The sequence below is a fragment of the Triticum dicoccoides genome, chromosome 2B (genome assembly GCF_002162155.2).
Source record: "Triticum dicoccoides isolate Atlit2015 ecotype Zavitan chromosome 2B, WEW_v2.0, whole genome shotgun sequence".
Lineage (NCBI taxonomy): Eukaryota > Viridiplantae > Streptophyta > Magnoliopsida > Poales > Poaceae > Triticum > Triticum dicoccoides.
The window spans coordinates 206,704,589-206,776,677 of NC_041383.1; the positions used below are offsets into that span (position 1 = coordinate 206,704,589).

A 72,089-nucleotide genomic window follows, 5' to 3' on the forward strand; every position below is an offset into this window, starting at 1 on the left:
CCTTCTCAATGTAAGTTTTCAGTTATACAACCAAGTTCCTTCTTCATACCATGTAAATTAAACTATACAGAGTAAGTGATCTTCTTTTGCACTGCATGTATGCTTCTGTTCTTGATCCGTAATCCAGTGGTGTGGTGAACCGACCCACTACAGCACAATGTCATATTCTGTAATGTCTTAACTATGAACAATGTCATATCATTCTACTATTATTTAAACTGTCTCTTTATTTGCAAATCTAAAATGGGATAAATTGACAACACACTAACCATTGACACTTATGAGTTCTTGATCTGTAATCCAATGGTGTCGTGAAGCTGCTAACTCCTTCACAATGTCATTTCCTGCCATGTCTTGACCTGAACAATACCATATTGTGTTAATGCTATGTCACTTTATTCGTTAGTAAGAAATGTGATGAATTGTCAGCGCTGATAATTATATGTGCAAAACATGTCATCTGTCTGCTTGTTTATCTTTCAGAGTGAGGAGGATATAAGTGTCAAACAAGCATAGTCTCATCAGCTTGCTCAGCTACTTGCGCTGCAGCTCTCGAGCAGGGCTAACCTTTCTTGAACTCTATTGAAGTGATGTCGGTTTTGTATATTATTTTGTCGGTGTGTTTATTTGCACTGATGGAGATCTTTGATGCCTAGTGTATGTAAGTTGTTGTCTGCTTGTGCTTTATTATCATAGTGCCAAACTTTGATGCCCAGTGGATGTAATATGTCGTAGTTTCTTTATTATATAGTCTAGGTTTTTTCTTATTCACGATGCTGCAGTTATTTTACTATATATATATATATATATATATATATATATATATATATATATATATATATAATGTCTTCGCGGTAAACGGGCCAAACCGTAAAATTACGGTACATAATCGGGCCGTCATGCAAATCACTATGTATGATCCGCATCATGGGCCCAGTCATCTTCGTCCGTTAATAGGCCTAAATGTAAACTAGCCCACTAGTAGATTCGGGCCTTTAATAGGCTGAGTAAACCGCCGGCCCTATTTTTGCAAGAAAACTCAATAACATGGCAGCCTGTTAATGGGCCGGACCACTAGTGTCCTCAAAATCTTGTGGGCCTTTAGCTGGGCCGACCATTATGGTCGGCAAAATCTCGTGGGCCTTTAGCTAGGCTGGCCCATTATGGTCCGCAAAATCTTGTGGGCCTTTAGCTGGGCCGGCCCATTATGGTTCGCAAAATCTTATGGGCCTTTAGTTGGGTCGGTCCATTTAATCTTTATGGGCCACTTTTGGGCTGGTCCACATGTCAACATATCATAGGCGCATCTCGCCCATTGGATGAGTGACACATGTGCCAATGCGGAGCTGACACGTGGTTCCGTTGGCCAATAAGAATTTTACACATGGAAAATCGGCATTGGTCGTGGCTGTTAGCGAGTTATCGGATCCAAAACCGGACTTGATAGCTTAACGGCGTCCCATTATGGTGGATGACACGTGTCGGTCACCCTTGACGAAAGCACTTCTATGACACGCGATTTATCGTCATGGAAGTGGACACTTCCGTGATGATAATTTTGGTAATGTCATGGAACACTTCTACGACAGCACAAGTGTGACTATCTTGATTATGTCATAAAATCGTCATGGATGTACATGCATGACAGAAGACATGACCTACTGTGACAAACACGTATCATCACGGAAGTGTATTTTTTTGTAGTGATGGGAGAAGTCTTGTTATAAGTAGTCATGTCGATTTGGTATTCGTTCGATATTTTGATGAGATGTATGTTGTCTCTCCTCTACTGGTGGTATGTGAACGTCGACTACATGACGCTTCACCATTGTTTGGGCCTATGGGAAGGCATTGGGAAGTAATAAGTAGATGATGGGTTGCTAGAGTGACAGAAGCTTAAACCCTAGTTTATGCGTTGCTTCGTAAGGGGCTGATCTGGATCCATATGTTTCATGTTATGGTTAGGTTTACCTTAATTCTTCTTTCGTAGTTGTGGATGCTTGCGAGAGGGGTTAATCATAAGTGGGATGCTTGTCCAAGGAAGGGCAGTACCCAAGCACCGGTCCACCCACATATCAAATTATCAAAGTAATGAACGCGAATCATATGAGCGTGATGAAAAGTAGCTTGACGATAATTCCCATGTGTCCTCGGGAGTGCTTTGCTTTATATAAGAGTTTGTCCAGGCTTGTCCTTTGCTACAAAAAGGATTGGGCCACTATTGACTGCTAGAACTACGTCGGTATTTCCCCAAAGAGGAAGGGATGATGCATTATAGCAACGGTAGGTATTTCCCTCAGTGATGATACCAAGGTTATCGAACCAGTAGGAGAACCTCCTCACACCATGTAAACAGCACCTGCACACAAATAACAAATACTCGCAACCCAACGTGTTAAAGGGGTTGTCAATTCCTTTCGGGTACGATGCCTCAAGATAGGAAAAACGTGAGGTAAAAAGTGGTAGATAGGATCGCGGAACAAATAAATTGCAGCAAGGTATTTTTGTATTTTTGGTTTAATAGATCTGAAAATAAATGCAAGAGAAAAATAGACTGCAAAGGCAAATATAATGAAAAGAGACCCAGGGCCGTAGGTTTCACTAGTGGCTTCTCTGGAGAAAAATAGCAAACAGTGGGAAAACAATTACTGTTGGGAAATTGATATAACTTCAAATAATCGTGATAATATCCAGGCAATGATCATTATATAGGCATCACGTCCAAGATTGGTAGACCAACTCCTGCCTGCATCTACTACTATTACTCCACACATCGACCGCTATCCAGCATGCATCTAGTGTATTAAGTTCATGAGAAAATGGAGCAATGCAATAAGAACGATGACATGATGTAGACGAGATCCCTTTATCTATTGCGGTAGATATATATCTCATCTTGTTATCCTTAGTAGCAATGATACATAAGTGTCGGTTCCCTTTCTGTCACTGGGGTCAAGCACCGTAAGATCGAACCCATTACAAAGCACCTCTTCCCATTGCAAGATAAATAGATCAAGTTGGCCAAACAAAACCCAAATATCGGAGAAGAAATACGAGGCTATAAGAAATCATGCATATAAGAGATCAAATAAGACTCAAATAACTTTCATGGATAAAAACATAGATCTGATCATAAACTCAAAGTTCATCGGACTCCAACAAACATACCACCAAAGACTTACATCATATGGATCTCCAAGAGACCATTGTATTGATAAACAAGAGAGAGAGAGGGGGGGGAAAGCCATCTAGCTACTAACTACGGACCTGTAGGTCTACAAAGAACTACTCACGCATCATAGGAGAGGCACCAATGGAAGTGGTGAACCCCTCCATGACGGTGTCTAGATTGGATCTGGTGGTTCTGGACTCTACGGCGACTGGATCAATATTTCGTTGACTCCCCTAGGGTTTCTAGAATATTTGCGTATTTATAGAGCAAAGAGGCGGTTTGGTGGGCACCCGAGGTGGGCACAACCCCCCGGGGCACGCCTGGGCCTCCTGGCGCGCCCTGGTGGGTGCTGCTCACCTCGAGCAGCCCCTTAGGTGCTTCCTTGGCACATTGGCTTTCTTCTGGCCCAAAAAAAATCCAGTACCAAAACAAGCAGAAAACAACAACTGGCACAGGGCACTATGTTAATAGGTTAGTACCAACAAATGATATAAAATGACTATAAAATAATTGTACAACATCCAAGAATGATAATATAACAACATGGAACAATCAAATATTATAGATACGTTGGAGACGTATCAGCCACCTTGATGCACTTTAGTTACTTTGTTACTTGTTACCCATTACGAATTACCTTATCACAAAACTAGCTGTTACTGCTACGTCTTGAGCTTGCGTTGGTTTTCCTTGAAGAGGAGGGTGATGCAGCACAGTAGCGTAAGTATTTCCCTCAGTTTTTGAGAACCAAGATATCAATCCAGTAGGAGGCTCCTCAACAAGTCCCATGAACCTACACAAACAAACAAAGAACTCGCAACCAACGCGATAAAGGGGTTGTCAATCCCTTCACGGCCACTTGCGAAAGTGAGATCTGATAGAGATAAAGTGATAAGATAAATATATTTTTGGTATTTTATAATATAGATGCAGAAAGTAAAGATGCAAATAAAAGTAGATTGGAAGCAAATATGATAAGAGATAGACCCGGGGGCCATAGGTTTCACTAGAGGCTTCTCTCGAGAGCATAAGTATTATGATGGGTGAACAAATTACTGTTGAGCAATTGATAGAAAAGCAAATAATTATGACGTTATCTAGGCATGATCATGTATATAGGCATCACGTCTGCAACAAGTAGACCGACTACTGCATGCATCTACTACTATTACTCCACACATCGACCGCTATCCAGCATGCATCTAGAGTATTAAGTTCATAAGAACAGAGTAACGCATTAAGCAAGATGCCATGATGTAGAGGGATAAACTCAAGCAATATGATATAAACCCCATCTTTTTATCCTCGATGGCAACAATACAATACGTGTCTTGCAACCCTTTCTGTCACTGGGTAAGAACACCGCAAGATTGAACCCAAAGCTAAGCACTTCTCCCATGGCAAGAAAGATCAATCTAGTAGGCCAAACCAAACCGATAATTCGAAGAGACTTGCAAAGATAACTCAATCATACATAAAAGAATTCAGAGAAGATTCAATTATTATCCATAGATAAATCTGATCATAAACCCACAATTCATCGGATGTCGACAAACACACCACAAAAAGAGATTACATCGAATAGATATCCACGAGAGAGGGGGAGAACATTGTATTGAGATCCAAAAAAAGAGAAGAACCCATCTGGCTAATAACTATGGACCCAAAGGTCTGTGGTAAACTACTCACAACTCATCGGAAGGGCTATGGTGTTGATGTAGAAGCACTCCATGGTGGATTCCCCCTCCGGTAGAACGCCGGTGACGGCTCCAAGATGGGATCTCGCCGATACATAACGTTACAGTGGCGGAAATATTTCTTTGGTGGCTCCCTGGATGTTTTCGGGGTACGTAGGCTTATATAGGAGGAAGAAGTACGTCGGTGGACACCCAAGGGGCCCATGAGATAGGGGGCGTGCCCTATAGGGGGGGCGCCCTCCTATCTCGTGGAAGCTTTGACTGCTTCTTGACTTGCACTCCAAGTCCTCTGGATCACGTTCGTTCCAAAAATCACGCTCCCGAAGGTTTCATTCCGTTTGGACTCCGTTTGATATTCCTTTTCTTCGAAATACTGAAATAGGCAAAAAAACAGCAATACGGGCTTGGCCTCCGGTTAGTAGGTTAGTCCCAAAAATGATATAAATGTGTAAAATAAAGCCCATAAACATCCAAAACAGGTAATATAATAGCATGGAACAATCAAAAATTATAGATACATTGGAGACGTATCAGTTACCGATAATTTTAGTGTTTGCAGAGAATACCTTACTGAAAACCGCTTGTCATTTCCTTCTGAACCTCGTTGGGTTTGACACTCTTACTTATCGAAAGGACTAGATAGACCCCCTATACTTGTGGGTCATCAAGACTCTTTTCTGGCGTCGTTGCCGGGGAGTGAAGCGCCTTTGGTAAGGAAAAATTTATATAGTGTGCTGAAATTTGCTGTCACTTGTTATTATGGAAAATAATCCTTTGAGGGGCTTGTTCGGGGTATCTTCACCCCGATCTGAAGAGCAAAGAGTAGGTAAATGATAAAAAAGAAATTTTTGATGTGGAATGCTACCTAGCATAATTCTCCATGTAATTTACTTTATTGTGGCATGAATGTTCAGATCCAAATGATTCAAGATAAAAGCTTATAAAACATAAAAATAATAATGCTTCAAAGCATACTAACAAATAATCATGTCCTATCAAAATAACATAGCCAAAGAAAGCTTATCCCTACAAAGTCATATAGTTAGGCCATGCTTCATTTCCATTACATAAAATACTCCCATCATGTACAACCCCGATGACGAGCCGAGCAATTGGTTCATACTTTTTAACGCGCTTCAGCTTTTTTTTAACTCTTACGCAATACATGAGCGCAAGCCATGGACATAGCACTATGGTGGTCTATTGTGGTGGTTGTAAGGAAAAAAAGAGGGAGAAGATAGTCTCACATCAACTAGGCGTATCAACGGGCTATGGAGATGCCCATCAATAGATATCAATGTGAGTGAGTAGGGATTGCCATGCAACGGATGCACTAGAGCTATAAATGTATGAAAGCTCAACAAAAGAAACTAAGTGGGTGTGCATCCAACTTGCTTGCTCACGAAGACCTAGGGCACTTTGAGTAAGCCCATCATTGGAATATACAAGCCAAGTTCTATAATTAAAAATTCCCACTAGTATATGAAAGTGACAACATAGGAGACTCTCTGTCATGAAGATCATGGTGCTATTTTGAAGCACAAGTGTGGAAAAAGAGATAGTAGCAGTTGTCCCTTCTCTATTTTTCTCTCATTTTGTTATTTTTCTTTTTTCTTTTTTTCTTTTTTTATTTCTTCTTTTTATTTCTTTTTTTTCTTTTTGGTGGGCTTCTTTGGCCTCTTTTATTTTTATAAAGTCCGAAGTCTCATCCCGACTTGTGGGGGAATCATAGTCTTCATCATCCTTTCCTCACTGGGACAATGCTCTAATAATGAAGATCATCACACTTTTATTGATTTACAACTAAAAAATTACAACTCAAAGCTAGAACAAGATATGACTCTATATGAATGCCTCCGGCGGTGTACCGGGATATGCAATGAATCAAGAGCGACATGTATGAAAATTATGAAGGTGGCCTTGCCACAAATACGATGTCAACTACATGATCATGCAAAAAGCAATTTGACAATGATGAAACGTGTCATAATAAATGGGATGGTGGAAAGTTGCATGGCAATATATCTCGGAATGGCTATGGAAATGCCATAATAGGTAGGTATGGTGGCTGTTTTGAGGAAGGTAAATAATGGGTACATGATACCGGCAAAAGTTGTGCGGTAAAATAGAGGCTAGCAAAGTGGAAGGATGAGTGTGCGTATATCCATGGACTCACATTAGTCATAAAGAACTCATATACTTATTGCAAAAGTCTACTTACCCCTCGAAGCAAAGTACTACTACGCATGCCCCAAGAGGGATAGATTGGTAGGAAAAGATTCCATCGCTCGTCCCCGACTGCCACTCATAAGGAAGACACTCAAAAGAGCACCCCATGCAACAAATTTGTCACACAACTTTTACCATACGTGCATGCTACGGGACTTGCCAACTTCAACAACATTATTTCTCAATTTCATAATTATCCACTAGCATGACCCTAACATTACTACCTTTATATCTCAAAACAATTATCAAGCATCAAATTGATCCTAGCATCCAATTCATTTTCTATGATAGTTTTTATTATACCCAACTTGGATGCTCATCATTCTAGGACCAAATTCATAACCAAAACAAATACAATGCTGTTCTAAGAGACTCTCAAAATAATATAAGTGAAGCATGCGATGGTAGCAATTTCTTCAAAATTAATCCACCGCCATGCTCTAAAAGATATAAGTGAAGTACTAGAGCAAAAACTATCAAGCTCAAAAGATATAAGCGAAGCACATAGAGTATTCTTAGCAAATTCTAATCAAATAGGCTTCTCCCAAAAGGTGTGTAAAGAAAGGATGATTGTGGTAAACTAACAAGAAAATACTAATATAATACACGACGCTCCAAGCAAAACACATATCATGTGGCGAATAAAAATATAGTTCCAAGTGAAGTTACCAATGAACGAAGACGAAAGAGGGGATGCCTTCCCGGGGCATCCCCAATCTTAGGATTTTGTCTATCCTTGAATATCTTGGGGTGCCTTGGGCATCCCCAAGCTTAGACTCTTGCCACTCCTTATTCCATAGTCCATAAAAGCTTTACCCAAAACTTGAAAACTTCACAACACAAAACTCAACTGGAAATCTTATAAGCTCCGTTAGTGAAAGAAAACAAAACCACCACATAAGTTACTGTAATAAACTCACTATTTATTTATTTTGGTGTTAAACATACTGTATTCCACTCTATGGTTTATAAACTATTTTACTAGCCATAGATGCATCAAAATAAGCAAACAACACACGAAAAACAGAATCTGTCAAAAACAGAACAGTCTGTTGCAATCTGTAACTAACGCAAACTTCTGGAGCTCTAAAAATCCTACCAAAATAGGACGTACTGGAACATTTGCTTATTGATCAGCAGCAAAAAGAACCAATGCAAAATCTAGTTTCTCTGATTTATTGAATTGTTTCTCGTGAGTGCAAAGTTTCTGTTTTTCAGCAGAATCAAATCAACTATCATCATAGTTTATCCTATAGGTTCTACTTGGCACAAACACTAAATAAAAGATAAAAACACATCTAAACAGAAAGTAGATGCAAGATTTATTACTAAACAGGATCAAAAACAAAAAAACATAAAGAAAATTGGGTTGCCTCCCAACTAGCGCTATCGTTTAACGCCCCTAGCTAGGCATAAAAGCAAAGATAGATCTAAGTAGTGCCATCTTTGGCACTTGATTCATAAGTAGCCCGCATGATAGATTCATAAGGTAATTTGACTTTCTTTCTTGGAAAGTGCTCCATGCCTTTCTTTAATGGAAATTGGAATCTAATATTCCCTTCCTTCATATCAATAATCGCGCCAATCGTTCTAAGGAAAGGTCTACCAAGAATAATAGGGCAAGAAAGATTGCAATCTATATCAAGAACGATAAAATCAACGGGCACCAAATTTCTATTTGCAACAATTAGAACATCATTGATCCTTCCCATTGGCTTTTTAATGGTGGAATCCGCAAGGTGCAAATTTAAAGAGCAATCATCAAGATCATGGAAACCTAGAATATCACATAGAGTTTTCGGAATCGTGGAAACACTAGCACCCAAATCACACAAAGCAAAACACTCATAATCTTTAATTTAAATCTTTATAGTAGGTTCCCACTCATCATTAAGCTTTCTAGGTATAAAAACTTCCAAATTAAGTTTTTCATCATAAGATTGCATCAAGGCATCAACGATATGTTTGGTAAAAGCTTTATTTTGACTATAAGCATGTGGAGAATTAACAACAGATTGCAACAAGGAAATACAATCTTCTAAAGAACAATTATCATAATCAAGCTCCTTGAAATATGAGATAGTGGGTTCAATGCTATTTAAAGTCATGGCCTCTCCAATCCCACTTTTACCAAATTTAGCATTAAGATCTAAAAACTCCGAATTCTTGGGACGCCTTCTAAATAAAGTTGACTCATCTCCAGTCCCATTATTATCAAGATTCATATCACAAAACAAAGATCTAATAGGGGACGCATCAATAACTTTAAGATATTCATCATTATTTTCATGTAAACTAGAAGAACATGCTTTTATAAAGCTATCTTTTTTAGCACGCAATCTAGCGGTTCTTTCCTTACACTCATCAATGGAAATTCTCATTGCTTTGAGAGACTCATTGATATCATGCTTACGAGAAGAAGATCTAATTTTAAGAGAATCAACATCAAGCGAAAGTCTATCAACGTTCCTAGCCAAATCATCAACTTTGAGCAATTTTTCTTCAAGCAAAGCATTAAAATTCTTTTGAAAATCATAAATTCTTTCACACTATTCTCAAAATCAGAGGGCATCTTATTAAAATTACCATAAGAATTATTGTAGGAATTTCCATAATTATTAGAGGAATTACTAGGGAACGGTCTACCATTAAAGTTTCCTCTATAGGCATTGTTTCCAAAACTATTCCTACCAACAAAATTCACATCCATAGATTCATTATTACTCTCAATCAAAGTAGACAAAGGTATATCATTGGGATCAAGAGGAGTATTTTTAGTAGCAAACAACTTCATAAGTTTATCCATCTTTCCACTCAAAACATTAATTTCTTCTATAGCATGCACTTTTTTACTAGAAGATCTTTCGGTGTGCCATTGAGAATAATTAGCCATAATATTATCAAGAAGTTTTGTAGCATCTCCTAAAGTGATTTCCATAAACGTGCCTCCGGCGTCCGAATCTAAAAGATTTCTAGAAGCAAAGTTCAAACCGGCATAAAGTTTTTGTATGATCATCCATAAATTCAAACCATGAGTAGGGCAATTTTGAACCATCAATTTCATTCTTTCCCAAGATTGGGCAACATGCTCATGATCGAGTTGTTTAAAATTCATAATATCGTTCCTAAGAGTGATGATCTTAGCGGGAGGAAAATACTTAGAGATAAAAGCATCTTTGCACTTGTTCCAAGAATCAATACTATTTTTAGGCAAAGAAGAAAACCAAACTTTAGCACGATCTCTAAGTGAAAACGGAAATAACTTCAATTTGACAATATCGTTATCTGTATATTTCTTCTTTTGCATATCACACAAATCAACAAAATTGTTTAGATGAGTAGCGGCATCTTCACTAGGAAGGCCGGCGAATTGATCTTTCATAACAAGATTCAGCAAAGCAGTATTGATTTCACAAGACTCAACATCATTAAGAGGAGCAATTGAAGTACTAAGTAAATCATTATTATTGCTATTCGAGAAATCACACAATTTGGTATTATCTTGCGCCATGGCAACAAGTAATCTGACACACAAGAAAACAGAAAAAGGCAAGCGAAAGAAAGAGGAGAAGATTGGGAAAGAGAGGGCAAATAAAACGGCAAGGGTGAAGTGGGGGAGAGGAAAACGAGAGGCAAGTGGCAAATAATGTAAATGTGAGGGAGATGAGTTTGTGATGGGTAATTGGTATGCCTTGACTTGACCGAAGACCTCCCCGGCAACGACGCCAGAAATCCTTCTTACTACGTATTGAGCTTGCGTTGGTTTTCCTTGAAGAGGAAAGGGTGATGCAGCACAATAGCGTAAGTATTTCCCTCAGTTTTTGAGAACCAAGGTAACAATCCAGTAGGAGGCTCCTCAACAAGTCCCACGAACCTACATAAACAAACAAAGAACTCGCAACCGACGCGATAAAGGGGTTGTCAATCCCTTCATGGCCACTTGCGAAAGTGAGATCTGATAGACATAAAGTGATAAGATAAATATATTTTTGGTATTTTATAATAAAGATGCAGAAAGTAAAGATGCAAATAAAAGTAGATTGGAAGCAAATATGATAAGAGATAGACCTGGGGGCCATAGGTTTCACTAGAGGCTTCTCTCAAGAGCATAAGTATTACGGTGGGTGAACAAATTACTGTCAAGCAATTGATAGAAAAGCGAATAATTATGACGTTATCTAGGCATGCTCATGTATATAGGCATCACATCCGCAACAAGTAGACCGACTCCTGCATGCATCTACTACTATTACTCCACACATCGACCGCTATCCAGCATGCATCTAGAGTATTAAGTTCATAAGAATAGAGTAACACATTAAGCAAGATGACATGATGTAGAGGGATAAACACAAGCAATATGATATAAACCCCATCTTTTTATCCTCGATGGCAACAATACAATACATGTCTTGCAACCCTTTCTGTCACTGGGTAAGAACACCGCAAGATTGAACCCAAAGCTAAGCACTTCTCCCATGGCAAGAAAGATCAATCTAGTAGGCCAAACCAAACCGATAATTCAAAGAGACTTGCAAAGATAACTCAATCATACATAAAGGAATTCAGAGAAGATTCAATTATTATCCATAGATAAATCTGATCATAAACCCACAATTCATCGGATCTCGACAAACACACCGCAAAAAGAGATTACATCGAATAGATCTCCACAAGAGAGGGAAAGAACATTGTATTGAGATCCAAAAAGAGAGAAGAAGCCATCTAGCTAATAACTATGGACCCGAAGGTCTGTGGTAAACTACTCACAACTCATCGAAAGGGCTATGGTGTTGATGTAGAAGCCCTCCGTGGTGGATTCCCCCTCCGGCAGAACGCCAGCGACGGCTCCAAGATGGGATCTCGCGGATACAGAAGGTTACGATGGCGGAAATATTTCTTTGGTGGATCCCTGCATGTTTTCGGGGTACGTAGGCTTATATAGGAGGAAGAAGTACGTCGGTGGACGCCCGAGGGGCCCACGAGACAAGGGGCGTGCCCTATAGGGGGGGCGCCCTCCTATCTCGTGGAAGCTTCGGCTGCTTCTTGACTTGCACTCCAAGTCCTCTGGATCACGTTCGTTCCAAAAATCACGCTCCCGAAGGTTTCATTCCGTTTGGACTCCGTTTGATATTCCTTTTCTTCGAAATACTAAAATAGGCAAAAAAACAGCAATACAGGCTTGGCCTCCAGTTAGTAGGTTAGTCCCAAAAATGATATGAATGTGTAAAATAAAGCCCATAAACATCCAAAACAGGTAATATCATAGCATGGAACAATCAAAAATTATAGATACGTTGGAGACGTATCAATTATCGATAATTTTAGTGTTTGCAGAGAATACCTTACTGAAAACCGCTTGTCATTTCCTTCTGCTCCTCGTTGGATTCGACACTCTTACTTATCAAAAGGACTAGATAGATCCCCTATACTTGTGGGTCATCAAGACTCTTTTCTGGCGTCGTTGCCGGGGAGTGAAGCGCCTTTGGTAAGGAAAAAATTATATAGTGTGCTGAAATTTACTGTCACTTGTTATTATGGAAAATAATCCTTTGAGGGGCTTGTTCGGGGTATCTTCACCCCGACCAGAAGAGCAAAGAGTTTCTCCTCAACCTACTGAACCTATTGCAAATATTTACTTTTGGAATTGCTTCAGGTATGATAGAGAAACTGCTAGCTAATCCCTATACAGGAGATGGAACATTACATCTCGATATGCACCTAATCTATGTGGATGAAGTTTGTGGATTATTTAAGCTTGCAGGTATGCCCGAGGATGTTATCAAGAAGAAGGTCTTCCCTTTATCTTTGAAGGGAAATACATTGACATGGTTTAGGCTATGTGATGATATTGGATCGTGGAACTACAACCGATTGAAATTGCCATTTCATCAGAAGTTTTATCCTATGCATCTGGTTCATCATGATCGTAATTATATATATATAATTTTTGGCCTCACGAAGGAGAAAGTATCGCTCAAGCTCGGGGGAGGCTTAAGTCAATGTTATATTCATGCCCCAATCATGAGCTCTCAAGAGAAATTAGTATTCAAAAAAATTATGCTCGGCTTTCTCTCAATAATCGCTCCATGCTCGATACTTCTTGTACTGGTTCTTTTATGATGAAGACTGTTGAATTTAGATGGGATTTATTGGAAAGAATTAAATGCAACTCTGAAGATTGGGAACTCAACGAAGGTAAGGAGTCAGGTATAACACCTAAGTTTGATTGTGTTAAATCTTTTATGGATACCGATGCTTTTCGTGAATTTAGCACTAAATATGGACTTGACTCTGAGATAGTAGATTCTTTCTGTGAATCATTTGCTACTCATGTTGATCTCCCTAAGGAGAAGTGGTTTAAATATCATCCTCCCATTAAAGTGAAAGTAGTAGAACCTATTAAAGTTGAAGAAAAACTATTACTTATAATGTTGATCCTATTGTTCCTACTTCTTATATTGAGAAACCACCTTTTCCTGTTAGAATAAAGGATCATGCTAAAGCTTCAACTGTGGTTTGTAAAAGTAATGCTAGAACACCTACACCCCCTGAGCAAATTAAAGCTCAACCTAGTATTGCTATGGTTAAAGATCTCTTGGTCGATAATATTGATGGGCATGTTATTTACTTCTGTGATGAAGCTGCTAGAATTGCTAGACCCGATACTAAAAATAAACATAGACCTGTAGTTGGCATGCTTGTTGTTTCAGTTAAAATAGGAGATCATTTTTATCATGGCTTATGTGATATGGGTGCGAGTGTGAGTGCAATACCTTATACTTTATATAAAGAATTTATGCATGATATTGCACCTGCTGAAATAGAAGATATTGATGTTACTATTAAGCTTGCCAATAGAGATACTATTTCACCAATTGGGATTGTTAGAGATGTTGAAGTCTTGTGTGGGAAAGTTAAATATCCTGCTGATTTTCTTGTTCTTCCTTCCCCACAAGATGACTTTGTCCCATTATATTTGGTAGACCCTTCTTGAATAATGTCAATGCTAGGATAGATTGCGAAAAAGATAGTGTCACTGTTGGTTTAGGGGATATGTCTCATGACTTTAATTTTGCTAAATTTTGTAGACAACCCCATGATAAAGAATTGCCTAGTAAAGATGAAATTATTGGTCTTGCTTCTATTGTCATGCCTCCTAATGATCCTTTAGAACAACATTTGCTAGACCATGAAAATGATATGTTTATGAATGAAAGAACGGAGATAGATGAAGTATTCTTTAAACATGGACCTATTTTGAAACACAACTTGCATGTTGAAATCCTAGAGGATCCTCCTCCACCCAAGGGAGATCCCGTGTTTGAGCTTAAACAATTACCTGATACTTTGAAATATGCTTACCTTGATGAAAAGAAGATACATCCTGTTATTATTAGTTCTAACATCTCAGAGCATGAAGAAGAAAAATTATTGAAAACTCTGAAGAAGCATCATGCTGCTATTGCATATACTCTTGATGATCTTAAGGGCATTAGTCCCACTTTATGCCAGCATAAAATAAAATTGGAGAAAGATGCTAAACCAGTTGTTGATCACCAACGACAGTTAAATCCTAAAATGAAAGAAGTGGTAAGAAATGAAATACTAAAGCTTCTAGAGGCAGGTATAATTTATCCTGTTGCTGATAGTCAATGGGTAAGTCGTGTCCATTATGTCCCTAAGAAGGGAGGTATTACTGTTGTTCCTAATGATAAAGATGAATTGATCCCACAAAGAATTGTTACAGGTTATAGAATGGTAATTGATTTCCGCAAATTAAATAAAGCTACTAAAAAAGATCATTACCATCTACCTTTTATTGATCAAATGCTAGAAAGATTATCCAAACATACTCATTTTTGCTTTCTACATGGTTATTCTAGTTTCTCTCAAATACCCGTGTCAAAAGAGGATCAGGAAAAGACCACTTTTACTTGCCCTTTCGGTACCTTTTCTTATAGACGTATGCCTTCTAGTTTATGTAATGCACCTGCTACCTTTCAAAGATGTATGACTGCTATATTCTCTAACTTTTTTGAAAAGATTGTTGAGGTTTTCATGGATCATTTCTCCGTATATGGAACTTCTTTTGATGATTGCTTAAGCAACCTTGATCGAGTTTTGCAGAGATGTGAAGAAACTAATCTTGTCTTGAATTGAGAGAAGTGCCACTTTATGGTTAATGAAGGTATTGTCTTGGGGCATAAAATTTCTGAAAGAGGTATTGAAGTTGATAAAGCAAAAGTTGATGCTATTGAAAAGACGTCGTGTCCTAAGGACATCAAAGGTATAAGAAGTTTCCTTGGTCATGTCAGTTTTTATAGGAGGTTCATTAAAGACTTCTCTAAAATCTCTAGGCCTCTGACTAATCTCTTACAAAAAGATGTTTCTTTTGTCTTTGATGATGATTGTGTAGAAGCATTTAAAATACTTAAGAAAGCCTTGATTTCTACACCTATTCTCCAGCCACTCGATTGGAATTTACCCTTTGAAATCATGTGTGATGCTAGTGATTATGTTGTAGATGTCGTTCTAGGACAAAGAGTTGATAAGAAATTAAATGTTATCCAATATGCTAGTAAAACTCTAGATAGTGCCCAGAGAAATTATGCTACTACTGAAAAAGAATTTTTAGCAGTTGTATTTGCTTGTGATAAGTTCAGACCTTATATTGTTAATTCCAAAGTAACTGTTCACATTGATCATGTTGCTATTAAATACCTTATGGAAAAGAAAGATGCTAAACCTAGACTCATTAGATGGGTTCTCTTGCTACAAGAATTTTATTTGCATATTATTGATAGAAAGGGAGATGAGAACCCCGTTGCAGACAACTTATCTAGGTTAGAAAATGTTCTTGATGACCCACTACATATTGATGATAGTTTTCCTGATGAACAATTAGCTGTCATAAATGCTTCTCGTATTGCTCCATGGTATGCCGACTATGCTAATTACATTGTTGCTAAAGTTATACTGCCTAGTTTCGCATACCAAGAAAAGAAAAAGTTTTTCTATGATTTAAGACATTACTTTTGGGATGACCCACACCTCTATAAAGAAGGAGTAGATGGTGTTATTAGACGTTGTGTACCTGAGCATGAACAGGAACAGATCATCCGCAAGTGTCACTCCGAGGCATATGGAGGACACCACACTGGAGATAGAACTGCACATAAGGTATTGCAATCCGGTTTTTATTGGCTTACTCTCTTCAAAGATGCCCGTAAGTTTGTCTTGTATTGCGATGAATGTCAAATAATTGGTAATATTAGTAGACGTCAAGAAATGCCTATGAACTATTCACTTGTTATTGAACCATTTGATATTTGGGGCTTTGATTATATGTGACCTTTTCCTTCCTCTAATGGGTATACACATATTTTAGTTGTTGTTGATTACGTTACTAAGTGGGTAGAAGCTATTCTAACTAGTAGTGCTGATCATAACACCTCTATTAAGATGCTTAAAGAAGTCATTTTTTTGAGGTTTGGAGTCCCTTGATATTTAATGACTGATGGTGGTTCACATTTTATTCATGGTGCTTTTCATAAAATGCTTGCTAAGTATGATGTTAATCATAGAATTGCATCTCCATACCATCCACAGTCTAGTGGTCAAGTAGAATTGAGTAATAGAGAGATTAAATTGATCTTGCAAAAGACTGTTCATAGATCTAGAAAGAATTGGTCCAAGAAACTTGATGATGCATTATGGGTCTATAGAACTGCATGTAAAAATCCTATGGGTATGTCTCTGTATAAAATGGTTTATGGAAAAGCTTGTCACTTACCTCTCGAACTAGAACATAAGGCATATTGGGCCATTAAAGAGCTCAATTATGATTTCAAACTTGCCGGTGAGAAGAGGCTTTTTGACATTAGCTCACTTGATGAATGGAGAACCCAGGCCTATGAGAATGCCAAACTGTTTAAAGAAAAAAGTTAAAAGATGGCATGACAAGAGGATACAAAAGTATGAGTTTAATGTGGGTGATTATGTTTTGCTATACAACTCTCGTTTAAGATTTTTTGCAGGAAAACTTCTCTCCAAATGGGAAGGTCCTTATGTTATCGAGGAGGTCTATCGTTCCGGTGCCATAAAAATCAACAACGCCGAAGGCACAAATCCGAAGGTGGTGAACGGTCAAATAATCAAACAATATATCTCAGGTAATCCCATAAATGTTGAAACCAATGTTATTGATATCGTAACCCCGGAGGAGTACATAAGGGGCACTTTCCAGAACGTTCCAGACTCTGAAAAGGAATAGGTATGTGGTACAGTAAGTAAACCGACTCCAAAACTGTTCAAACAACAATTTTGGAATATTTAAAAAATTAGGAAAATAAGTAGTCCGAAGGAGACATGAGGCATCCACGAAGGTGGAGGGCGCGCCCTACCCCCTGGGCGCGCCCTTGCCTCGTGGACACCTCGTGTGCCCTCCAGACTCCGTTTGCTTGCACGATACTTCTTTTGGTCGGTAAAAATTCATTATATAATCTCCCGAAGGTTTTGACCACCGTACCACGACGAAATCCTCTGTTTTTGTTTTGAGCTGTTTTCTGCCAGAGTTTGTCAAGGTCAGGCATCATGTCGTCCCCCTCCTCCAACAACATGGACGAAGATGCTTGGCTAATGAAGATAGAGACAAAGCGAGAAGAAATCAGGAAAATCAAGGAAGGTTACAAGATCAAGGAAGCCGTAGAGGAGAAAGTCCCGACAGTAGAAGAAGAAGGCTTCTTTCAACCTTATTACAATCATCTCACCCCTACTGAAACTGAAGCTCTCAAGATGATTGAGCTAGCTCGCATACAAAACAAGTATCTCACACATGAAAATATTTTGTTGCAAGAGCATATCACCGCACTCAAGGGCATTATCCACAAGTTGGAGGATCTCCTACGCTCGATGTGTGACACCCCGTCATCAACAACTCGGGTAAAGTCTATTTTAAACCTTGAATTTGTATGGCTCGTCGGAAATGAACCCCAACCTCTCAATCCCTGAAATCGGCACCCTGTACTCATGGATCCCAGTCCAATCTCAACCCTGTACCGGTTTAGATCAGATGATACACCTGAAAAACAAATAATCCCACCGAAATAAGTCTCTAGTCTCACTGACTAGGTATTGGTACCTTCTCCCCACAAATGGTGCTATGGATCTCGAGAGCGGCAGCCATGCATCGGTGTGGCTGTCTTCAGCTCATCGACGCAGTCATCCCAACCAGACTAATCGTTCGGAGAAGCACTGTGGAGTTGAGTTGACAAACGCAGAACGTCTCGCATGATACTGCGCATGGTGCACCACCATGCATGGACCGGACACTCCTCCTCTAGCTCCGGCTGTTTACTTTCCGGCCATTCGCATTCCTACTCAAGTTCCGCATGAAGATGCGCATGTACATGGTCATGGATAGCTTGATGCCTTGTTCGATTCCTATACAAGAACACACTAGCTACTACGTCTACATGAGCCTAGCTTGATCGATTAGATTGATCTCTTCTGGACACACGCACGCGAAACCTCGATCGGACGCACGAGTTGCAACATATAGTGTGACTGCGTGAGACCCCTCTTGGCAGATGCGGACACGAGTAGAACATGGATTGACTTAGCTGGAGAAATATTGGGGAACAAGATGAAGATGACATGTACTGGACCCGCCTAGTTAATGGGATTAGTGATGAACTCAGCCGGGATTGATTCTTTCCCGGTGTGCCAAACAGGTGTAGGGTTAAGATTGATCGGGATCCGTAAGTACAGGGTACCGATTTCAGGGATTGATAGGTTGGGGTTCATTTCAGACGAGACGTACAAATTCAAGGTTTAAAATAGACTTCACCCTCAACAACTCCATCAACTAGTTGCATGTCTGTCAATGGAACCGGTCTCATGAACGTGGTCATGTAAGGTTGGTCCGGGCCGCTTCATCCAACAATACCGCCAAATCAAAATAATACATTGGTGGTAAGCAGTATGACGATCACCGCCCATAACTCTTTTGTGTTCTACTGATGCATATCATCTATGCATAGACCTGGCTCTGATACCACTGTTGGGAAACATAGCATGCAATTTCAAAAAAAATCCTACGCTCACGCAGGATCTATCTAGGAGATGCATAGCAACGAGAGGGGGAGAGTGTGTCCACGTACCCTCGTAGACCGAAAGCGGAAGCGTTAGACAACACGGTTGATGTAGTCGAACTTCTTCTAGCTCCGACCGATCAAGTACCGAACATACGACACCTCCGAGTTCTGCACACGTTCAACTCGATGATGTTCCTTGCCCTCTTGATCCAGCAAGGTGTTGAGGAAGTAGATGAGTTTCGTCAGCACGACAGCATGGTGACGGTGATGGTGAAGTGATCCGCGCAGGGCTTCGCCTAAGCACCGCGACAATATGACCGGGGGTGTAAATTGTGGAGGGGGGGCGCCGCACATGGCTAACAGTTGTTATTCTATGTTGTAGGTGCCCCCTCCCCACATATATATAGGTTGGAGGGGAGGAGAGGCATCCAAGGGGGCGCTCCAAGTAGGAGGAATCCTACTTGGGGTCCTCTCCCAATTCTGCCAACCCCCCCTCTCCTATTCCTATTCGGAGTAGGAAGGGAAGAGGGGGAAGGGGGAATCCTATTCCCTTTTTCCTTTCCTCCTTCCCCTTTCCTTCTCCAATTTGTCCAGCCCATATGGGGGGGGGTGCACCAACCCCTTTGTGGCTGGTGTGTTTCCCCTCTTGGCCCATAAGGCCCATATCTTTTGCCGGGGGTGCCCGGAACCCCTTCCGGTGACCCGGTAAGTACCGGATGCTTCCCGAAACACTTCTAGTGTCCAAATACCATCGTCCTATATACCAATCTCTACCTCTCGACCATTTTGAGACTCCTCGTCATGTCCGTGATCTCATCCGGGACTCCGAACAATATTCGGTCACCAAATCACATAACTCATATAATACAATATCGTCATCGAACGTTAAGCGTGCGGACCCTATGGGTTCGAGAACTATGTAGACATGACCGAGACACCTCTCCGGTCACTAACCAATAGCATAACCTGGATGCTCATATTGGCTCCCACATATTCTACGAAGATCTTTATCGGTCGAACCGTTATGACAACATACGTTATTCCTTTTGTCATCAGTATGTTACTTGCCCGAGATTCGATCGTCAGTATCTTCATACCTAGTTCAATCTCATTATTGGCAAGTCTCTTTACTCGTTCCGTAATACATCATCCTGTAACTAACTCATTAGTCACTTTGCTTGTAAGGCGTTTTATGATGTGTATTACCGAGAGGGCCCAAAGATACATCTCCGATACTCGGAGTGACAAATCCTAATCTCGATCTATGCCAACCCAACAAACACCTTCGGAGATACCTCTAGAGCATCTTTATAATCATCCAGTTATGTTGTGACATTTGATAGCACACAAGGCATTCCTTCGGTATCCGGGAGTTGCATAATCTCATAGTCGGAGGAATATGTATTTGACATGAAGAAAGTAATAGCAATAAAACTGAATGACCAATATGCTATGCTAACGGATGGGTCTTGTCCATCACATCATTCTTCTAATGATGTGGTCCCGTTCATCAAATGACAACACATGTCTATGGTTAGGAAACTTAACCATCTTTGATTAACGAGCTAGTCTAGTAGAGGCTCACTAGGGACATGGTGTTTTGTCTATGTATCCACACATGTATCAATTTTCCGGTTAATACAATTCTAGCATGAATAATAAAAAAATATCATGAAATAAAAGAAATATAAAACAACAACTTTATTATTGCCTCTAGGGCATATTTTCTTGAGACACGTCTCAAACATGTCTACTTTTCCAAACACTTTTGCTCTTGTTTTGGACTCTAATTTGCATGGTTAGAATGAAACTAACCCGGACTGGCGATGTTTTCAGCAAAACTACCTTGATGTTATTTTTGTGCATAAATAAAAGTTCGTGGACTGACGCTCTCTCCCGGACATGGTTTTAATGAAACTACCCAGACTGGCGCTCTCTCCCCTCTCTCTTGGTGGCGCTGGAACGCCGCCAAGACATTCATTGTGATGGCAACAATACAAATACAAATAAACCCCATCGTTTTCCCCTTAATGGCAACAATACAAATACGTGGCATGTCCCCTTCTGTCACTAGGATTGAGCACCGCAAGATTGAACCCATTACAAAGCACCTCTCCCATTGCAAAATAAATCAATCTAGTTGGCCAAACCAAACAGATAGACCAGAGAGAAATACAAAGCTATAACAATGCATATAAGAATTCAGAAAATACTCAAATATCTCTCATGAATAATCTGATCATAAACCCACAATTCGTCGGATCCTAACAAACACACCACAAAATAAGATTACATCGAATATATCTTGAAGAATATCGAGGAGAACATTGTATTGAAGATCAAAGAGAGAGAAGAAGACATCTAGCTACTAGCTATGGACCCCTAGGTTTGTGGTAAACTACTCACACATCATTGAGAGGGTGCAAGGTTGATGTAGAGGCCCTCCGGCAGAGTACCGGAAAAGGCCTCCAGATGGGTTCGCGGAAGAACAGAAACTTGCAGCAGTGGAATAAGTATTTTGGTTGGCTCTCTAATGGTTTTCCGATTTTATAGAATTTATAGAGGTGGAATTAGGTCAGACGGAGCCACTAGGGACCCACCAAGGTACTAGGGCACAACCCCCCAGGGCGCACCCTAGTGCCTTGGCGTCTACTCGTTTGCCTTCTGGTATCCTCCCGAAGCTTCTAGGGTCTATCTTATCCAGAAAAAATCGTCAAAAAGTTTTGTGGCATTTGAACTTCATTTGGTACTGATTTTCTGGAAAACCAAAAATAGGTAAAAAAAAATAGCAACTGGCACTTGGCACCGGGTTAATAGGTTAGTCCCAAAAAAATGATATATAATTGCATCTAAAACATCAAAGATTGATACTATAATAGCATGGCACAATAAAAAATTATAGATATGTTGGAGACGTATCAATAGCCTACTATTCTTTAAGACCACTATTGAACAAGCGCAAAAGATCAATGAAGTTCTGGTCACGTTCCAAAAATGTTCTAGCCGGGCACGACACGACCATGGGCACATCCGTGTTGCTTTTCGGCCTTCTAGGTGACGATGCAGAAACCCGTCAGATCCCTCGGTAAGGTACCTACCATAGCTGGATGTCAAAAATTGGAGGTCAAACCGGAAATTTACCCAGGTTTAGGCCTCCATGTTGGAGTAATACCCTATGTCCCGCTTGTGTTTGTTATTGATGATGGGTATACCTCGAGTGAGGGATTACAAAGAAATGTATGAGTCGGTCAAGAGTTGTTTCTACCAGTGAGTAGATGGGAATGAGAGCTTCCTCCTAGCCTCCCCTTATATACACTATGGAGGATAGGGTTTTACATGGAGAGATGCGATCTAGATTGCCACCGTCGTTATCTTGGAGATCAAGATGATCCAGGGCGCTTCCTGTTGTCGGGTATAAGGTGGGCCTTGTGGGCCTACCAGCAGGCCTGCTGCCGGGCTCCTTGCTGATGAGGCACCTCTAGTGTATGACAACGTCACTCGGTCTTTTGTTTATTAAAATCTAGAAAAAACAAAAAATAGGACAAAACTAGAGAAAACCTAAAAAATAAGAAAAAAATACAGGAAAATCTAAAAAAGGAAAAACAGAAAAATCTAACTAATGTTTTAACAAAGATATAGAAAAATATGAAAGTGCGAGGGGGGCCGCTGCACTGCACTGGGCCCGAACCGTGTCATGTCGTCCCACAATTAAAAAGGTCATGTTGTGCCGGGCCCTTACCTTTGGGCCATCCTTCTTCCATAGCGGGCCAAAGGCCAGCCTGGCCCTTTTAGTTGCGTGTCGTGCCGGGCAGGCTGGCCCGCATGGCATGGCCCATATGGCCAGGGTTGCGTCACATGGTCAGGTCAAGCCAAGATCGGTGGAGTCACACCTCACCAGAGACCAGACCTGACCGCAATTCTTCCCATCGCTGGACCTCCACCAGAGCTACCTACCCACGCCGGCCGCCCCGCCGACTATACTCCGGCTGCCGCCGCCGTCGCCACCACGCTCCTACACAGACGCCGCTCCGAGCGCCTCCCCTCCAAACGCGCCGTATTAGCCCCTGCTCTTACAACGGAGGCCTACAGCTGCCGCCGTGCCGTACGCCCGTACCTTAGCGGCGTCACCGCCGACGCCTCAACCCCCATCCCGCATCCACCCATCCCCACGAAGCACGACGGCCTCTCAGGCGCGGTGCCGCCTTCGCCGTTCCCGTTCTTCCTCGTCGGGGCATCGCGTTCCCGCTGCCCCCACCCCGTCCGCAGTGTTCACCCATTTCGTCTTGAGGTACGACGTTGTTTCCATCCAGCGGTTAGTTAAATATAAATCCCACTGAACACATCATCTAGATCCGCCCCCGCCGGAAGTTGAGCGGTGGATGGAACCGAGCAAGTAGGTGGTAACAAGTTTGGGATATGTCTTTCTTGCATCTGCTGCCCACGAGGTTCCTTCCTCTTTAAAATGAGATGCTGTATTGAGTTCATTGCGCTACTATTAAACATATCCTTATCTTTTCTTCTGACAATTGAACCTCAAAGGTGACTTTTCTCGATTTGCAACTCAATTGTTGTGTGCACCCCTGTCGGCTTAAAATTAACAAATGGCCCAATTTGCACCTGATGGCAGTCTGTTCAACTTGCTCTGGTCGATTCACGAGCAACATTTTCCAATCTGACAAATGGCAGTTTCCTGAATGCATTTGTATGAACAATTGAAATTTTTAGGACATAGTTTATACACTCTAGGTAAAATTATGATCCCGTTATTGCTGTTTTTACTTGTAGTGGTAATGATTATTTTTTATGACATTTGATATTTTGATTGCCAGATGCTAGTTTTGATATGGTGTTGTAATGACAAATTTGTTCCCCATCGGTGATTCACAGGGTACAACATGCCATTTTAGATGATTTATGGCGCCAATGACCGCACTTAGCCTTTTCTTATTCTACAGATCAGCAGATGGCTAGTAGCTCCAATGGCCATTGTCCAGCTAATGGTGCAAAAGTTCTTCCTGGAAGGGGGAAGAAGAATCAGGAGGTACTGATAGTTTGAACATCCCTGTCATGATTTGGTTCTACTGTAGATTGCATTTTAGAAAATGCATTGTTTGTTGGTATTGATATGATAGAGTAATAATTTGCATGATGGTATTGATACTGGACTATTCTCCCATTGATCGTTCTGATAATGGTATGTGGTGATGGTTCCTGTTGGCTAATATCCTGCATGGCTGCATGGTATTGAACTATTGATTGACGTGTTAAGATAAAATTGCTGGTTTGATTGAAGTTTAGGAAGATAGTATGTCTTCCTTTCAGTCAGTCGTAATTTTGCATGATTATGTTTCTTGAGGTCTAATGAGAATGTATTTTAAGCATTTCACGTGGCAGCATAACGATAAAAATGTATTGTTCAAACTTGAGTTTCTTTTTGGCTTCGCTTTGCTCTGTCCTAACCCAAGTCAGATAGGAATGCAATTTTTTTTTAAATATTCCATCCACAACTTTTTTGAATGGAGGTACCGTGTTATTGATTTGCTTTAACCCTTCACTGAGTTCATAGTTTTGTTAATGCAGAAATTACTGCTTGACAAAAATGCAGCTTCTAGGGCCTGTCAGAAGGACAGGCAATACATTGTGAAATTGGAAACTGAGCTGAGCAACTGCTATCAGGAAATTGGTATGCTCTAGGAATTATTCCATTTCTTGTTTGTCTGGCCATTGCAAACCTTATTACTTAAGCAGTCTTTGCTGATCGAAAGTGCAGACTATTTGCAGGATCAGTTAAATATCAGGAATGTTGAAGCAAACATCATGGGAGAGCATATTCACGGCCTTGAACTGAAGCTAACTGAACTGGAGAAATTTCCTGAAAGAGTGAGAGTTATGGACAATGATCTGATGCGGTCTGATTCTCAGTGCTGGCTTCTGATGGAAGAAGTCCAATGTAAAGAAGAGGAGCTGCAAAAGGCAGCCTCACAAATAGAGAAGCTTGAAAGCGCAACTTTAGATATGCAATGTGAAATTGAGAGTTTAAAACTTGATTTGACTACGATTGAGCAAAGACTGTTTGATGCTGAGAGCTTTAGCCAGCATACTGCTGAGTACAAAGTTAGAATAGAGAAGCAACTGAAAGAACATGAGCTCCAGCTGCAAGAGGCACGGAAGACTATTGATCATCTTGAGGTTGAGAATAAACAACTGAAAAAAGAGTACTTGCCTGGAAGAGCTCCTAAACAATCCTCTTCTACAGGCGTGGAGCAACTTGATAAAACAGTGGAGCATGATGGTCATGCAAACTATGAAAGAGGTCATGAAATTCTTGAAAAGATGGCGAAGCAAAATGAAGAACCTGAACATATAATTGAGCAGCTCAAGGTCAGAGTTTGTGTACTACTTGTACTTCAGCATTTTGGTATAAGTTCGTTTGAATACGCCATATGTAGTTTTGTACTACCAAACAAGTTCAGAAACAAATTGTTTTGAACATATCGCTATGGAATTTAGTTGCACTGCTAGTTGGGTAATCAAGGATCTGTCTGTTTTATTGATTGTGATTTCAGTATAACTTTCCCATTTCTGGTGAGATTTAAGTGTTGCTCTCCTTGTTAGGTAGAACTTCGAGAACAAAAACTGAAAGCAAAGGAGGATGCAGAAGATCTCACTCAAGAAATGGCTGAATTGAGGTACCAGATAACTGGCATGCTTGAGGAAGAATACAAGCGCCGGTCTTGCATTGAGCAAGCGGCTATTCAGCAAATTCAGCAGCTGGAGGTTCAGGTAGTGAAATATACTTTTTTATTTTGGTTCCAAACTGCACCAGTAAAAATATAGTTTCACATATAGCTCAAGCTGTTGCTCCATAAGACCATTATTTGAATTTTGAATCTAATCGCATGATTACAAATGAAATAGATACAATCTCTTAGTCTTGTCATATTGACAATCCCTCTATGTCTGATTTAATTTTGTTTTCTGATATTCATAACCAGGTCTCCAAAGAGCAAAGGAAATTGAGTGGAGCACTAAGACGACTGCAGGAATCGCATGAGCTAGCTGACACGCAAGCTACGGAGATTAAGAAACTGAAGGATGCTTTAGGGGTATGTGCATGTAGGTTATAGCATCCCACCAAAAATGAACTATTCTTCTGCTCGATACTAGTTGTTTCATGGTACTGATACACTATGTATATGCCTCCATTGTAGAGATTGAACTCTGCAATGAACCTCGGGAGGGTTTGCAAATCTTGCTCTTGCGGGTTCTGTCCAATGCTGGTAGAGTTGTCTAATTGCTCGATTGAGGGGTTGCTTGACCTCAGATCTTCCGATGCTAGCAACGTTGAAGAAACACCAGAGAACCAAGCGCTAGTAGAGTGGCATGCTGATGAAGCTTCAGATGGTGCCACAGTAAATAATGTAGGATGCTAGATGCAGCTGCACTCTTGTGTGCAGTTGCTGTATATAATTCTTTGTGCCACTGTTGTTTGTAGATGCATTTGTAACTTGTAAAAACTTGATATTTATCGTGTCAGATTCAGCCTCAGGACTCACAAGGATGTTACACGTATTAGCATACACAGATTTGCTAAATGAGAATGTTGTAAGTGGCATGAGTTTGGTGCGTACACGTGGTTTGTATGAGAGCCATTTATCTGCAATAGGTTTGGAAACATATTCCAGGATTAGAAAAGAAATGGCGAACTATTTCCTTGTGAAATAAGTCCACTTGGGGTCAGGTCCTAAACTTGCATATTTCTAGATTTTTTTTGGCCTTTTTGATGATGTTTGATGCTCATATGGGCATGAACAAATCGTAGGAGTGATCGAATAATGCAGGATTTTTTTTTACAATGTTACCTTAACAAGCAAGTAATAATGATCTAAAAATAGCTTAACAGGCAAGTACGCCATAAATTTATATATTGTACTATAAAAAGAAGCTTAACAAGCAAGTTTGCCCTAAACTTGCAGACATTCCAATGGTAAGAATTTAGTTTCAGTTATCCCACAAAAGAAAAACAATTTAGTTCCAGTTATTACAGGACGAAGTCATATGGCCAGAACATACGCCGGGTAACCAGAGGGGATTATAAAAATGCGATTTGCGAGGCAAGAAGGATGTCTGTCATCTGCAACTGTCCTGGAAGAAAAGGACATCCTCCTTGCCTCCAACTCCAGTTCTGCCGCCCAGCCCAGGAAGAAGCAGGCGGCCGGCAACCTCTCCGCACCCTCGTCGCGCGCCTCCTCTCCTCTCAGGTTCGATCCATTCCTTCCTTCCATCTCTCTCAACTCATCGGAACTCCACCACCCCAGGATGCGGCTCTTGCCTACCTCAGTTCGTTCCTCTTGCCGGTCTTCTTCCGGCGACGGCGACCCTCGCACGGCGGTTTCTCGACCCCGGTTTCGTCAGGCGGAACGAGGCGACGTGGGATCCCAGGCCGTTATTCGTGTCGTTCGTGTCACGACTGATCTTGGGTTTCGGTCTCTGAAGACATGGTCGGTCTTTAGGATTTTTGCAGGGATGTTGTGCGATCGTCGTGCAAGCCCGTTCTTGTGCAATGTTACCTGGTCTATAACTATATATACTGGTCAAAATCATAGCACCCCTGTAAAGAAATATAAGGGCGTTTAGATCACTACTTATATTTCCTTACGGAGGGAGTACAGGTGTAGAACAAAGTCACGCGTTTTAACTAAGCATTTACCCTTTTTCTTCGAATGTTGTAGATAGATGCAACTGATTTTGATTTTCGAAACATTTCAGGTATATAGCAAATCGACCTGCATCCACTATTTGTACTGAGATTAAATTGAAACTTCTGAATTTCCTAAGAATGAGAATATCCACATGGTCTCACAGATTTGAATTTCCAGTACTTTTTGCTGTTTCATAGGTTTCATTCAGCGACATTTCTTAGTTTCAGGCTTTCAGCTTTCTACTGCTCCCATGCCAATTATGAATTAGACGTGGAGTTCACCACTTTTATCTCCAGTAAACACAGCCCAGTATTCCTTTCTTCAGTCTACTTTACATTCTACTCCCTCCGTCCCATAATATAAGAACGTTTTTCACACTAGTTTAGTGTTAAAAACGTTCTTATATTTTGGGACAGAGGGAGTAACTAATTAAGTTGTCGCTACGAACAGGAAAGATGCCCGTGTCAAGCGTCGCAAAACCTTCGTCAGCTAAACCAAATCCATTCGATTCCGACTCAGACTCTGAATTTACCTCGAGGCCTGCAAGAGCATCATCTTCCAACTCAGTTGATCCTGGTACCAATGGCCGATGCAAGAATGGCTTCCGCGATTCAGGCGGGTTCGACAACCAATCCGTGCAAGAGCTGGAGAGCTATGTTGCATACAAGGCCGAGGAGACCACTCAGAAAGTGAACGTCTGCCTTCGGCTCGCTGAAAACATCAAGGAGGATGCTACCAACACTCTGATCGCCTTGCACAAGCAGGGTCAACAGATGAATAGGACCCATGAAACCGCTGCGAACATTGATCAGGACCTTAGCAGGGTAAGCTTGAAGCCGGCAGTTTCTTTTGTACTTATTACTTGTGTTTGAGCTCTTGTTTTTTTTTCCTTCTCAGAGTGAGACACTTCTGGGAAGCCTTGGAGGGTTCTTCTCAAAAACCTGGAAGCCCAAGAAAACCAGGCAAATAAAGGGACCAGCAGTTATCTCGAGAGGTATGCCTTTTCATTGGGCTCAATCCATGTTGACTCAGAGTGTTCTCTTTTTCCTGACATTGTTACTTATTGAAATAGATGATCCCTTCAAAAGAAGGGCTAACCACCTAGAGCAGAGAGAAAAATTAGGATTGTCTTCAAGCCCCAGAGGGAAGTCGAATCCTCAGACGTATTCTGATCCTACCAACGCCATGGAGAAGGTTCAGGTTTGTGTTGGTGTTGGGATCCATGCAGCATAAATTGGACCTAATGACTAATCACAAACCATTTTGTTTGGCAGGTGGAGAAAGATAAGCAAGACAATGCCCTTTCTGATCTTAGCGATGTCCTGGGACAGCTCAAGGGCATGGCTCTCGATATGGGCTCAGAAATCGATAGGTACGTGCTTCGTCGACTTCAATTCACCATATCTTATTTCATTAGCCAACAGGGTGAGGATTCTGCCTGAAAAAATCGCACCCAAGTTAAAAAGCATTCTCACCCTGTTGTCAAACACTATATTACTTCGATGAAATGGCCATGGAATTGTACAGTCCTTTCCTGGTTTGTTTATCAGTGGGTTTCGAACAATGTTTTGCATTCAACACGTCTCACTGCCTTTTAAGCGCTTACAGGAAAAAAAATTGGAGATTGCTCACCAAGTTGATGCTTTATACAGAACAGTAAATAATGAGTGCTCTTGATTGATTGGTGTTTGTTCAGCTTAACAAACTCCCAAGAAGTCTGACAATAAATTAATGAAACATCACATGTATATTTGTCTTATTTTACGAAATTAAACAGTGTCATGATTTTAAGCTAAATGGAAATATTATTGTGTTTATGCTTGTGTGCACAAGTAACATTATGCATGTGTGGGTGTGGCCAAGTAACATTTTAGCGCTTAAAACATAACACTAGTGCAGATAGGGTCTTCGCACAAGGTCGAAATCGTGCAACACACATGGTTTCGCAAAACATGCCGTTAGGGTCTTTAAGGACAAAGAAAGAAAATAAACATAACACCATAATCTTGTGTTCCTAGTTACCTTTTACTGACCAAGAAAAAACAACTGTAAAGGAATCCTTTTATAGAATAGATAAAACAATCTTTTCAGATTGAAATGTACAATAAAACATTCCATTAGGACTTTTTCTTCTGTTTTGTGCTTGTGTATCCTGCTGAATGGTGTTGTATATACATACTGGAATGCAGGCAAAACAAAGCCATGGATGGTCTACAAGATGATGTGGAGGAACTCAACTCCAGGGTGAAAGGAGCCAACCAGCGTGCACGCCGTTTGCTTGGGAAATAATATTGCCTCGAAAATGTATGAGTGCAGTCTTGGTATATGAGGTTGCAGAATCAAAACATTGCTGCTGCTGCTTTGCTAAGCTTACTTTTGTAACTTCTCTTGGGAAGGAAAAGTTGCAAGTTGCAACATTGCTCCCAAAATACATATGAGGTGCACACATATATAATCATCTATTTTCCCTGGTTTGTGATCAACCAAATTGCTCAGAGATTTTGAAAGCAACATCAACTATCTGTATTTGTACAAAGATTAGTATTAACTAGCAAAAGAGCCCGTGTGTTGCAACGGGAGAGTAAATAACACATGTTCTTAACCCAATGACCATGACTCAAGACCCTAATGTGTTCACGTCCTTTATTTTCACATGGCATCATATTTGTGTTGTTGATGGTGGTCTGAGTGCTCACACAACGAAAGCATGTTTGAATGCGGTCAGTTCTAAGGCGTCTCTCTCGCACGCACACTCGCGTGAAATAAAATGAGAAATATGTTATTTTTCCCCACGAGGTTTTTCACAGGTCTACATGCATGGTTATCGATGTTTTCTTTCCTCTCTATCAGTAAGAAAGAAAAACGGATCGTACATTATAGATTAAGTTCACACCAAAATAATATTTTAGAAATATTTAACAGATAAAAATAGCATCATATTTAGATTGTACACATTTTTTTAACCAAGTTTCATATATAACATGTTAAAATCGGAATTACGGTTTAAAAGATATCGATGACTTTGTTTTAGATAAACTGTGGATTGATTAACCGAAAAGTTAGGGGGTTTTATGTTAAAACGAAAAAATGAGTCGATTGACTTAAATATGGACAACGGGTTGATTACCTAAAATATTAGGTTTTTTTGAGAAAATGCAAAAAAAGGGTTCGGGAGTGACTTAAACGTGTACCGCAGGTTTATTTATGGAAAATAGAGGGGCTTTTTTGCAAAATATATGACGGACGATCCCAATTTGCTTTATTATTACTCCCTCCGTTTCTAAATATTTGTCTTTCTAGAAATTTCAACAAATGACTACATACAAAGCAAAATGAGTGAATCTACACTTTAAAATATGTCTATATACATCCATATGTGGTAGTCCATTTAAAATCTGTACGAAGACAAATATTTAGGAACGAAGTGAGTATTAGGTAAAGATCACTCCCTCCGATCCAAACACTAAAACAATGTCACTTATTTTAAACCGGAGGAAGTAGTTTTTGACCTTTTGAAATTGAGGTAATATCATTGCTAGTCACTGAACTTGCGTCGGATTGCAGTTTGCTGCTAAAGGTGCAAAACTGCAAATACGATCACTCCGGCTGTTTACGCCATGCCACGCAGGCACAAACCCTTGTCAGTGACAGATATCGACGCGCGCACATTTTTTTATTTTGCACAGTAGCCCTTAAATTTATTAATTATGAACAAAGGCCCTCAAATTTTTAAAAAAAGGCTGCAGTTGTTGGGTTTGAATCCACTACCACCAAATAACGAGCTAACCACTACACCAAGTAACTATTTGTGCTAAAAATGAGAAAAGCTGAATTTTATGTTTTTGCAATGGCGACTACTCATATCCAAATAATTTTTGTCTAACCAAATTTCCATTAAGAGAAAAAATTGAGCGCCCGGAATTTTGAATTTAAGTGAGAGAAACTAGTCTAACAATACATGACCATAACTTAAATCCTCATATGGGCATACAATATCAGACCCTCTTTTGGGAAATAATTTTTTGTGTTATTCATGCTCATTTTAAAAGAATTACATTATTTAAAATAGTGTTCTCGGTGCCGCAACAATGAATTGGACTCACGACGTTTCTATAGAAAGGAGTCGGGCTGACACTGCACAGGAAGCACTTATAAAGTAATGTGCTAAACTAAATATATTTATGCATTAAAAGTTAAATTCAAAATTTTGGGCAAAGAAACCTGGAATTGCTGAGATATTTCAAAAATCGGATTTTGCAACTCCTTCAAAAAAAAACCCAGAGTAAAATAAAACTTGCTCGTGAACAAGTTTGTGTACGTTTTGGGTTAAACTTACATTTTGACGTGTGTTTTATAATCGAATTTCATTTGAAAATTTCTGGCGGAAAGACTATTTGGAAACCTATTTTTCTGGCCAAACCCGGGAAAATAGAATCGAGAAAAAAAATGTGAGTTCAGCATAAAAGCAAATATATCTTCACAAATGCATGAAATTATGCTTGATGGAGTGGTTCGCTAGTGTGTACATGTATATGAAGTCGCGAGTTTGAACCTCGATCACACCCTTTTAATTTCTCATTTCTTGCACCAATTTGTTTCACTCGCTGACAGTGGGCCATAGCCCCACTGGCATGCCATGTAAGCGCGGGATACAGATGAAGCGACCGTATTTACACGGGATGATAAGTTATGTAACCACAATTCCGTATTGTACAAGTTTTGTAACCAAACTAAATATCGAGCACAAGTTGTATGACTCTTTGAAATTCAACATCGGAAAACCCTCGGCTTTTCATAGTTGACACATGCTGCTCATAAATTGTGATCCACATATAATGTTTAAAAAATGATCATTCAACTTAACTATTGACGAGTTTAAGATTGATTAAAGATTCACTGTGGTTGATTCCTTCCCACAAATACATTACTCAATATACCGAAGATTGATCTGCCTGATTTGTGTAGATTTGGTAGATAAAAACTGAGTATAAATTTGGTAGATAAAAACTGAATTAGTTAGATTTGTGGGGTAGAAACCGGTTTAAATATAACATCTCAGGTGTAAAGTAGTACTACTACAGTGTTTCCACGAAACCCTAAAACCTCCTCTGGCGGCGGCGACTAGGGTTCGGGAAAAAAATTGCGCTCGTCGATCTCAAGCCGGCGGAGCGCACCGATCTCCTGAGAGGATGGCTACATCGGATCATGGCAAGAAACTAGTGGGGGGTCAGGACCCGCTGCGCACGGACAGGACTCGCTTGGAGGAGGCTCTAGGGAATCACCGATGAGGAAGCTATTCCATTGGTCATTGATGATCACGAGGAGGATGCGCCGGAGAAGTGGCTACTAGCTGGGAAGGTGTAGCACCGCAACGTGTTCCACATCCACACCATCACTAATGCACTTCGTGTTGGAAATATGCCCTAGAGGCAATAATAAAATGGTTATTATTGTATTTCCTTGTTCATGATAATTGTCTATTGTTCATGCTATAATTGTATTAACTAGAAACCTTAATACATGTGTGAATACATAGGCCACAACATGTCCCTAGTGAGCCTCTAGTTGACTAACTCGTTGATCAATAGATGGTTATGGTTTCCTGACCATGGACATTAGATGTCATTGATAACGGGATCACATCATTAGGAGAATGATGTGATGGACAAGACCCAATCCTAAGCATAGCACAAGATCGTGTAGTTCGTTTGCTAAGAGCTTTTCTAATGTCAAGTATCATTTCCTTAGACCATGAGATTGTGTAACTCCCGAATACCGTAGGAGTGCTTTGGGTGTACCAAACGTCACAACGTAACTGGGTGACTATAAAGGTGCACTGCAGGTATCTCCGAAAGTGTTTGTTGGGTTGGCACAAATCGAGACTGGGATTTGTCACTCCGTATGATGGAGAGGTATCTCTGGGCCCACTCGGTAATGCATCATCATAATGAGCTCAATGTGACTAAGTAGTTAGTCACGGGATCATGCATTATGCAACGAGTAAAGTGACTTACCGGTAACGAGATTGAATGAGGTATTGGGATACCGACGATCGAATCTCGGGCAAGTAACGTACCGATTGACAAAGAGAATTGTATACGGGATTGCTTGCATCCTTGACACCGTGGTTCATCCGATGAGATCATCGTGGAACATGTGGGAGCCAACATGGGTATCCAGATCCCGCTGTTGGTTATTGGCCAGAGAGCTGTCTCGGTCATGTCTGCATGATTCCCGAACCCGTAGGGTCTACACACTTAAGGTTCGGTGACGCTAGAGTTGTTATGGGAATTAGTATCTAGTTGCCGAATGTTGTTCGGAGTCCCGGATGAGATCCCGGACGTCACGAGGAGTTCCGGAATGGTCTGGAGGTGAAGATTTATATATGGAAAGTTCAGTTTTAGTCACCGGAATGATTTCGGGGGTTATCGGTATTGTACCGGGACCACCGAAAGGTGTCCGGAGGTCCACCGGGTGGGGCCACCTGCCCGGGGGGACTTGATGGGCTGAATATGGGAGGGAACCAGCCCCTAGTGGGCTGGTGCGCCCCTCCCCAAGGGCCCAAGGCGCCTAGGGTTGAAAACCCTAGGGGAGGGGGGGGGGCGCTTCCACCTTGCTTGGGGGGCAAGTTTCCCCCTCCTGGCCGCCGCCCCCCTCTAGATGGGATCTAGAGGGGCCGGGCCCCTCTCCCCTTCACCCTATAAATAGAGGGGGTGGTAGGGCTGCAGCACCCTTGCTTTTGGCGCAGCCCCTCCCTCCTCCAACTCTTCCTCCTCCTCCGTAGTGCTTGGCGAAGCCCTGCAGAAATACCACGAGCTCCACCACCACCATGCCGTCGTGCTGTCGGAGTTCTCCCTCAACTTCTCCTCTCCCCTTGCTGGATCAAGAAGGAGGAGACGTCCCTGGGCTGTACGTGTGTTGAACGCGGAGACGCCGTCCGTTCGACGTTAGATCGGATCTTCCGCGATTTGAATCGCCGCGAGTACGACTCCCTCATCCGCGTTCTGGTAACGCTTCCGCTTAGCGATCTTCAAAGGTATGAAGATTCTCATCCTCTCCCTCTCTTGTTGCTAGAATATCCATAGATTGATATTGGTGATGCATAGAAAATTTTGAATTTCTGCTACGTTCCCCAACAGTGGCATCATGAGCTAGGTCTATGCGTAGTTTCTATGCACGAGTAGAACATAAGTTGTTGTAGGCGTCGATTTTGTCAATTTACTTGCCGTTACTAGTCTTATCTTGATTCGGCGGCATCGTGGGATGAAGCGGCCCGGATCGACCTTACACGTACGCTTACGTGAGACAGGTTCCACCGACTGACATGCACTAGTTGCATAAGGTGGCTAGCGGGTGTCTGTCTCTCCCACTTTAGTCGGATCGGATTCAATGAAAAGGGTCCTTATGAAGGGTAAATAGCAATTGGCATATCACGTTGTGGTTTTGGCTTAGGTAAGAAATGTTCTTGCTAGAAACCTATGGCGGCCACGTAAAAACTTGCAACAACAATTAGAGGATGTCTAACTTGTTCTTGCAGCATATGTTGTGTGATGTGATATGGCCAAAAGGATGTGATGAATGATATATATGTGATGTATGAGATTTATCATGTTCTTGTAATAGGAATCATGACTTGCATGTCGATGAGTATGACAACCGGCAGGAGCCGTAGGAGTTGTCTTAATTTATTGTATGACCTGCGTGTCATTGAATAACGCCATGTAATTACTTTACTTTATTGCTAAACCGTTAGCCATAATAGTAGAAGTAATAGTTGGCGAGACAACTTCATGGAGACACGATGATGGAGATCATGATGACGGAGATCATGGTGTCATGCCGGTGATGATGATGATCATGGCGCCCCAAAGATGGAGATCAAGGAGCAAAATGATATTGGCCATATCATGTCACTATTTGATTGCATGAGATGTTTATCATGTGTTTACATCTTATTTGCTTAGAACGACGGTAGCATAAATAAGATGATCCCTCACTAAAATTTCAAGAAAGTGTTCCCCCTAACTGTGCACCGTTGCGAAGGTTCGTTGTTTCGAAGCACCACGTGATGATCGGGTGTGATAGATTCTAACGTTCGCATACAACGGGTGTAAGCCAGATTTACACATGCAAAACACTTAGGTTGACTTGACGAGCCTAGCATGTACAGGCATGGCCTCGGAACACAAGAGACCGAAAGGCATGAGTCGTATAGTATATACGATCAACATGAAGATGTTCACCGATGATGACTAGTCCGTCTCACATGATGATCGGACACGGCCTAGTTGACTCGGATCATGTATCACTTAGATGACTAGAGGGATGTCTATCTGAGTGGGAGTTCATCAAATAATTTGATTAGATGAACTTAATTATCCTGAACATAGTCAAAAGGTCTTTGCAAATTATGTCGTAGCTCGCATTTTAGTTCTACTGTTTTAGATATGTTCCTAGAGAAAATTTAGTTGTAAGTTGATAGTAGCAATTATGCGGACTGGGTCCGTAAACTGAGGATTGTCCTCATTGCTGCGCAGAAGGCTTATGTCCTTAATGCACCGCTCGGTGTGTTTAACCTCGAACATCGTCTGTGGATGTTGCGAACATCTAACATACACGTTTTGATGACTACGTGATAGTTCAGTAATGTTAAACAGTTTACAATTGAGGCACCAAAGATGATTTTGAAACATCGTGGAACATATGAGATGTTTCGAGGGCTGAAATTGGGATTTCAGGCTCGTGCCCACGTCAAGAGGTATAAGACCTCCGACGAGTTTCTTAGCCTACAAACTAAGGGAGAAAAGCTCAATCATTGAGCTTGTACTCAGAGTGTCTGGGTACAACAATCGCTTGAATCGAGTGGGAATTAATCTTCCAGATGAGATAGTGATGTTTCTCCAAAGTCATTGCCACCAAGCTACTAGAGCTTCGTGATGAACTATAACACATCAGAGATAGATATGATGATCCTTGAAACATTCGCGATGTTTGACACCGCGAAAGTAGAAATCAAGAAGGAGCATCAATTGTTGATGGTTAGTGAAACCACTAGTTTCAAGAAGGGCAAGGGCAAGAAGGGATACTTCATGAAATGACAAATCAGTTGCTGCTCAAGTGAAGAAACCCAAGGTTGAACCCAAACACGAGACTAAGTGCTTCTGTAATGAGGGGAACGGTCACTGAAGCAGAACTACCCTAGATACTTGGTAGATGAGAAGGTTGGCAAGGTCGACAGAAGTATATTGGATATACATTATATTAATGTGTACTTTACTAGTACTCCTAGTAGCACCATGGTAATAGATACCGGTTCAGTTGCTAAGTGTTAGTAACTCAAAATAAAAGGCTACAGAATAAACAGAGACTAGCTAAAGGCGAGGTGACGATATGTGTTGGAAGTATTTCCAAGGTTGATCAAACATCGCATGCTCCCTCTACCATCGGGATCGGTGTTAAACCTAAATAATTGTGATTTAGTGTTTGCGTTGAGCATAGACATGATTGGATTATGTCTATCGCAATATGGTTATTCATTTAAGGAGAATAATGGTTACTGTGTTTATTTGAATAATACCTTCAATGGTCTTGCACCTAAAATGAATGGTTTATTGAATCTTGATCGTAGTGATACACATGTTCATGCCAAAAGATGTAAGATAGTAACGATAGTACCACCTGCTTGTGGCACTGCCATTTGAGTCATATTGGTATAAAACGCATGAAGAAGCTCCATGTTGATGGATCTTTGGACTCACTCGTTTTTGAAAAGTTTGAGACATGCGAACCATGTCTATTGGTATGTGCGCATGAAGAAACTCCATGCAGATGGATCGTTTGGACTCATTTGATTCTAAATCACTTGAGACATGCAAATCATACCACATGGGCAAGATGACTGAAAAGCCTCGTTTTCAGTAAGATGGAACAAGAGAGCAACTTGTTGGAAGTAATACATTTTGATGTGTGCTGTCCAATGAGTGCCGAGGCACGCAATCGATATCATTATGTTCTTACTTCACAGATGATTTGAGTAGATGCTGAGTACATTTACTTGATGAAACACAAGTCTGAATTATTGAAAGGTTCAAGTAATTTCAGAGTGAAGTTGAAGATCATCGTGACAAGAGGATAAAATGCCTATGATATGATCATAGAGATGAATATCTGAGTTACGTGTTTGGTACACAATTAAGAGATTGTGGAAATTGTTTCACAACTAATACCGCCTGGAACACCATAGTGTGATGGTGTGTCCGAACATCATAGATGCACCCTATTGGATATGGGGCATACCATGATGTCTCTTATCAAATTACCACTGTTGTTTATGGATTAGGCATTAGAGACTACCACATTCACTTTAATAGGGCACCACGTAATTCCGTTGAGATGACACCGTGTGAACTATGGTTTAGAGAAACCTAAGCTGTCATTTCTTGAAAGTTTGGGGCTGCGACGCTTATATGAAAAAGTTTCATCCTAGTAAGCTCGAACCCAAAACAGATAAATGCATCTTCATAGGTCACCCAAAACAGTTGGGTATACTTCCTATTTAAGATCCGGAAGCAAAAGTGATTGTTTCTAAAACGGGTCATTTCTCGATAAGAAGTTTCTCTCGAAAGAATTAAGTGGGAGGATGGTGGAGACTTGATGAGGTTATTGAACCATCACTTCAACTAGTGTGTAGCAGGGCACAAGAAGTTGTTCCTGTGGCACCTACACCAATTGAAGTGGAAGCTGATGATATTGATCATGAAACTTCAGATCAAGTCACTACCAAAACTCGTAGGTTGACAAGGATACGTACTACTTCAGAGTGGTACGTGATCCTGTCTTGGAGGTCATGTTGCTAGATAACAATGAACCTACGAGCTATGGACAAGCGATGGTGGGCCTGGATTCCAACGAATGGCTCGAGGCCATAAAAATCCGAGAGAGGATCCATGTATGAAAACAAAGTATAAACTTTGGAAGAACTACTTGATGGTCGTAAGGCTGTTGGGTACAGATGGATTTTAAAAGGACGAACAATGATGGTAAGTATCACCATTAAGAAAGCTCGACTTGTCGTTAAGATGTTTTCCGACAAGTTCAAGGAGTTGACTGCGATGAGACTTTCTCACTCGTAGCGATGCTAAGAGTCTGTTGGAATTATATTAGCAGTTACTGCATTATTTATGAAATCTTGCAGATAGGATGTCAAAACATTGTTTCCTCGACAATTTTCTTGAGGAACGGTTGTATATGATACAACCAGAAGGTTTTGTCAATCCTATAAGATGCTAACAAGTATGCAAAGCTCCAGCAATCCTTCTAAGGACAGGAGTAAACATCTCGGAGTTGGAATATATGCTTTGATGAGATGATCAAAGATTTTGGGTTTATACAAAGTTTATGAGAAACTTGTATTTCCAAAGAAGTGCGTGGGAGCACTATAGAATTTCTGATGAGTATATGTTGTTAACATATTGTTGATCAGAAATGATGTAGAGTTTCTAGAAAGCATATATGGTTATTTGAAAAGTATTTTTCAATGGAAAACCTGGATTAAGCTACTTGAACATTGAGCATCAAGATCTATAAGGATAGATCAAAATCGCTTAATAGTACTTTCAAACGAACACATACCGTGACAAGATTTCGAAGGAGTTCAAAATAGATCGGCAAAGAAGGAGTTCTTGGCTGTGTTATAAGGTGTGAGTATTGAGTAAGACTCAAAACCTGACCACGGCAGAATAGAGAGAAAGGACGAAGGTCGCCCCCTATGCTTTAGACGTAGGCTCTACAGTATGCTATGCTGTGTACCACACCTGAAGTGTGCCTTGCCATGATTCAGTCAAGGGGTACAAGAGTGATCCAGGAATGGATCACAGGACAACGATCAAAGTTATCCTTGGTAACTACTGGACTGAGGAATTTTCTCGATTATGGAGGTGGTAAAAGAGTTCGTCGTAAAGGGTTACGCTGATGCAAGCTTTGACACTAATCCAGATTATTCTCAGTAGTAAACCGGATTCGTATAGTAGAACAGTTATTTGGAATAGCTCTAAATAGCGTGTGATAGCTGCATCTACAAGATGACATAGAGATTTGTAAAGAACACAGGGATCTGAAAGGTTCAGACCCGTTGACTAATAACCTCTCTCACAAGCGAGATATGATCAAACCCCATGGGTGTTAGATTCATTACAATCACATAGTGATGTGAACTAGATTATTGATTCTAGTGCAAGTGGGAGACTGTTGGAAATATGCCCTAGAGGCAATAATAAAATGGTTATTATTGTATTTCCTTGTTCATGATAATTGTCTATTGTTCATGCTATAATTGTATTAACTGGAAACCTTAATACATGTGTGAATACATAGACCACAACATGTCCCTAGTGAGCCTCTAGTTGACTAGCTCGTTGATCAATAGATGGTTATGGTTTCCTTACCATGGACATTAGATGTCATTGATAACGGGATCACATCATTAGGAGAATGATGTGATGGACAAGACCCAATCCTAAGCATAGCACAAGATCGTGTAGTTCATTTGCTAAAAGCTTTTCTAATGTCAAGTATCATTTCCTTATACCATGAGATTGTGTAACTCCTGAATACCGTAGGAGTGCTCTGGGTGTACCAAACGTCACATCGTAACTGGGTGACTATAAAGGTGCACTGCAGGTATCTCCGAAAGTGTTTATTGGGTTGGCATGAATCGAGACTGGGATTTGTCACTCCGTATGACGGAGAGGTATCTCTAGGACCACTCGGTAATGCATCATCATAATGAGCTCAATGTGACTAAGTAGTTAGTCACGGGATCATGCATTACGCAACGAGTAAAGTGACTTGCCGGTAACGAGACTGAACGAGGTATTGGGATACCGACGATCGAATCTCGGGCAAGTAACATACCGATTGACAAAGGGAATTGTATACGGGATTGCTTGAATCCTTGACATCGTGGTTCATCTGATGAGATCATCATGGAACATGTGGGAGCCAACATGGGTATCCAGGTCCCGCTGTTGGTTATTGGCCAGAGAGCTATCTCGGTCATGTCTGCATGATTCCCGAACCCGTAGGGTCTACACACTTAAGGTTCGGTGACGCTAGAGTTGTTATGGGAATTAGTATGTGGTTACTGAATGTTGTTTGGAGTCCCGGATGAGATCCCGGACGTCACGAGGAGTTCCGGAATGGTCCGGAGGTGAAGATTTATATATGGGAAGTCCATTTTCAGTCACCGGAATGGTTTCGGGGGTTATCGGTATTGTACCGGGACCACCGAAAGGTGTCTGGAGGTCCACCGGGTGGGGCCACCTGCCCCGGGGGACTTGATGGGCTGAATATGGGAGGGAACCAGCCCCTAGTGGGCTGGTGCGCCCCTCCCCAAGGTCCCAAGGCGCCTAGGGTTGAAAACCCTAGGGGAGGGGGCGCCTCCACCTTGCTTGGGGGGCAAGTTTCCCCCTCATGGCCGCCCCCCCTCTAGATGGGATCTAGAGGGGCCGCCCCCCTCTCCCCTTCACCCTATAAATAGAGGGGGTGGTAGGGCTGCAGCACCCTTGCTTTTGGTGCAGCCCCTCCCTCCTCCAACTCTTCCTCCTCCTTCGTAGTGCTTGGCGAAGCCCTGCAGAAATACCACGAGCTCCACCACCACCATGCCATCGTGTTGTCGGAGTTCTCCCTCAACTTCTCCTCTCCCCTTGCTGGATCAAGAAGGAGGAGACATCCCCGGGCTGTACGTGTGTTGAACGCGGAGACGCCGTCTGTTCGGTGTTAGATCGGATCTTCTACGATTTGAATCGCCGCGAGTACGACTCCCTCATCCGTGTTCTAGTAACGCTTCCGCTTAGCAATCTTCAAAGTTATGAATATGCTCATCCTCTCCCTCTCTTGTTGCTAGAATCCCCATAGATTGATCTTGGTGATGCGTAGAAAATTTTGAATTTCTGCTACATTCCCCAACACTTCGGCCGGCGTGGGGGAATCCGTGGGGACTTCAATTCAGATCCATGGGAGAGAATTTGTTCGTTGCTGAGTTTGAATCAAAGCGAGATAGGGATCACATCTAGGATGGATCACCATGGCATATCAGTAAGAATTCGGTCATCTTGGCTGATTTCAAGGATTGGATGAGACCTGATGAGGTTGATTTTGATAGGTTGCATCTATGGGCTAGGGTTTTGAACCTACCATACAATCTCCGGGATGACTCATGGGGAAAGGTAATTGCAAAGCAGATTGACCAACAAGCTACTCACACATAGTTTGATCACATGGGTGGTTTTTGAAGGGCACGAGTATCAGTTGATGTGAATAAGTCGCTGAGGCGGTGGATTGTCGTTGAATCGGCAAAGAGACAGAAGCAGGACCCTTATGATATTCAGTATGAAAACGTGCCTCATTTTTGTTTCTCCTGTGGCCGTCTTGGACATTCTGGTTCGTTTTGCCCAGCTCCGGGGCATCGAGATGAAAAAGGGGAGCTACCTTTTGGTCCAAAGTTGAGGGCACCGGAGGATCGCAAGAAGACTGCCTCGGGGGATGCTGCAGGCAAGGAGCAGTAGCTGGGCCCGAGCAGTAAGAGGGAGTCAAAGAATTCCAGTAATGTTCCGACGGGGGGCGTTGAGGTGAACTCTCCTATCAAAAAGAAGAACCAGCATAAAAGAAAGGAGGCACCGCAATAGGTCTATCGTCGAGTCGAACCTGTACCATAGCTTCTGCTGACAACAGCCAAGGAGTCGCCTGCAGCTGATCCGGCTTGCTCAAAGGGGAGTAATTTGGACGATGACTCTGAGATGGATAAAGGGTATGACGGGTTTCCAAAGAAGAAGAAGCCAACTCCTGAGAATTCGGCAGAGGCTGCAGGTCAGCCCTGCCCATCCCAATGAATTGCATAAGCTGGAACTATCAGGGGCTTGGGAACCCATCGATAGTTCGCGAGCTTCGCAAGATTGTGAAGCAGGAAGGACCCTCCCTTCTGTTTGTAATGGAAACTAAGATAAAAGGGATCAAAGTTGAGAATTTGAAGAGCCTACTTGGATTTACCCGATGTTTTGCTGTTGATAGCAACGGCCTTAGTGGTGGCATTGGTTTGTTCTGGACAGATAACGTAACAGTTGATTTGATGAACTATAGCCGTGCGCACATTGATGTGAGTGTCAAGTCAAGTGAGCAGCAGCAACCTTGGCGCTTCACGGGTTTTTATGGAGAACCTAGAGTGGAAAATAGATATGACAGCTGGGAGTTTTTGAGCATGCTGCATGGTATTCCACACTCTGGTTGGCTCTATATGGGAGATTTCAATGAAACTATGTATCCTGATGAACACTTCAGCATCCATCTGAGGCCGGAGTGGCAAATGCGAGGGTTTCGGGAGGTCTTTGATTACTATTCCTTTCAAGATCTCGACTGGAGAGGTGTTCCTTTTATGTGGGACAATAGGCAGCAAGGTAGTTCCAATGTAAAAGCACGACTCGATCGTGTTGTAGCTACTGCAGATTTTCTATCCTTGTTTGCATATTCTAATGTGAAACATATCAGTTTGACAACTTTAGATCATTGCTATGTTCTTGCTGAGTTGAGATGTGTTCGGGAGCGAGGGGATCGGCTTGGCCGGCGCCCGTTCTCGTATGAAAATGTTTGGCAGTCTCATAGTGACTATGATGCTTTGGTAAAAAATATTTGGCAGTCAGAGGCGGGTCACGCAGGTTTGGAGGGCGTTGTGCATGCACTAAGGTCTGTCCAGGAAAATTTGGGATCATGGGGTGATCGGGAGTTTGGTAACATTACCAAAAGAGTGCGAAAGCTACAAAAAAATCTGGAACGCCTCCGAGCAGCCTCGATTGGTCGGGGACTGAATGCGGAGGAGTTGTCAGTGGTGGCGCAGCTTCAGGAAACCTTACGCCAATAGAAGGTTTGGTTGAAGCAACGATCAAGAATAAATTGGCTGCACAAAGGAGACCGAAACACTAAATATTATCAAGCCCAAGCAGCGAAGCGCAGCCGAACTAACATAATTTCTTACCTTGAGAGAGCGGATGGAACAATATGCGATGACCCGGATGAAGTGCAACATGAAATCATAGGTTTCTATCAAGACCTATATCAATCTCAGGGTTTTAACGATATGTCTATGCTCCTGCAGTTCGTACCCTCTCGAGTCAATGATGCTATGAATGTTATGCTCGAGAAGGATTTCACAGCTGAGGAGGTGTGAGTGGCACTTTTCCAGATGGCGCCGTCTAAGGCGCACGGAGTGGACGGTTTTGCTGCTGTTTTTTTTAGAGGCATTGGGATATTCTAGGGGAAGATGTCACAGCGGTTGTCTTAGATTTTCTGAATGGGGGTGAATTACCTTTGGCCCTAAATGATACAGCTATTACTCTCATTCCCAAGGTACGTAACCCTCAAAAAATTTCTCAATTCCGACCAATTTCTTTGTGCCCGGTTTTGTACAAAATTGCTGCCAAGGCAATTACAAATAGACTCCATGGCTTCATGGACGAGATAATTGGGGAGGAACAAAGTGCTTTTGTGCCTGGACGTTTGATTACAGACAACGTTCTCGTAGCTTATGAAAGTGTGCATGTGATGAAGAAAAAGAAGCGATGCAAACAAGCCTCATGTGTTGTTAAGCTTGACATGTTGAAAGCCTACGACCGCGTTGAGTGGAACTACTTGGAGGCTATGCTAACTAGGCTGGGATTTGGCGAGAAGTTTGTACGCCTCATTATGAAGTGCGTCACCTCTGTCCGGTTTGCGGCAAAGGTGAACGGGTCGCTTTTGCCGTACTTCACGCCATCCAGAGGCCTACGCCAGGGTGATCCAAACTTCCCCTTCCTCTTTTTGATATGTGCAGAAGGCCTAACCTCATTCATGAATTTTTATGGTGGTGCATATGTTGATAGGGGGATCAGGGTGAGCATCCACTCCCAGTGGGTAAATCATTTGCTCTTTGCAGATGACAGTCTAATATTCATGAATGCCAAGGTGGAAAGTGCAAATAGATTGAATGATATTCTCATGATTTACGCTGCCTGTTCTGGTCAGGCAGTCAACCGGGAGAAAAGTGTTGTTTATTTTAGTCCCAATGCTTCTGAAGAGTTGAGATGGGACATAAAATATACACTTGGAATCTTTGTGGAAGCTTTCACTGAACGATATTTGGGTCTACCGACAGTGGTCGGAAAGATTACAAGCGGAGGTCTTGCTCATATTGTTGAGAGGGGCCAAAACAAAATGCAAGGATGGTCCGAGAAAAATTTGGCATGTGCAGGTAGGGAGATTTTGCTCAAATCAGTGGTTCAAGCCATACCCACGTTTAGCATGTCTTGTTTTCTTTTGACCAAGAAGGTTTGTTCACAACTTACATCCCCGATGGTAAAGTACTGGTGGAGTAGCTCCATTGATCGAATGTCTTTGCATTGGGTGTCTTGGGAAAATCTTACTGTGCCAAAGATGCAAGGAGGAATGGGGTTCCGGGATTTCGAGAGTTTTAACCTAGCCTTGCTTGGTAAGCATGGGTGGCGGCTTTTAACTCATCCTAACTCTTTATGCTCCAAAGTGTTGAAGGGAAAATACTTTCATGATCGTGACTTCATGGAAGCTCAGGGGCCTCGCTCGTCGTCGGCGACGTGGAAGGCGATCATAGCAGGCAGAAGGGCGCTGGAATGTGGCCTGATCAAGTGAGTGGTGAATGGTGACTCTATATCCACCTGGACGGATAGATGGATCCCGAGCACGAGCACTCGTATACCTACTGGTCGGATTGGGACTGATCCTATCCCTCGGGTCTCTGAACTGTTCGATCATGAGATGGGGGCGTGGGATGTTGATCTAATTCAAAGGAATTTCCTACCTTCAGATGCAGCGGCTATCTTGAATATACCATTGAGAGCTTCTGGGGGAGAGGATTATTTTGCTTGGGACTTGGAGAGGTCTGGTGTTTATTCTGTTAAATCGGCTTATCGTGCTCTAGTGACTCAGAACGAGCAATCTGCTCCAGAGGAAGGAACAATAATGAATCCATCATCGTCAGATAAACACATGTGGACTGCCTTGTGGAAGCTCAAGGTAATTCCCAGAGTGCGAGTTTTTTGGTGGCGTGTGTTGCGGGGAATTCTCCCAGACTATCACTACAAAAAAAGACACATCCGTGACATTTTGGGCCGAACGAATTTTTTTCCTGTCATACATATGACACTTCTATGACGATAATTGTGACAAAACTCGGTATCATCATAGATGTGGTGGGCTCCTACTTCTATGACAAAAAATCATGACAGAAAATGGGCTTTTCATCCTGGGCGGGCCGGAGATGCAGCTGCATGACATTCTTTGGGCCGTTCATGACGGAAAAAGCCGTGGTATAAGCAAGGGCGAGGAATATTTCGGGGAGTTCCCGGTTACGGTGGGTGGTCAGGGGCCGAGCGATGCGCGTTTCTCTCGTACACCTACGCGTGTGTGTGCGAGGCATTGGGATCTAACTGAACCCGAGCGAGACGTCGCCTAACTGAACCCGAGCGATTGCACTGCAGGCTACGCGTTACTGAACCCGAGCGATTGAGCGATTCCTTCGCTACTGCTGCTAACTCAAGCCGATCGATGCTGCCTCTGGATGAACAATGAGCGTTGCAGGGGGGCTGGATGAACAGTGAACGTTGTGAGGGGGGAGGGGGGTTGGATGAACAGTGAGCAGTGGGAGTGGATGAACAGGACCCGTGGCATTGCCTCTGGATGAACAGGACCCCGATCGATCGAGCCGGTTGGGGCTGGATGAACATGACCCCGTGGAGGGCTGGATGAACAGGACGACCCCGTGGAGGGCTGGATGAACAGTAGACGGTGAAGGGGTGGATGAATAGTAGCCTGTGGAGGGGTGGTTGAACAGGAGCCCGTGGAGAGGGGTGGTTGAATAGTAGCCGGTGGAGTAGCGCGCGGTTGAGGCTGGATGAACATGAGCCCGTGGATGAACAGTCGCAGGTGGAGGCTGGAGGAGGTCGACGGTGGATGAACAATAGCCCGTGGAGGCTGGAGGAGGTCGACGGTGGAGATGAACAGTATCCCGTAGAGTCCCGTTTTGCGGTACGCCACACCCTTCCGATGAACATGACCCCCGTTTTGACTGTAGCGCTCCAACACGAGTCCGTTTCGTCCGTTTTGCGGTACGCCACACCCATCCCGATCAACAGGACCCCCGTTTCGACCGTAGGAGGTCCGTTTCCTCCGTTTTGCGGTACGCCATACCCCTCCCGATGAACAGGATCTCGTTTCGAATGTGGCCGGTCGAACACAAGGTCGTTTCCTCTGTTCTGCGGTACGCCAGACCTCGTTTCCATCGCCTGTTCCGTCCAAGCCGGTTGGCTCCCACGCATTCCGTTGCCTCCCAATGAACACGACGCATTCCGTTGCCTCGCCATGAACACGACGCATTCCGTTGCCTCCCCATGAACACGACGACGTCGTTGTTTCTTTGTTTTGACCCAGCCATGTACACGAGCCCTGGCCGTACATATATATGCGCGAGTAGGCGTTCGAGACCCCGCCCGTATGTACACATACGTGGCCGTATTTTCTTTCTTGCGCACTGGCCATTGTACGTACGTGTACATGCTACGTGCGCGCCTCTACTACGACACGTGCGCGCCTCTACATCGACCAGTATATATGTACGTAGACGTTCGCGACCAGAATGACAACGCTACGTACGCTTCGACCAGGTGGGTCCTGACTGCCAGGCACTTCCTTGCGTGCGAAGATGTAGCTGGTGGGTCCCAGCAGTCAGGGGGCGAATCATTTTTTTGCCCGGACGCACTTCCTTGTGGGCGAAGATGTAGCTGGTGGGTCCCAGCAGTCAGGGGGGAAACGTTTTTTCACGAAATAAGGTGTCCCGTCCGGTGGGTCCCTGCTGTCAGGTGGAGGAATAATTATTTTGTGTGTAATAAGGAGGCACTTCCTTGCGGCCGCTGTGGACCCAGCTGTCAGCCTCTCCATGCACAGTACTCTTCCAATGGAAGTTGGTCGTTTACCACATTGACCACGCCGCGCCGAGAGCACCACGGCGGTGGATGACGGCGAGGCCTAGGAAGGGGACGACGCGGAGCCGGGGAAGACGCAGCAGTGGATGCCCATGCAAAGAGGAGTACGAGGGTTCACTGGTTCGGCTGCGGTGTGAGTCTACCGTTGCCGCAGAATAAAAGGGGGTGTGGGTGAGTAGAGGGATGGCCTGGCCAGCGGTGGGAGTAGTAGGGGCCGGTGAGGCCTCCGCGGCATCACAGCCGGCCATGGGAGGCAGGAGCATGCGGCACGACCGACGATGGTTTGGGCGGCTGGAGCAAGAAGACCAGAGGTTGAAGAAGCACTACGGCCGTTGGATGAACATCGTACGGTAACAGGAGCTAGAATCGTTCATATTGACTAAGTTGACAAAGCCCTCCGTCCCCATCAACTTGGTAGGCCCACAAGTCAGCCTCCCACTATGCTGGGTTACAACTGGCAGGGGGAGTATTCATTTTTTTGTGCGTAATAAGGAGGCACTTCCTTGCGTGTGAAGATAGATGGTGGGTCCGACCTGTCAGCGGGGGCACGTTTTTTTCGCGAAATACAGAGGCCCTTCCGGTGGTTCCCAGATGTCAGGTGGAGGAATCATTATTTTGCGCGTAATAAGGAGGCATTTCCTTGTGTGCAGCCGTGAACCCAGCTGTCAGCCTCTCCATGCACAGTCTACTTCCGATGGTGTCGTTCGTTGACCACGTTGACGCCGCGCCGAGCGCATCCAAGGTGGTGGAAGACGGCGAGGCCCCGAACAACAACGAGCCGGAGATGGGAAGACACGGGAGTAGAGTCGCAGACGGAGAGGTGTACGAGGGTTAACTGGTTCTAGTGCGGTGTGGTTCGGCAGTCGGTGGAGAAGAACAGGATGTGTGGAGGGGTGGAGGGATGGCCTGGCCAACGGTGGAGTAGCGCTTCATAGCGAAGCGTGCTAAGCAGAGCTGCTAGCAGCAGGAGGCGGGAGGTGGTCCCGGCGGCGCTGGAGGAAGAAGATGAGAGATTGAAGATGGATGCCGGTTGTTGGATGTAAATCCAACGGCTAACATGTCAGAATCATTTATTGACTAAATTGACAACGACTTGCGTTGGCTTCGACCTATTGGCCCACATTTCAGCCTCCAAAAACGTGGCACGTATTCAACCCATTTTTTCAGAATTTACGGTCTTTTTTTACGCGGTAGAATTTACAGTCAATTTCATCTTTTTTTTAATTATAGTCATTAGCTAGGATGGGTGAACAAATAATGTAGCGTCCATGTGGCCCATTTATTTTATTTCCTAAAAAATTACAGGTCATTTGCACTTTCTCGAAATACACGATTTTGCTAGGCTGATTCTAATTATAATGTTGGGTTGGGCCAGCAATGTTATGAAAAAATAAAAAGTGGCTGAGAATTTTGTTATAAATATATTTAAATAATAAGTGATATTATTACATTCGTCCTTAAATCTTACCAAGCTTTTGTACACAATCACTAGGATTTTCGTGCCAAAACAATCCAGGATTTTATTGTTAAGAAATTATTTTTATATGTTAATAAGATGTGGGATATTGTTTTCTTACATATGTAAGTATCTGTTAAATATATGATGACAATAAAAATAATATATAATAACATATAAAATAATTTAAATATATATAATATAGTTAGAAGGGAAACATAAGTTGGACCTGGTGTTCCTATTCTTATATAGAAAAATAGAACAGACCTCTGTGTTTTCTTCAAAAAAATACATAAATTGGTTGCCGATATTCAGGAAAAATAAAACCTCGGATGGGAAGTCCATAGGCCGGTCGATACATGACGGCCCTCAAGAAAATACAAACATGCCTATGGACCTCCCATCCGAGGTCGTGGGCTGCACATGTTAAAAATGAAAGCCTAGACGGGGCAGCCCAAAACCCAGCTGATACTTACTGCCCCAGTGATAATAAATGATACCTGCCAGCTCCCCGGCTTCATTGTGAATTTATCTCCTATAGTAACAACGTTGAAGCACCTAAAAAAATGTATTGACAAACCCGTGGGCCCCAATGTCAGTATAGCATTAGGAGAAAGTATTTTTTCGATGAGGCACTTGCTTGCGTACGGCCATAGACCTGGTGGGTCCCGACTGTCCGCCTCTCCACGTACAGTCCTCTCCAGATTCCTCTTGTTTGTTCAGCATGTTCACAACGGCAGACAGCAGCGTCGCGGCGAGCGCACAAAGGTGCAGGAGGGGATCCGACCACCTGTGGAAGTGCCTTATTATTAACAAAACTACTGAACTAGCCTAGTGGCCAAGTGACACTACCCAACAACTGTTCCGCCCGGGTTCGATTCCACCTCACACATGTGCAGGGAAAATATCTCCAAATTTTTTGCCTCTGCCTTTATTGACATGTGGGTCCCCATTGTCATCTACGCACACCACGTCCAACACTTACCAAAACTTCGTCCCTCATTTTCTCTGTGTTTCGCACACTCGACATTGTGTGGGCATTTTGACTGTGCATCATATGAAGATGTGCTATGCATGAATGTTGATCAGCATGATGTTAACTGGCTGATAGTTCCATTTTCGACCATGAATAAAACTTCCAACATGATGTTAACCCTGTTTGAAAAGGCCATGTTAATATAAATTCTCTACCTCTGAAAGTTGCAGTTTCTTATCTGAAACTGAACTTGCAGTTTCTTATCTGAAACTGAAACTTGCAGTTTCTTCTCTGAGAATCACATTGTCTGCACTTTTATACTCCTATGAAACTACATTTTTTAAGTGCTAAAAATAGATCTCTAGAATTCATAAAATACTTCATATGCTCAATACTGCAAATCTGAAATTCAAAAGACATTCATATCTGAAAGTACTCTCAAAATACACAACACAAAACACAATTCACAACCTACAAATACTGACAACCTAAGCTCCTCCTAACAATTCACAACCTGCCCGACTATTGGGTTGGGGGGGGCAGTCCCCTCCTATTCCTCGGTGGCAGATAGTCGCCCTGTGAGACGATGTGAATGGCGAGGGAGAGGATGGCGGGGAAGCGTCGTCGGGCCAACTGCTTTTCTCCTATTGTAGTTGGGTTTGGTCGACGAAGACTCCACCGGCTCGCTCTGGCAGGACACCCTCACAAACGGCACCCTGTAGATGCTCGATCCTTCAATATCTGGTGGATGCTCCATCTGGGATTGATACTCCCACCACCGCTCCCTCACGATCGGATTCGGTGAATCTGTTTGCTCCATGGCCCAGAGGAGCAGCTCTATGTACTCCCGCGCGACTCCCTCCGGGTGTATCGCCGCCTTTTTGCTCTGTTGCAGATATTTGGCCATGGATGTCGCCGTCGCCGCTAGTTGGTCCGTGTTTTCAAACCAAGACTGTATCTCCAACATCCTAGCTAGCTTCACAGGGTCTCCGTCTGCGATCCTCACGTATCGGTTGTACTCCTCCATCGATCTAATTCTCCACAACACCTTTACTCGCCGGCGGTGGTTTTTGAATGGAAGAGGAGAGGAGCAGCGCTGGTTTTGGATTAGAACGGGAGAGGAGCGACGCTGGTTTTGGACTGGAACAGGAGAGGAGGGGCGGTGGTTTTGAAATGGAAGAGGAGAGGAGCGGCGCTGGATTTAGATTGGAACAGGAGAGGAGCGGCGGTGGTTTAAGAGGACAAGAGCGGAAGAGTGGCGCTGGTCTTGGAAGTATTTTTTTTGTTGTTTTGCGTATTTTGGGTCAAAGTTTGACCACATACTGTATTTGACAAGCAAAATGTGAATGCATGTCACCAAAAATTGTATCATTTGGTTCGTATCTGAATGTACTTTCAAATTATATTATTTTTGCAACGTATAACATATATTTTATGTGCGAAAATCATGGTCAATTATGACCCACAATAAAAGGGAGACTAGTTAATGTGGGGTCGCTTTCTTAATTGAAGGGTAAATTAATTTTGATTTTAATCCAGTCACAGCGCACCGGCCCTCTCGTCCAATCCTAAATCGATGCCGCACACTCCTCTCCCTCTTCTCCATTGCAAAACCACCTCCTCTCCTCTCCATCATCGCCATTCCAAAACCACCGTCTTGCCTCTCCCTCTTCTGTTCTTCTCCACTGCAAAACCACCTCCTCCTCTCCATCATCTCCATTCCAAAACCATCGTCTCGCCTCTCCCTCTTCTCTATTGCAAGACCACCGTATCTCCTCCCATCTTCCAAAGCTAGCACCGGACCACTCAAAAGGACATCTATGGAGAGGATGCAGTAGTGAATCAGGCAGATCGCCGGTGGCGACAAGGCAAAATTAGCCAGGTTGAAGGAGATCCTTACTTGGTTTGACAATGAGTGGGAGATTTCGAGGATGGTGCGGGCCATGTGGCAATGTATGCGAAAGAGCAAGACAGCGGTGATGAGGGCGGCGATGGACATGTACTCCTCGGCGGCAGTCACGCCGCAGTCCTCCGAGTTCATCGAGTATCTCCTCTGGGTGATGGAGTAGACATATTCGCCCGAGGCTACAGTCAGGCGGAGGTGGTGGGCGTACAGGTCAAAGGTTGAGCACCCAGAGGATAATGAATCAATCGAGTATGGTGTGTCGTTTGTGAGGGTGCAGAGCCAGCCGGAGCCACAGGAGTATTCGTTCTCCCACCGCAAGAGGAGGCCGGATGGCGCGACGTTGCTTCCCCGCCGTTCTCCATGGTTCCCTCGATGCTTGCCTCGTTTCAAGTTGGCGGTAGGGTTTAAGGTAAGCTTCGCACTAACCTAATCTTCCACCTGCTCATGCTTACAATCAGTGTGACAGCTAATGAAAATCATGCTTACAATCAGTCTTCGAGTACTACACCAATCACCCTAAAGTAGCTCTAGACCTTTGGGTCAAAGTTGTGACACAATGTACAAATAAAGAAAAATAGATTGGTGCTTCTTTCAGAAAAGAGTACTCCCTAGAAAACTGCCAATATAAGCTACTAGTATTTGGTAAGAGGATTTGCTACCAAGAAAGATCCGTCCACAGAGAGCGCCACACATCCCACTGGTGGTGGTGGATGCCAATGCGTGCATGCAGCATGGTTGGTGTCGGTAATTTTTACTTGGCACACCTCGCACTCTGCATATATGTTGGTTCCATACGTACATTTGTGCAGTTCCACCTAAATGCAGCTAAATAACCATGTTTGCATAGATAATGAAAAAACGTGATTACATTATAGTGGCACTAGTTGATGAAACCCACAAAATAAATAGAAGAAAATATTGCGATAGTATCATAGTATGCCATGCTGCAAGGGCGAGATTGGCCCTGCGACTCCTCATACGGTACGCCTCATACTGGACATCGTCCCAAGTCTCCTAGATACACCTTCTGCCAGTGATGAACATCAGTGTACAACAGTAGTACAAGGATTCGCCTTGAGGCATTCAAATCTGTATTTTTGTATAGATCAACTAAAATTAAGCACCCTAGTTTGCAGAAACGCTTAAACATTAACAATGGGACTAGTTGATGAAACATACATTAACAAAGAGAAGCACTTTCTTTATCTACATTGGAAATGAAATGATAGAGAGGACACTCGCTCTATTTTACCTGTATTATTACTTCATTTTATCAGTGCCACTAGGGTCGAGCAGGTGGCAAACAAGGTGTACCGTGCGTTGCAAGGATGGAGGCCAGGGGTGCTTAGATTGGGATGCTGAAGCTGGCTCTTTCAGTCACCAACATGGATGATTCAATTCATGGGACCTTTTGGTGCAGTTCACCTAAAATGAAGCAATGTCCCGTGAGCTAGCAGCTTCTTCAATTTTTTTAAGAAAAGGGCTCCAGCCCTGGTTCCATTTCCATCGGAAAACGAAACCCACAGAGCTTCTTCTTCATTAGTTGCAATAAAATTAAGCAACATCAAGGTTGGTTGTGAAGCTCCTGGAATGCTCAACTATAATTTGGATATCATTTGTGCAGTTCAACTAAGATCGAGCATGAAATGTATATCTCTGTTTGCACAAAAAAGGTGGAAAGGAGGGTGACTAACAAGTGATGAAACATGCATCAAATGAAAAGAAGCATGTTCCTTACCTGAATGGCAATCCTACAAGGACAGTAGAAATTTCTAAAGCAGTGGCATTGCTAGATATTAGTGTGGGCATTAGGATTAACTATGACAACCATTAAATACGACATTACTTTGGGTACGGGAGAGTAGGCGGACCAGAACAGTTGCATTTCTAACGAAAAGAACCAACTTATCTTAATGGGAAATTTAGCAGGACATGTAAAAAGTGCCATTGATTCATATTACTAGAGGCATCACATTGAAAATAACATTGGTTTAACGTGTCCTTACTTTTAACAGTGCGACTGCTACATTTTACCAGTGGCATTACATAAGAGTGGTTCGGGGCAACAAACATCAGAACAGGATATCTGGGTTGGTCCCATTTTTGTTCGGTATAGCCACCTTATACTGAGTGAGGCTAGCAAATCCAGTGCTGGACTTACTCTGTTGACTTGTCCCCCAGTCCCCACTTTCTTTCCTTTTTCAACCAATAGATCAGGTTTATATTGAGTTTGTACTGTGTTTCCCTTTATTTCCTTATTAGACCTGGAGACCAGTTGGATAGCCAGTCTCTACTACTTTTTGCCCCCATTATTTCCTCTTTCGACCAAGTCCTAGATTCAGGTAACAAATCCTCCCCCACCCCCACCCCCTTTCTTCCTTGTTTGAACCAAGTAGTACTAGATTCGAGTGCATGAACTAGTTTTACCTCTTAAACGTAAAAAAGATTAGGTGGTTTTCAAACAGCCGATCGATCCTATCTACGAGGGGGCTGAGAAATAGTAAAAGATACAAATGCAGCAACGCCAAGAGCTCGGGAAGTAGAGCAAGGCCGGTTTCGAAGGAAGTTATACCTGATGGTCGCCGGGATGTCGCTAGGTTGGCGGCGGGAGGCCGGATATGCCCACACTACGATAGCGAGGAAGAAGGGGTCGGAGGCCCTCCCTCGCCAGCGGTGCTTGGGAGAGCACGGCAAGGCAGGCTGATCAGGATGCGCCAGCAGTGGGTAAGAGCCGTTGCCGAGGACGACCGCGTGAACATTGCACCTTCTCACCTTCCCCGGCGGAGAGGATCCGACTGGATCTATGACCAGGGGTGAGCAGAGAGAGAGAGAGAGAGAGAGAGAGAGAGAGAGAGAGAGAGAGAGAGTGGCCACCGCTATCGTGTTTAGATCTGGAGAGGATGATACAGTGTGAAGAGAGCAACACTAGCAAGCAAGCACGGAGGCTCTTGCCTATATAGTGGAGTAGTACTAGTTTTCTTTTATCTACTGGAGCCGGCTTGACCTCGTCAATGACTGTCGAGAAGTCTTCATGCACGTGGCCCGAAGGTGCAATTGTCGCCATTTTGATCTGAAGCGCGGGATTATAACATATAACACGAAAAAATGCCACCTGACAAGAAATCATAACCTCACTGCCCAAAGGAGACAACATGAATCCCGACGGACAAACTAGACGAGGAACAAAGCTCAAATTAAAGATAAACTCGTAGAAAAGGTGTCCGTCAATAGATGTCCTAATTAACATAGTCGGCTTGACCTAGATGGCAGCCGAGTAGTCTTCGTGCATGTGCACCCAATGACTAGCCCAACTCAGTTGTCGTTGTTTAACCCTCGCAGTGATCCGAAGCACATGACACCTAATTTTGCGAGATGACAAGTAACCTTTTTTCAGATTTCTCACCACAACTACAGCCATGTACAACACAAACTGCATGATATGTAGACGATATGCCAGACCGACCGACCATCTGGGGTGCGACGCGAACGCGACCGGCGTGCTGTATACTCCGTACATGTGTACTGCCATCTTCTAGTGGCTTTGCTCCATGGCGCAATCCATGGATACAAAATTAGTATACTGTACTATTTAAAAGTCGAGGGCGGGGCTTTTCCTGCGTGGTAGGCGGGCAGTTCCACCTAGTCAGTTTGACAGAGACGTGAGAAGACGAGGGAGTAGGCTTCTGCAAACGTAGGGCTGTGTGATTTGACAGCGAGTTACTGCTGGACAGGTTGGGCCTCGTGATTTGACTTGCCATTATCATTTTAACTGTGGCGCTACGACCGGCGTGAGTCTCCTGATTCCTGACCACCTCCATACAGGCGCCTCTCCAAATGCTCCACTATGTAGACTGTAGTAGAGGCTAGCTCTTGCATGAGAGCCCACTTCTCCATTTTTTTCCTTGCCTCTCTTTCCTCCACATATCTAAAAATGCCATGTAAAGCGCACTATTGTACTTATGTTGGTCGTAATGGAGAGTATCATATACTAGTATCATGCATATGATACTTTTGTATGATACTACTCCCATTACAAGCAGCCTTACTTGCTCCTACAGGTGCTAAGCTTGCCACATAGGCATAAAGTCTGATGTGGCAAGTTAATCAAGAAGAGTTTGGTGACCCAAGGAAGAAACGGTGCGCGTGTACCTAGGTGAAAAGACAATTTTGAGTCTATAGCTAATTAAATGAAGCAAACTTGGCAACAAAAAACTAATAAGCACACCATTTCATTGGAAGAGATCACTCCTTGGCAAATGCAATAAATACTAGTACTCCCTGTGTCCCATAATATAAGAACGTTTTTGGCACTACACTAGTGTCAAAAACGTTCTTATATTATGGGACGGAGGGAGTACGAAGAAAGATATAGAGAGAAGTAAAAAACATTACACTTATAGCCAACCTTATAGCTAACCCTGTTGTAGTATGAGTGACTAAGTGATGACTATGTATGACATGCCAACATCAGATAGCCTAACGCACCGTGTTAAATCTCCAAGGGCGCGACCGCGCGAGCGACGCGATGGTCGTGGTAGGCACGACCATGATACGGGCTGCTGACAGCCCTTGGATCTGAGATCAAACGGTCGCATGCTAAGTTGCTGAAAATTTGCCGAATAACCCTCCAGGATAGGATATTCACCCATAGGTCTAGAATCACGCCATGCAACCATTCGATCTCAGATCCAAGGGCTCTCGGAAGCCCGTATCATGGGAGAATGGAAAGCCACTACCCTGCCGTTCGCACGCTGGCAGTTCGCTCCTACTCGTCCCCGCACGTCATTTAATACTATGGCGGTTCGCTCCTAGTCGTCCCGTCCTTTCACATTATGGCAGTTCCACTAATCCTAACCCTCCTCCCAAATCCATGGCGTCCCAAATCTCCACGATCGGCGGTGAGTACAAGGTTAGAACCATCACCGGCGATAAGTTCGACGTCATCTACACCCGTTCTTCTGCGACGGTGAAAGGATGACGCATGTTCGAAAACTCAGATGATGAGTGGGTCGCTGGGCTAGATGTTGAGTACACCACAGTCCTGGGACGAGAGAAGGATCTAAAGGACGAAGAGGGGAAGAAGCCCGCCGTGATCCAGGTTTGCGTGCATGACTTATGCTTGGTCTACCACATATGCCATGCCGACGTTGAATGCCTGGATTTTAAGGACTTCCTTGAGAGCAACCTAGTCAAATTTGTTACTGTAGACTTTGGGAACGACAAAGAAGTCCTGGGTCGGATAAGCCTCACTGTAGGCAACCCCTTCGACCTCCACAAGAACCGGCTGGTGTCCTCTCGTCAGCCTTCAATGCTGACCCTGGCAGGAGCCATGGTTCATCCTTCGTACGGTAAACTAGAGAAACCTCCATACGCGTTTCATCGTTATGCATGGAAGCGGAACTTACTAGATATAGACCACATCCACTACGCTGCAATGGATGGCTACCTTTGTTTCAATATCTACAAGGGTTGGATGAAGAGCAAGAGCCAAATGTGCGGTTCAAGCAAAGAAGTATCAGCCAAGAGGAAGAGGGACAAGGACGAAGTCGAGGACATGGACGAGGACTCCGAGTAAGGTGGCAGTGTCGTTGCTCATGGTGGTTCTAATGCAGTGTCTACCGGAATAGTTGCAAAGTTTAATATCAGGTGTGCTTAATTTAATTTGAGGGGTGTGTTGTGCTGAGCCCCCAGGAGAACTATGTTATGTTTCTTCTCGTTACTTTAACTCTTCAGTACGTACATACTACTAGTATTTCTTACATTTCATCTTTTAGTTGGTATAGTACTACCACTCGTTTCTTCACATTATATACATACAATATATATGGCCAACATCATATAGCCAGCAGTTTAGTTGTCAAAGAATTTCAGGGTGCTTAGTTTTGTCAAAGAATTCTAGGATGCTTAGTTTTATTTGAGGGGTGGGTTGTGCTGGACACCATTATTGTGACTAGCCTTTTTTAATAGTACTATATGCATAATTTGGCGACGAGCGCTCTCTATATGTACCACCTTTTTTTTAATTTCAAGTTTTGCTCCATGGCGCAATCCATCGATACTACTACTGTACAAAAGTATACATTTTTTAAAAGGCTAGAGGGCGGGGCAGTCTAGCATGGTCGGTTTCACGAGAGGCGAGGGCCTTTGTGATTTGACGGCTCATTGCTGCTGGAAGGTGGGGCCTTGTGATTTGATTGCTCGTATAAATGCGCCTACGACCTGAGGAGCAAATAACCGTGCGGTATACTCAAGTTTTCCACTGGAGTAGTACTACAACGGAGGAGCACAAAACATGGCAGCCCATGCCATATGGCGATAAAAATGATCTAATTTGCTAGTCATCTCATTGTTAGCATTGTTATATTCATTCCCTAAAAAACATTGTTCTATTCATGCCTCGCAGAGAACGTGACACATGCGGCGAAACATCCGAAGCAAAAGATGAAACACGGGAGCAAAAGAAGAAGGAAGATTATCACCCCAAATGATCTAATTTGCTGTGGAGTCGTAACTACTTCTTCATCGCCTCCACGACCTCCATCTCCTTGCGCGTCTCCTCCACCATCTTCTTCATTCTTTCCATGACGTGGGATTTCTCGACGCGAGCCTTCATCATCTGTTCCACGGCCGCATTACGTACCTTGACAGCAGCTGGGTGCTCGATGTGGAGCTTCGCCAACTCCTCCTTCTGTTCCATGACGAGGGCCTGCAACATCTTCATCGAGGAACTACTATTCTCATGCCGCTTCTTCCAGCCGCTGTTCTTCTCCTTCAACAGGTCGATCTCGTGGCAGAGCTTCGCCTTGTCCTCCTGAAGTCGCAGGATTTTGCCGGTCGCCTTCTTCTCTGAGGCAATGCTATTCTTTAGCAGCATCACCAAGCCGGCGGTCAACTCCCCCTGCTTATTGAGCTCAGCGGGCATGTCGTCGAGGCTCTCCTTCAGTAGCTCCACCAAGCCTTGGATGAACTCCTTCTGCTTATTGAGGTGCTTATTGAGCTGATCGGGAATGCCGTCGAGGGATAACGACTCCAGCGCCGCCGGCTCGGCATGTTTGCCTCCGCGGCTAGGGCGCTCCTGGGAGCCATTGCCTGCCCGTGAGAGATCTTTCGAGGTCTCTGCGTGGCGGCGAGCCCTCTTTTTTTTCTGCAACCTTGGTTGCCGCTCCCTTGTTACGAGTAGTTCTCGACCTAGAGCTCTGCTCACCAGCCATGGCAAGGACGAACGAAGAAGAAACACTTATGAGGAGGAAAGGTAGAGTATTTTTCGGTTAGGTAGTTCCCCTTTTTATAACCTAAGTACTAGCACTAGTACTAATACCTGCATAGTGGGGACACGTTCAGGTTTGGTACGTACTAGTAGGTGTGAGCAGGCTTTCTAATGTGATGGGAACAAGGTAAAGATTAATTGATGGTTTTGGTTTCGAGGCGTAGTGGAACATAAATTTCAAGTAGACTACACTGCTCAAATGCGTAAATATTATGTTACTAACAAAAATTGGCACAAAATACGAAGGAGACCAATGGAAGTACTACTAGCAACCCATGATTTAACTACTCGCATGCACGTAGTGGAGTAATAATGTCTTTCTTCCGCCCTCACGTCCACTCAATTGGCATGCGCTGTATTAATTGACCATCAATGAAGTGAACGACTTTACACGCGTCAAATTATCACATGGGGTGGATCTTGGTACAAAATTGCGTCCGCCCGTGTATCCGCGTGTGCGTGCAAGGGAATGAGTGTGTGCGTGGCGTGCATGCACATCTTTGCTTCGTGCATGTACCGCTAGTATGGCTCAGGGAGGACGAGTACATTCTTCTGGAACCAGCAGCATGTCATTGTGATCAATCCATGCAAGGAGGTCGCAACAACGCCTCCACATGTGCCATGTGGCTTCATGAACTATAAGAGAGACACTGTGTAGCGTGCCATTGTAATTCTAATTTACGTGTTTTGCACATACTCGAAGTACTAGTAAGGTACACGTGCATTGCACGCATCAGATTTTGCAACCAAATTATGAATAAATACCACACTATAGCATGTAAACTCTGAGTCATATATGCCTGATGTAGACCTTCATTTAATTCTTATAGTTCATCTCATTCAAAATCAATTAGTTTTTATAAAAAAGCTAGGGCCTCTTAGATTCTTAGGATTTCCAAAACGCGGGAATAGGAAAAACATGGGATTATAGTGGAATGCCGTATTGAATCCTACAGGATTGTACGAGTGTTTGATTGTGCATAGAAAAAACGTAGAATTCTTTCAAAGAGGTTTGAGTGGATGGGATGTTTCCTATGAAATCTAGTGCAAATGAATCATATGGAAAATTCGTATGGTTTACAATCCTACGAATCAAACAACCAAGATAGGAAAAATTCCTAATGATTAGGATCCTCCAAAATTCCTTTGAGAATCCTTTGAATAAAAGAAGCCCTTAATCTATTTTATGATTCATGAAATTATGCGTTGTAAAGCATAAAGTAAAAAACAAATAATGGTAATTCAACTAGAAAAAAGTTTGGGCAGTTATGATACGGAAGATTCTAGAACAAAAGAGAACCACTATTGTTTTGAGGTTTGTGCATTATGCTTAAGTTCAACCATGGAGTCTGCTAGATTGTACATGTGGCAAAATCCGGTGGGGGGCTAGAAGATTGTGCGAGGGGCCGAGTGGAGGGAGACTATGAAGGAATGCACAACTGCGAGATCGATATTTAGAGAAAGGGGGCGAGAACGTGCGCTGTTGCACGCAGTGGTGGAGCCATGAAAAATAAATGAGCTAGGGGGCCAAGCATTGCTAATCCTTTACGAGGAGGGTCAATTCATGAACTTAAACCATTTTTAGCAGCAATTGTCTAATGATCACATTCATATTAGCCTCGATATATAGTGATGTTAGGGGGGGGGCAGGGCCCTTACTGCCCCTGCCTTTGCCATTGTGCGCGCGTCTGAGAGATGAAGCGGAAGGCATGGATGATGAGAGGGGGACGTTGGATATATAATTAATGTGGGTGTATTAGCTATATATGTTAATCCTATATAGAGAGGTATAGATTGATCGATGTGGACGTGGGAAAGAGGGTAAGACCTCACTGGATATATCGATTGATCGGTTTGTGTGGAAAACTATGAAAGACCTAGCTATATGCACACATACATAGAGGAACATCGATCATTGTGCATGCATGCATGAGAGATAAAGAATGCCCGATATGATGGAGAGGGGGATGTGTGTGGGTGTGTGCCTTCATGGGAGACCGACCTGAAGAAAAAGATTGCATGTGTGCGATGGATAATGCCGACTGGTAGTGTGTGTGTGCATGCATGCACGAGAGAAAGTTAGTGGTACAATTATAAAGAGAAGACGACTGTGTGGGTGTAAAAGACTAGGTGAGGTCATAATCAATGTAAAGTTGAATTCAAATATTTGAATAAGAGATCCTGATGTTTGAAACCCATGCATGCATGATATAACGGAGATCTGCGCGGTGTGGTTTGGAAACGAGCATGTTGTAATGTATACACATTGAACAAGGTCAGACTGATTCGAATTTGAGATACCGATGGCAGACATCATTTGGCCACGTCGCATCCGTGCATGGACACACTATTCTAGTTGGAGATGATGGGTGGCTTTTGCATCACATATCTATATCTATACCCCTATATATATATTATTTTATTATTTTATTGTGTGCGGGTAACTTTAACTATCAAAGATGGTCGTTGGATGAGGCAAATCCAATGGTCCAAAGATGGCAAATTTGAGCACTACTGGCCGTTGGATATCATCTAGATTCCACCAGATTTCGCCACATGTATAATCTAGAAGACTCCATGGTTGAACTTAAGCATAATGCACAAACATCAAAACACAAGCACTTCTTCTTTGTTCTAGAATCTTCCGTATCAGAATTGCCCAAATGTTTTTCTACATGATTTGCCATTATTTGTTTTTACTTTATGTCTTACAACACACAATTCCATGAATCTTAAAATAGATTAGCTTTCTTATAAAAACTAGATGATTTTGAATGAAATGAACTATAAGAATTAAACGGACATCTACATCATGCATATATGACTCAAAGCTTACATGCTATAATGTGGTATTTATTCATAATTTGGTTGCCAAATCTCATGCGTGCAATGCAGGTGTACCTTACTCTAGTCCAAATGGTGTTTGTGTGTGTGTGTTGTGCGTGTTGAGGTGCAAATTGTCTTTTTTTGGGGTACACGTTTGCTACGTCTTGAGCTTGCGTTGGTTTTCCTTTAAGAGGAAAGGGTGATGCAGCACCGTAGCGTAAGTATTTCCCTCAGTTTTTGAGAACCAAGGTATCAATCCAGTAGGAGGCTCCTCACAAGTCCCACGAACCTACACAAACAAACAAAGAACTCGTAACCAACGCGATAAAGGGTTGTCAATCCCTTCACGGCCACTTGCGAAAGTGAGATCTGATAGATATAATATGATAAGATAAATATATTTTTGGTATTTTATAATATAGATGCAGAAAATAAAGATGCAAATAAAAGTAGATTGGAAACTTATATGATAAAAGATAGACCCGGGGGCCATAGGTTTCACTAGAGGCTTCTCTCAAGATAGCATAAGTATTACGGCGGGTGAACAAATTACTGTCGAGCAATTGATAGAAAAGCGAATAATTATGAGACTATCTAGGCATGATCATGTATATAGGTATCACGTCTGTGACAAGTAGACCGACTCCTACCTGCATCTACTACTATTACTCCACACATCGACCGCTATCCAGCATGCATCTAGAGTATTAAGTTCATAGGAACGGAGTAACGCATTAAGTAAGATGACATGATGTAGAGGGATAAACTCAAGCAATATGATATAAACCCCATCTTTTTATCCTCGATGGCAACAATACAATACGTGCCTTGCTGCCCCTGCTGTCACTGGGAAAGGACACCACAAGATTGAACCCAAAGCTAAGCACTTCTCCCATTGCAAGAAAGATCAATCTAGTAGGCCAAACCAAACCGATAATTCGAAGAGACTTGCAAAGATAACTTAATCACACATAAAAGAATTCAGAGGAGATTCAAATATTTCTCATAGATAAACTTGATCATAAACCCACAATTCATCGGATCTCGACAAACACACCGCAAAAAGAGTTACATCGAATAGATCTCCAAGAAGAGGAAGGAGAACTTTGTATTGAGAATCACAGAGAGAGAAGAAGACATCTAGCTAATAACTATGGACCCGAAGGTTTGTGGTAAACTACTCACAACTCATCGGAGAGGCCTTGGAGTTGATGTAGAGGCCCTCCTTGGTGGATTTCCCCTCCGGCGGAGCGCCGGCGACGGCTCCAAGATGGGATCTCGCGGATACAGAAGGTTACAGTGGTGGAAATAGTTTTTCGTGGTCGCTCCTGATGTTTTCGGGGTACATGGGTATATATAGGAGGAAGAAGTACGTCAGTGGATGCTCGAGAGGCCCACGAGGGTGGGGGGTGCGCCCAGCCCTAGGGGCATGCCGAGCACCCTCGTGGCCGCCTCGCTTGTTTTGTTGACTTGCACTCCAAGTCCTCTAGATCACTTTGTTCCAAAAAGATCGCTCCCGAAGGTTTCATTCCGTTTGGACTCTGTTTGATATTCCTTTTCTTCGAAACACTGAAATAGGCAAAAAAACAGCAATTCGGGCTGGGCCTCCGGTTAGTAGGTTAGTCCCAAAAATGATATAAAAGTGTAAAGTAAAGCCCATAAACATCCAAAACAGGTAATATAATAGCATGGAACAATCAAAAATTATAGATATGTTGGAGACGTATCAAGCATCCCCAAGCTTAATCCATGCTCGTCCTCGAGTAGGTAAATGATAAAAACAGATTTTTTTGATGTGGAAGGCTACCTAGCATATTTCTCAATGTATTTCTCTTTATTGTGGCATGAATATTCAGACCCAAATGATTCAAAATAACGGTTCATATTGACATAAAGAATAATAATACTTAAAGCATACTAACTAAGCAATCATGTCTTCTCAAAATAACATGGCTAAAGAAAGTTCATCCCTACAAAATCATATAGTTTGGTCATGTTTTGATTTTCGTTACACAAGAATGCTCTCATCATGCACAACCCTGATGACGAGCCAAGCAATTGTTTTATACTTTAGTTATCTCAGACTTTTTTCAACCTTCACGCAATACATGAGCATGAGCCATGGATATAGCACTATGGGCGGAATAGAATATAATGATAGGGGTTATGTGGAGAAGACAAAAAAGGAAAAAGTCTATCATCGACGAGGCTAATCAATGGGCTATGGAGATGCTCATCAATTGATGTCAATGCAAGGAGTAGGGATTGCCATGCAACAGATGCACTAGAGCTATAAATGTATGAAAGCTTAATAAAAGAAACTAAGTGGGTGTGCATCCAACTTGCTTGCTCATGAATACCTAGGGCATTTTGAGGAAGCCCATCGTTGGAATATACAAGCCAAGTTCTATAATGAAAAATTCCCACTAGTATATGAAATAGACAACAAATGAGACTCTCTATATGAAGAACATGGTGCTAATTTGAAGCACAAGTGTGGAAAAGGATAGTAACATTGTCCCCTTTATATTTTTTTGGGCCTTCCTTTTTTTTCTTTGGCCTTTCTTTTTTTCGGCCTTTTTTTCTTTGGGACAATGCTCTAAAAATGATGATCATCACACTTCTATTTAATTACAACTCATGAATTACAACTCGATACTAGAAAAATTGCAAAGAAGAATTCTAAAGTTGTCTCACACACGAGCAAACAGAAAAAAGGCGATAAGATTCCAAGAGTTGCCTATGCGTCATGTTCAACCCAACATAAAAATTGCGAAGAAGAATTCTAAAGTTCACCTCTAGGATGCACTTGCGATAAGATTCCATCATCCTATACCAAGCATCTTTTAAATTTTCTCCTTTCCTTTGCTTGAAGTGAAGAACTTCAAACTCCAGAGACATATGAGTGGATAAGGAACTAGCCATAATGACAAGGTAACGATCTAACACACGAGCAAACAGAAAAAAGGCAAGCGAAAGAGGGAGGAATAAGAAGGCAAGCGGAAAAGAGAGGAGATTGGGAAAGAGAGGGCAAATAAAACGGCAAGGGTGAAGTAGGGGAGAGGAAAACGAGAGGCAAATGGCAAATAATGTAAATGCGAGGGAGATGAGTTTGTGATGGGTACTTGGTATGTCTTGACTTGAGCGAATACCTCCCCGGCAACGGCGCTAGAAATCCTTCTTGCTACGTCTTGAGCTTGCATTGGTTTTCCTTGAAGAGGAAAGGGTGATGCAACACAGTAGCATAAGTATTTCCCTCAATTTTTGAGAACCAAGGTATCAATCCAGTAGGAGGCTCCTCACAAGTCCCACGAACCTACACAAACAAACAAAGAACTCGCAACCAACGCGATAAAGGGGTTGTCAATCCATTCACGGCCACTTGTGAAAGTGAGATCTGATAGAGATAATATGATAAGATAAATAAATTTTTGGTATTTTATAATATAGATGCAGAAAATAAAGATGCCAATAAAAGTAGATTGGATACTTATATCATAAAAGATAGACCCGGGGGCCATAGGTTTCACTAGAGGCTTCTCTCAAGATAGCATAAGTATTACGGTGGGTGAACAAATTACTGTCGAGCAATTGATAGAAAAGCGAATAATTATGAGACTATCTAGGCATGATCATGTATATAGGCATCACGTCCGTGACAAGTAGACCGACTCCTGCCTGCATCTACTACTATTACTCCACACATCTACTGCTATCCAGCATGCATCTAGAGTATTAAGTTCATAAGAACAGAGTAACGCATTAAGTAAGATGACATGATGTAGAGGGATAAACTCAAGCAATATGATATAAACCCCATCTTTTTATCCTCGATGGCAACAATACAATATGTGCCTTGCAACCCTTTCTATCACCGGGTAAGGACACCGCAAGATTAAACCCAAAGCTAAGCACTTTTCCCATGGCAAGAAAGATCAATCTAGTAGGCCAAACCAAATTGGTAGTTCGAAGAGACTTGCAAAGATAACTCAATCATACATAAAAGAATCCAGAGAAGATTCAAATATTATTCATAGATAAACTTGATCATAAACCCACAATTCATCGGATCTCGACAAACACACTACAAAAAGAGATTACATCAAATAGATCTCCACAAGAGAGGGGGAGAACATTGTATTGAGATCCAAAAAGAGAGAAGAAGCCATCTAGCTAGTAACTATGGACCCGAAGGTCTGTGGTAAACTACTCACAACTCATTGGAGGGGCTATGGTGTTGATGTAGTAGCCCTCCGTGGTGGATTCCCCTTCCGACAGAACGCCAGCGACGGCTCCAAGATGGGATCTCGCGAATACAGAAGGTTACGGTGGTGGAAATATTTCTTTGGTGGCTCCCTGGATGTTTTCGGGGTATGTAGGGTTATATAGGAGGAAGAAGTACGTCGGTGGCCGCTCGAGGGGCCCACGAGACAGGGGGGCGCCCTCCTATCTCGTGGCCGCCTCGACTGCTTCTTGGCTTGCACTCCAAGTCCTCTGGATCACATTTGTTCCAAAAATCACGCTCCCGAAGGTTTCTTTCCATTTGGACTCCGTTTGATATTCCTTTTCTTTGAAATACTGAAATAGGCAAAAAAACAGTAATATGGGCTGGGCCTCCGGTTAGTAGGTTAGTCCCAAAAATGATAAAAATGTGTAAAATAAAGCCCATAGACATCCAAAACAGGTAATATAATAGCATGGAACAATCAAAAATTATAGATACGTTGGAGACGTATCAACGTTAAGCTTGTTCTTCTGAAATTTCAAGCCGCGCCTTGTTATGCCGAAAATTCAAGCTAGCGTCTCTGTCTATCGTGCTGCGAAACTCCCGCCTCTTCAACCCGCGGCTTGTTAGCCCGAAATATTTAAGATATATCTTTGTCTCGTCGTGCTCCGACGACTCCCTCCATCTCAACCCGCGCCTTGCTATTCCGAAATTATAACGCGCGTGAAAACTCCCACCTTCTGTGAAATCCCGACACGCGAAATGCCCGTGGTAGCCCTGAACCGAAAGAACCACATTTTGGACAAGGGCGTCCCTAAGCTATGGTTCCCCACTGCCATCCCATCCGCCCACCCATTCGTACACCGAGGCTGCAAAAACCCGCGACGAATCCCCACACCCTGCTCCTTCTGCCACCCAGCCGGAGCCTCTTCCCCGACGATGTCGTCCACAGCAACACCTCGACGTCCCTCATCCACCGTACCAGATGAGGATCTATCATCGATCTCGTGGTCCTGCCGGTTCAGCCACCCCGTCCTCCACCTCCAAGGAGCTGCCCCGATGTTCCCCTCGTCTTTTGCGCCACCTCCATTCCCACACTGACGTCCTCACCTGCACCATCGTAGGAGCATCATCATCGCCGTTTCCTCAGATGAAGCTGCGGCCTAATTAGCGCCACCAAAGAGGTTGTACACTAATCGCCGCATTTTCTTCTTGATTCGATCTCACGGTTATGCCGGTGCTCGGTCCCGAGCTGACACGGCGCGGCTCCATCCACGGCGGCGTCGCCGGCCACTTCCTCCACGACGTCGCTCCCTTGGCGGCGACGTCCACATCAGTAGGAGTTGCTGCTGCTCTGCTCTTGCTCTCGGTCCCCTGCCTGGTCTGCTCTTGCCATTGCTCTTGCTCGCGCTGCTGCTCTCGCTCTTGCTCTTGCTTGCGATGCTGCTCCGATTTAGCTACACTTCAGTTGACTAAATCGACTTTTGGGTCAGTCGATTTTCAGGGGGGGCTCGCCGGGGTGAAGGAAGAACCAGCCGCAGCAGGGAGGGGGGCTCGCCGGAGAGGTACCCCACTATCTATCTTAGGGTTCAGGGTGGGGGCGGTGGTCGCCGGCGGTGGTGGGGCGGTGGCGTGGGGATCGCCGGAGAAAAAGCTCGGCATGGGGGGGCCTAGAGGGATGGCCAGGGCGGCGGCGGACCGGCGGTGGGGAGTGTTTTCGGGGCGGGCGGGGCGGCGCACCGCCGGCCATGGGCGGCGGGGGGCTGCTGTTTGGCCGGTGGTGGCTGGCGGCTCAGGGGGGTGGAGGTTGAAGATGAACCGCAGGCCCTTGATTTTGTATCCAACGACTGCAAAATCGACTGACCAGAGATGAAAATGTCAGTCGACCGACGCGTAGCCTCGCCTTGCTAGTGCGTTCAGTTTCGACATCAAAATTCAGTTTCGACAACAAAATTCAGTTTCGACAGTTAAGTTCAGTTTTGACAGTTAAGTTCAGTTTCGACAGTTAAATTTAGTTTCGATAGTTAAGTTTAGACATGAGCGGCTGATGTATTTTACATCTATCACTTTGTGGTTATGTATTTTATGTCATGTATTGGAGATGCTATTAGAATTCCACTCAGGTTAACGTTGTCTCTCTTGTCCTGCTTCAGCCTCGGCGTTGTACAACTCACCGGAGCTGCTCCAACAACGAAACCCTCCATCACAGCGGAGCAGTACCTCAGGCTCCATCTCCATACGCCTAAGATCTTCTTCCCCTCCTCCGACAACCAAGTCAGCCGGAGCATCCTCACCGGCCAACCCAATCACGCCGAGATCGATATGGCTTCGCCAAAGAGGTTGTGCACTTGTTGCATCTCTTTTTTACTCTACATGTTTTATATATTGTCCACTGAGCACTCGTAGTAACGGGAAATACGATTATTTTATCCTACTATGTGGCAAACAGTGAGGTACCAGGAAACTTAGCTATCTGTGATGGACTCTCTTGAATGCCATCATTATTTATCTATGCGTGTTTGAGTTGTGCATTTGTCGATGGGCCTGGGAGTTGAGCTAGTATGGCAGTGGCTTGGGTCCAAAGTAATAGAAGTAGCACAAAAACATAATTTTAGTGTAGGATTTTCCTTGCTCAAGCCTGCCTACTAGAATCGCCAGTGCTTGAAAGGAAAAGTGAATGAAAAACATAGGAATTGGAAAGTTTCCTATGGTACTACTTTTCATGAATTTGGTGCAAAGGAATGGAGCAAAGGAAAACTGTAGGATTTGTTCCTTTAGTGTCTCCTTGAAAGAAAAACTGTAGGAATTCTAATTTCCACTTGTCCTCCTTTTCATATTCCTATTCATCAAGCACAAGACTAAGAGATAGTAGCATAATAGCATTATAACCATACATTTTCTTGTGGTTTGACTTAATCTCACCATGCTTTTTTGCATCGTGTGATCTTTCAATTGTTGTGAATCAAACACCCAAATTGGCAGAAATCCTGTGTTTTTAAATTCTCTGTTTTGCACGTGCATTCCTATCCTATTCCTGTCTATTTCCTATCCCTCCGTTGTTAGAATCCTCAAATTCAAACAAGCCCTTACTCAATTACTTCTGTTACAGATATGTGTCAAAGAAAACCTTGTGTGGTTTGTCCTGCTCTTGCGGCGCTGTGTTCCACCCCAGCTCAGCTGCTCCAACGACGGAAGGGTTCACCACAGCAGGGATCCACTCTCCAGACTATCTTTCGTCGCCTTAGATCTTCTTCCCCGCCGCCGGCAGCCACGACAACTGCATTACCATCATCAACTGAGCAGATGACCTTGAGGACTACACGGGTCCGCAAGAGAGGTTGCACTCTTCCGTGTCTGCTTACGTTATGCGTTGCTTAATATGATGACATGATACATTATCATCGTGTTCACCTATTAGACTCCGAGTCAGGTCCAAACTAATGCTGAAACTTGAGTTTTTAAATGGTTGTGGGGTACATATTGGGGCAGCAATCAATACTATTTGTCTACTATCTGGTTAATCTTCGGTTTCTACTATGAGTTTCATGTTGGGGCAAACAAACATTAAAGGAGCCATTATCTGTATTTTTTAACTAAAGCTATTATCTGCCTGCTATCATTGGTTTTGGGGCTATCCACAGTTTGCTACCATCACTCTGGATTTGTGCATGCACTCCTTACATAATCTGACTATGTTTTATTCCTATGCATGCCAGTTATTTTACACAATGGAACTGATCATGTAGAGCAAAAGAGATGAGCCTTGCGTGGCAATAAAATTTCATGCAGACGTCGTTCCATGATGAGCGCAAAGGCAGCCCCCCTCCACCCATTTCGGATCGTAATCAAGAGGAAGATAACTGTTCTGAGGGGGATTCAGAAGGAGAAGACCACTCCTATTTACCCCATGAGGTCTTCGCTCTAACTTGGCATGCTGATGTTGGTAATATCATGCATATGGTGCCTTGCATTGCTTACTGTATACATTAAAGATGTCATCTGCTTAGTTTAGACATGCTTTGTGTCAATGCCATCTATTTAGTTTCTTTATCGTATATGTGAATCATGCAATGCCATCTTGTTTAGCCAGGCATCATATATGTGAATTTTGCAATGTCACCCTAGTTAGCTAGTCATCTTATATGTGAATTATATCATGCCATCATTTTTTATTACGTGTTAAATTTGTTAACAATTTTAGTACATTCAATTACTCTTCCTGTGCATCAGCCATTCGGCACAGTCATGGAAAAATCTGGAGTGGAAACAAGGTCTTCAGAGCAGACAATGCTATCTGACGAAGCGCATGTCTTGCTGGTTACGGATAGCTCCTCAGAGGAGGATTCAGAGACAGATGACTAGTCATATCCCCCCCCCCCCGAGGTGCATGCTCTAACTTGGCAGGGTTATGTTGCTCATATCTTGCGTATGGTATCTTGCATTGCTATGTCATTTGCTTAGTTTAGACATGCTTTGTGTGAATGCCACCTGTTTAGTGTCTAATTACCATATATGTGAATTATGCAATGCCATCTTGTTGCAAGACATTATATATGTGAATTATGCAATGTTATCTTGTTGCAAGGCATTATGTATGTGAATATTGCAATGCCATGCTGTTTAGGCAAGTGTCATATATGTGAATTATATCAGGCCATCCTTTTTTTGTATTTCTCATTGATTTTGTCGACAATGTTTGTATATTCAACTGCTCTTCCTGTGCATCAGCCATTTGAATTGGTGATGGAGAAATCTGGAGTGAAAACAAGGTCTTCAGAGCAGACAATGCTACCTGCTGAAGTAGATATCTTGCTGGTTACAGATAGCTCTTCAAAGGAGGATTCAGAGGTAGATGACCAGTCCTATTACCCCCCTGAGGTGTATGCTCAAACTTGGCAGGGTTATATTACTCATATCATGCATATCTTGTATTGCAATGCTTAGTTTTTACATCATATACACAATATTGAATGCCATCTCCTTAGTTGACACATCATATATGCGATTGCCCTCTGCTCACTTCCTTAGTATATAAATCATATATTTGAATTATGTCATGCCATGATGTTTACATAGACAACATGTATCTGAATTATGGCATGCCAACCCATTTTCTAAAGACATAATATAGTTATATCATCTCATCCTGTTTACATAGTCATCATATTTTAAATTATGTCATTCTATCCATGAATTATATCATGCCATCATGTTTCCATCCACGACATGTTTGTGATTTATGGCATACCAACCACTTTAATAGACACATCGTATAGTTATATCATGTCATCCTGTTTACATAGTCATCATATTTTGAAGTATGTCATTCTATCTTGTTTAGTTAGCCATCATACATGTGAAATTGTGTCATGCTATCCTGTTTAATTAGCCATCATATATGTGAAATTATGTCCTGCTATTATGTTTGGTTAGACAACATAAATGTGAATTATTTCATGCCCTGTTTCTTCCCTACTATCCATTACACCTGTTTATCTT

General features: G+C 42.9%; 2 protein-coding genes across 6 annotated transcripts; both read left to right on the forward strand.

Annotated features, from left to right (window-relative positions):
* The first annotated feature begins 23,085 nt into the window (after positions 1-23,085).
* Positions 23,086-27,321, forward strand: LOC119363103 (filamin-A-interacting protein 1-like). 4 transcript variants are annotated; one of them, XM_037628406.1, is made up of 7 exons: positions 23,086-23,484; positions 24,152-24,237; positions 24,777-24,879; positions 24,967-25,577; positions 25,812-25,979; positions 26,192-26,302; positions 27,244-27,321. In XM_037628406.1, the coding sequence occupies exons 2-7, from the start codon at positions 24,160-24,162 to the stop codon at positions 27,292-27,294; spliced, it is 1,122 nt and encodes a 373-aa protein (XP_037484303.1). In that variant the 5' UTR covers positions 23,086-23,484; positions 24,152-24,159; the 3' UTR covers positions 27,295-27,321. The 4 variants fall into 4 exon arrangements, with proteins under 4 accessions (XP_037484303.1, XP_037484302.1, XP_037484300.1 ...); XM_037628405.1 differs by lacking the exon at positions 27,244-27,321 and adding an exon at positions 26,408-26,814 and having other exon boundaries at positions 24,084-24,237; XM_037628403.1 differs by lacking the exon at positions 27,244-27,321 and adding an exon at positions 26,408-26,814.
* A 63-nt stretch (positions 27,322-27,384) lies between these two features.
* Positions 27,385-30,479, forward strand: LOC119363104 (SNAP25 homologous protein SNAP33-like). Of its 2 annotated transcripts, none has more exons than XM_037628408.1 (6): positions 27,385-27,457; positions 28,349-28,722; positions 28,796-28,892; positions 28,971-29,098; positions 29,173-29,270; positions 30,088-30,479. In XM_037628408.1, exons 2-6 carry the CDS (start codon positions 28,354-28,356, stop codon positions 30,185-30,187), a joined length of 792 nt encoding a protein of 263 aa, XP_037484305.1. In that variant the 5' UTR covers positions 27,385-27,457; positions 28,349-28,353; the 3' UTR covers positions 30,188-30,479. The 2 variants fall into 2 exon arrangements, with proteins under 2 accessions (XP_037484305.1, XP_037484306.1); XM_037628409.1 differs by lacking the exon at positions 27,385-27,457 and adding an exon at positions 27,487-28,193.
* The last annotated feature ends 41,610 nt before the right edge of the window (positions 30,480-72,089 follow it).

Excerpts from the sequence above, each read along its gene's own strand:
- LOC119363103 (XM_037628405.1), top strand. The coding sequence starts at position 24,160 with ATGGCTAGTAGCTCCAATGGCCATTGTCCAGCTAATGGTGCAAAAGTT. Across the intron at positions 24,238-24,776 it reads GGGGGAAGAAGAATCAGGAG|AAATTACTGCTTGACAAAAA; the intron begins GTACTGATAGTT and ends TTGTTAATGCAG. Across the intron at positions 26,303-26,407 it reads AACTGAAGGATGCTTTAGGG|AGATTGAACTCTGCAATGAA; the intron begins GTATGTGCATGT and ends CCTCCATTGTAG.
- LOC119363104 (XM_037628408.1), top strand. The coding sequence starts at position 28,354 with ATGCCCGTGTCAAGCGTCGCAAAACCTTCGTCAGCTAAACCAAATCCA. Across the intron at positions 28,723-28,795 it reads TTGATCAGGACCTTAGCAGG|AGTGAGACACTTCTGGGAAG; the intron begins GTAAGCTTGAAG and ends TTTCCTTCTCAG. Across the intron at positions 29,271-30,087 it reads ATGGGCTCAGAAATCGATAG|GCAAAACAAAGCCATGGATG; the intron begins GTACGTGCTTCG and ends ACTGGAATGCAG.